This window comes from Vanellus vanellus (assembly GCF_965231255.1).
Source record: "Vanellus vanellus genome assembly, chromosome: Z".
In the NCBI taxonomy this organism is placed as follows: Eukaryota; Metazoa; Chordata; class Aves; order Charadriiformes; family Charadriidae; genus Vanellus; species Vanellus vanellus.
Window position 1 is genome coordinate 17,859,129 of NC_138908.1, and position 72,089 is coordinate 17,931,217.

Here is a 72,089-nt window from a genome sequence, read left to right on the forward strand (position 1 = left end):
TATAGATCTTTTAAAGGAATCAGGATTACCTTGATGAGTCACTTTGTGCTTTTCTGATTTTTGTATCAGTATTTTGCAATACTGATCCTTTTGAAAATAAGACTCTGCCAACCCCGGGGCAGAGTACAATAGCAGAGGCGTTTGTGCTGCGTGGTATGTAGCAGACAGGAAAGTATCATTTAAGTGGGAATACACTGGATAATGCCTACAAGAGGTCATACACTACATCTGTATAAGAGCTGCAGCACTGCACTGGGTGATGGGGTGGAAGAGGACGTTTTGGACGAGCCCTTCTCAGGGAAAACTCTGAATCCAGATTCCCTAAAAAGGCTGGTAGAGTTTTCTTAGCCTTCACGAATCTCAGAGTGGTAAATGAAAGATCAAGATGCCTTCCGTCCTTTGTTTGACCAAAGCCTGGTAAAAGAAAGGTTTTTCCTGCCCTGAACCCTTGAACTGAGGTCAGCTGGAAAAGAATAGTCTCTCACAGGATGGTTTGTGGGAAGCCAAGGAGATAGGCACATCATAGCCTGGTCCAGCAGAGGCACTGCTTCTGGCAGAGGTGGCTAAGGCACCATAAACCAATCTCTGTGAGCTAGAATGCATTTAAACATGTCAGAGGCATCAATCACCTTCATTTTGGAGAACTGAAACCTGTCTCTCCAGATGACAGCTCGGTTATTTGGCACTCTTATCAGGCAATCACTGGCGGCTGTCGAGATTCCACTCATTTATTATTGAACAGAGAAAGACTTCTGCTAAGCTTCTGGGAACAGATCGCGGGCTGCGTTACACGTACAGACATGCACACACATGTGGGCACTAGAAATTTTGCACTTGTGAAATAAACATCAGTACCACACAACATATGTACGCACTAGATCTAGGGGGGGTGGGGTGGGTGTTATTTGAAACAATGTCAAAAATTAGCAAGGAAATTTTGTAATACTACTGCTAATTTTGAAAGAAGTTATGAAAAAACAAGCTCACCAACAAGTGTTGGAAGCTGGCGGGAAGAAGACACTGTAGAGATGAAGGTCAAGCCAAGTGATTATTCACCTAAGAATTTAACTTTTCATAGCAAAGTTTGAAATTCTAACAACACATATTTTACTGTATTTAAATGCAAATAAAAGAACCCTTATATTAATGAAGTTTGAAGAAATGCTTAGTTGCAGAACCAAAGCCAAGAAATATTAAAATTAAACATTTTATTTCCTCCTGCTTGTTAACAGGATGTCAGGGAGTGGTACAAGGTATCTATTCCTCTCTGATTTCAAAGCTCTTTGTGTTTTAAAGGATGAATAGACAACCTATGTATGGAGAAATGCAAGCCTTGCACAAGAAATCCTGATTTCCATAATTAGTCCAATAGAAACTGCACAGTTTTAATTGTCGTTATAATATGGGTTGATTTGAAAGAAAAATCTTATTCTAGATGGTACACTTAAGCAAGTACTTAAATTTAAGTGGGACTTCAGTACATTCTGATCTCCAGAAGAGCATAAGTACATACTTCTGTGCTCTCCTGAATGAGGTGATTTCTCAATGGTGATCTCCCTCCTCTCCTTCCTTAATTCTGGTATTTAGCTGTATGATTTTGGTATTGTCAATTATGCCTATTCCAGTAGACAAAATAGAGCAGGGCTCACTTTCTGACCTGGAGGACCAGGGTCTAGCATTACTCATCTCTGTATAATTGAGTTCTTTTTCTTCCCAGAAAATTAGGCTGGCCACATCCAACTACACATTGAGACCACCCCATACCCCAGGCTATCTCTCAAACTGTGCAGAGACACTGGCTCAGCAAGTTCTAGACAGCAAGAAGAAAGTCACAAAAGGAAATGTGCTAGTGGTTAAATAGCATGCCCCAGTCCTATAAAATGTACCGCACTATGCCCAGGACAGAGGCAGCATTAGGTTCTACCTTTGTGACCTATTAGAAAATTAACACTGCTAAACTAATCAGCCTCACAGCTCCCCTGCTCCAGTTTCCTCTACATTCACAAATTTTCTGTGCTTAACGGTAATGACAATATGCTGAAAGAGAAATGTTGTTGACTGAAAATAGGGCTTGCGCTCATGTGAGAAGCAAAAAAGCCCACCCTTATCCACAGTTTCTGTTAGGATTGCTAACATCAATACAGAATTTCAGTATATTTGTGTATGTTTTCTCCCCACACCTTTTTCCCATACCTTTTAAACCTGTCTCCCTGCACTGCCAGTAAAATGCGGTCCCCGGAGAGAAAGGATGTCACTGAAGGCAGCTGGGCTGCATGCTGAAAGAGCCATCCCTAGTGCGTTGCCTGTTGGGACATGCAAATGCCACGCAGACTATGCTTTTATTTGTTACAATATCTATGGATGAATACAGGCAAACTCTTAGAGAGTCTTTAGTCTGCATGACACAGCCTTAAACACACTAGTCCCTATCTAATAGCAACCCATAAATACAAATCTGGTAGCCTAACTTACCTGTGAAGTTAAATAAATTAGTCTGAAAATAATTGTCAACTGCCTCACTTCTGGCAAAATAAGCTCTCAGCACTCCACCCCCACACGAAGAACAGAGAATAAAATGCTATTTCTGGGCAGCAGTTTCCAAGGTTGTTTAATATTCAGTGAGGATCTTCTTAAAGTTAGCTCACATTTTAAGAATTTCACAGCACATCTGTGCATCACTGCATGTTTTTAAGGGTTTTCTTGGACACCATAATGGTTCTTTCCTAAAGACTCTTACTTGAGGAATTAAATTCAAGGCATTAATTGTTCTTCCTCCACAAACAATCTCCAAAGATGTATTTCTAATTAAAGGATATTGCAACTTATCCAACTGTTTTACGTTGTACATTGACACGATGTATGTTTGCTAAGCACTGCTACAGAGAGTGGCATTCACAAATAAGACATTTTACAGTTTGATCCCCTTTTTTTCCTTCAACCTTTCATTGAGATGATATTATTTAGTGTTATGAAATATAGCACTTTTACATCACAAGCATCTTTTTGAAAGAACTTAGAATTTCCCGGATGTTGTTGTGACAATGAAACCAATGGTAAAACTTTCAGCGTCTTCCATGAGAAGATGGTTAAGCCAGCACTGTGAAAATACCGACCCTCATTTTTTATTGAAATAAAGTCTTTCTAAAAGATATGAAATCACACGTGAGCCTACCCTATTTCTATAATAATCCTGTAGTGAAGTAATGGACAACAGCACACAAACAAAATTGTCCCCACACTAATTATCATGGCAGATTTCAGCCCGGAGGGACTTTGTCTGATTTATAAACCTTTGGAAAAGGGGTATGAATATATAATTGAAATGTGACAGACTCCTAATTATAGAGGCAACCGTATCAGTCAAATATTCTCAACACAATAGCATATATAACTAACTTTGACAAAGCAATGATGTTGTGAATTAATGTTGCTGACAATTCATCCCATCTTACAGGGAATTCAAGATATTCTGTGGTTTTTCCTGTCTGTGCCCCTCTTAGGGTCCAACAAGATGATGTAATAAGGAATGGCAGTCATATCTAAGACCTTTCCTCATTAAGGCAGTTCTCTTTATCATCATAATCATTGAACATCTATTCAAGTAGACTGCTATTTAATAAGAAAATCTTATAATAAAAGTAAAAATCGGTTCATGTCTTCCAAGGGCAAAGGCTTCCTTTCTCTGTGAAAGTCAAGACAATCTTATAGCAGTGACCTCAATATGTACCTGAGAAATAATGCAGTTAGAGCAACTCAGGTAGCAGACAGTTCCTGGCAGTATGCAACATTTCTCAGAAAATACATATATTGCCTGATGGCAGCTATTTTCTTACATGAAGGAATCTGGGACCTGTATGAACATGAAGAATCCGGAAGGACTGGAGGAATGAAAGTAGGGGAACGGGGCACAGCATGGCTGCACGAGTTCTGACAATGTTCCCACACTGAGCATGGGAACTAGTGGGTCCCCCTTCTACATGGGACACTCAGTGCTCTCACGGCAATATGAACTCTCAGAGTTACTAGATGAGGTTTGACACCCCAAATCTATACTTGTAGGGATTGAAAATGCTGCATCATATGTTATAACATGTGTAACTATACTAAAGAGATACTTATACTGCACCCATTTTATTATGCCACTTGACCACAGGCCTACCTGACCACAGATCCATGAGTAGATCACTGAAGGAGCTTATTGGGGGGCTCCACACATGTGGGAGATTATTTAGTCTCCAACATCGAGTCTAACCTCTCCCCTCCACTTAAATTGGCCAGATGGAGGGAAGATGAAGCCGCTGTCAAGTGAGAGCAAATGTGGATAGACAGCCTCCAGGCTCCTACTAGATGGGTGATGTAGAAGTGGAGGTGTTTCTGATTTGCCTCTCGGTGCACTTGGCCGCAGCAGAACAAGTGCAGCTGATCTTGGAGCTGATGTCCTTCCTCCCAGTGTACTCCACAAGTAGCAGGGGCAGGACACAAAGCCATAGTGCCAATTCAACATACGAGGTGAGAAGTGAAGAGAGGATGTCCTAGGTCAGGTGGGATTCTGTTGTGGATGGCTTGGAAATTGTATGTGGCAAATGATACACAGTAAGGGCACATCTGGCTTGAGCCACAGTATCAGTAGGCAAGCAGGATGGAAGATATCAATATAAAACTGGAGACGAGGCACACTCGTACTGAAATTACGTCAGGGCTTCTCAGCTGGCTGAAGCACAGATACCAATGCTTTTGCTCTGCAAGTGTATTTCTAGATCTATTCAATGCATTTGGTATCTCCTTCCTCTCCAACTGTAGTTAACATTGTACCACTGGCTTGGTGTTATTATTGCCTTTAGGACTTTACATCAACAGGACCCTCCACCTGAAGAGAGGCCTAGACAATGAGATAAAGTGTGCACACTTTCATCACAGTGCAATGTACAATTCAGATGATGGATAGCAGTATGCCACTGAGGCTGAAAAAGAAGAGAGAATGCTACTTAGGTGACACCATCCTGTTCGGACCCACCAGCTTCACATAAGCTTTACTCCTGGCACCCTTCCCAGACTTCTGCATTCACTTCACCATACAACCCTGCTGAGGACCAAGCTCTCAATTTATAACGGCAACAGCCTTGTTTCCTGCTCTGTTGTGGCAAAATGGGATAGTCCAGCTGCAGAGTTAGTCTGCCATCGCTCACCCACCAGTCATACCAGACATAGGGCTTTTTCACTGATCTTGGTTGAAATGAAACTTTACATAGCCTAAGCACGAGCAGCCAATATCCCTGCCTTGTTTCCAAATCCTCATAGGAAAGTAGCACCGAAAGCTCTTTGTGACAAACTGCACATAAGCAGGACTAAAGGCTGCAGCAGAATAATTGCAAATAGTTGAAAAATAGTAACCTAGTGCTGTCCCACTCACACAAGGAAAGTGGGGGAATGGGTAAGACAGAAAGAAATTCAGAACTTTTTGTGTGTGGCCATCCTGAAAGTGGTTTGAAGTTGACATTATTTTCACTCAAAACCAGTGTTCATTCTGTTTTTCTTTTTAAAAGGAAAAAAATTACTTTCTTTTTCCTTAAGCAGCCTACTAAACTCCGGCAATTCAGTTTCAGTTCAAAAATCTCTTGGCATACAGCCAAATTATTGCAGCATTCTATTATCCCTAATCACTAATCAATATAAGGTTAAATAAAATATATCAGGCAGATTAAAAATGTGCTTGTGTTTTTTTTTGTTTAAAAAAAATAATCTTTTTTGGTAAGCATATAAAATTCTCATGGTACTACTTAACTACACTGTGCTTGACCATATTAAATCTTCCTCTAACAGCGATGATCAACTGTTTGATTGAGAGTACTTACTTTCGTATCTAACTATATGAACAATAGGGGACTAAACCAAGATGAGGTATAACTATTTGAGGTATTTTCAGCAATTTTGACCAGAAATTCAGTTTTATGATGTTGTAAAATGAAGATCACTTCCTAAACCTTAAACATTCCTCTAAGAAAATGAAGACACTTCAAAATTTAGAAAAATATACATCTGTTCTTGTGAACGAGGGCCTGAGTGTCAGCGTTTGTAAGACTGAGGGCATCTTGGTTTAGCATTCACTGAAACATATGCTGTGCCCTGGTATAGTAATGGGATTCCACAGTGATGAAGTCTTTGACAACTCATTCCAGCAAAGAACTAAGTACATGATTTTTTCCATGTAGAATGTTTGTAATTGGCTTTTTATGTTGTAAAAATACCCACATGTTCTGGAAGTATTTTAAATGTAGGCTGAAACATATATTAACTTAAATTCAGAAAGATGGCTACAACCAGATAAATAGGATTAACTCTTGCCTAGTTCAATAAAGCAGCAAATATGCAAAACATAAATCTTTATTTGAAAGAGAAAAGATTACACGAGGTGATACTGGTAACAGCTTTACCAGAATGCTGGGGCTGACGTATAATATTTGGCTAATACATTGTTGGATAAATATTTAGGCTGATATTTGAGTATAGAGAAATGAGTGATTTATGAACAGTTATTTAGTTACACAATACTTATTTGTTGAAATTCAAATATATTCACCACAGTAGGCTTGGTTACACCTTATTCAGCAAAGATCCCATCCCTTTTACAGAGAGAAAGACCAGGCCCACAGAAAACAGAATCTGTTCTGCATGTTATTATGCACATGATTAATTTTACATACCTGAGTAGTACCAGCAAACTTACCGCACTGTTTGGATGATGAAATATTAACACAGTGTGAGACACTGGTGGTACTCAGTACTGTTAATTTTTGATTAAAATTGCATTTCATAACTCTTATTTACTAGAGCGGTTCTACTTCGGTCTTATGAATACCCATGGCGTACCACACTTTTCTGTTTCCTTTTAGATAAAGTGTATTAATCCCAGAGAGCAGGAACCAGAACAGACAGTGAAAATTTTAGTGTTCTTAAAATCTACCAACCTGAAGGCCTGATTTTGCTGAAGACCTTCATGTATAAGAGCAGTAGTGTTGACATCACAGCCAGATTTACATATGCAATTCCATCTTTCCCCACCTGCAGGCTGAAATGAACATTCACCAGTGACTCTCAACATTTACTGTTCCTTGTGTCTAATTTTTATGATAAGCATTTATTATTGTGAACTTCAATTTCACATTTATTTTCTAACAGAGTAATTACATATACAGTTTAACTGTAATATTTATTTTTATGTTATACAATATCATAAAGATGTTATACATAGCACCATCTGTTGGCTAAGATAGCTATAATGCATGAAAAATAGTTTATGCAGATTAGAAAGAAATAAGTATACCAACAAGGAAACAGGAAAAGGACCATAAAGAAATTAGATGACTAAACTGCATACTAAAATGATCTTACATGCACCGTTTTCTGTAAATTAGGGAATATGTTTCCAAAGCACACTTTTAAGGCTGCTGAAACCAAGAAATGTTGACATTTTGGGAGGGGGGAAGATGGGTATGAAAAAGCTATTAAACCTAGCTTAATGTAAATTGATAAACAGTTTGTAAAGAGAAAGTGATAAACGAAGTCACCTGGAACATCATAGCTCATTGTGTGTTCCAGTGTCATGCTTCTCTAGGTCCTTAGTACTCTCAAATGGCAGTACAAAAATAATTAATAGAAAAATGATGGTGTTTTCTGCTGTCACACACCTATCTGGAGAATTTCTGAGGCAGAATTGTGTACTTCTCCCACATACCCATGGTGGGTGCCCGTAAGGTAGACTGCTCCATGAGGTGCTTTCCATTTTTGAGGTTCATGTTATGGAAGGGGTGTGGTGAGGGGTGTGTGTGTGCATGTGGGTGGGCATGTAAGAAATCTTCTCCACTAGTGAGTCTGTATGTATTCAAAAGTCAGCCACAGCTGCAATCTGACAACCTTCATGGTGTCTCCTCACTTCAAGAAGCACAGTGAGGAAGAAGTGTTAGCACTTGTATCAGTGCCACCTTTCCCTTGCCTTGGACAGCCTGCTTGGACAGCTAGCTTGTGTGTTGGCCTGGATGGGAAGTCAGGCTGGGCCTGGGCCAACATTTCTGCACATGGATAGTCAAATGTCCATCCAACTGTGTCCCACTGGTCCTGGAAACCGCTATTGAAAGCAATATGCATATCAGTACACCAAGGTTGCAGGAAGGTGTCTGTCATCCCCTTGTGTAGTGTATGTAGCTGTATATAGAGAGGCTTGCTGAGCAAGCAAAAAATGTGATGACTTTTGTCCAGCAGTTCAGGGAGACAGACCAGCAGTGGTATTTTAAAAAAACTTAAAAAATTATATGTACACTCTTTTGCCGATCCAATACAGGTAGTGAGAAGAGTGCACAAACCTTTCATTGTCCAAACACTGTGTTTCCCTGTGTTTAGACCAATGGATCTTGGGATAAAGAAATCAAGCGTGTTCTTATGCAGAGATTAATGAGACAACTGAATTAGAGCCTATATGTAACAGCTCTCTCTTTATACAAAAACAGGTAGTAGAAGAAATACTTATGAGTTAAGAAATAGGAGCTGTATCTCTGTCAGGAATATCCATTTTTAGGTCTCCTGATATCAGATCAAAAAGGCTGCAGCTGCCTTGCACAAAGCACTGATCTGATACAACACCACACTGCGAGTTCAAATTTGGTCAAAACATTTTGACGTGTTAATTTCATGCAGGCAGGCTCCTTTGTGCCCTTCATACCTTGTTTTGTCTAACTGAACGGAAATGCAGTCATGCATTTGATCTGGATCAGTTCAGAAGTGCTGGATGACCCAGTATTGTGGAGATGAGGCACTAACGACCTGTGACACCTTAGCTTCAAGTAGGTTCTGCAACTAACTCGGGCAGAAACCCAGGACTATTCCAGAGCGTGTGCATCTCACTCTAGGTTTGTTACCCTTGTGGTAAGAAGGAATCCAACAGTCTTTCAAGACCTGACATGACATATTTTACCGCCTCTGGCTGTCCTTCTAAAGGAGCAGAGGAAGTCGTAACTCCTTCTACCTGTCAGTATAAAGGGGACACATTCACACAGCTCATTGTTCATGGAGCACAAGTCCAAGCATCCCTGGCCCTCTGTAAAAAGTCTAGGTGCAATTATAGCAATAAATACAACTTACGATGATGTACAAGACACCAATGTTTCTAATAGTATTTTTTTTTTCTCCAAAAGCTACCGGCAAGGGTAGGGATCAAATGAAGCTCGGGACTACTGTATTCACTGCATAGGGCCGCAAGACAGATATCTTAATATGGTCATTGTTGTAAAGAAAGAGCATTTACTAAAGTAGGTTCAATACATTATTTTTTTGTCCATTTTTGAAATCTGGAAAATTAGTGAGGATGTTTCTGATAGCAATTATGAGACTAATGTTTGTCTTTTTGCGAAGCTCATACAGGACCTCATAAAGTTTTGGGATTTACACTTTTTTGTAATAAATGCTACAAAATACAGTCGAAAAACCCACCAAGGTTATTCTGCTGGGAATGGGTTCTTCACTGATAATAGAAACAGCAGGAAGAAAAGCTACAACATGCTGAAATTTACCTTTGATTTTATAATAACACCATTCACATTTGTCAATAGATTGAAAAGTTACAGTGCATATCTATAGCATATCATGGAAATCGATCAGTATGTGCCAGGGAACAGTTATAGCCCAAAATAGCCTGTAATTCCCCCACATTAGTTAACACACTGCAGACAAAACCATCATCCTTCACTCTTCTGCTTTCTATATTCCACTCTGCTCACCCACTAGAACAAATGGATTTCTCTATTTATCTGCCCCAGCAAAATGCATGGAAACCTGAATCATTTAGGTTAGCATCTCCTGGCACAAATGAAACAAAGAATTATTTTGCCTTTCTACAGTCCTAACTGCTGAGCATTGGAGAATAAGCACAGGGGAACCAGGGAGAAGATCTCTAGTGATCTTGCTAAGTGTGTATGTGGTTGATAATTTGACCTGTCATTTCACTGATGTGAATTTGAGGGCACAAAAGCTTCCCTGTGGATCCATATGAGGCCTAACTTGTAGTCTTTCCTCTATTTTTATATATATAGCCACTAGTGCATTTTGATTTTGTTGCTTAGGACAAAGGGAAAGTGTGTTTTGAGTCAATGTCAGGTAAGCTGATTTTACTTATTATTTCTTTCAGGTAGTTTATATGTTAATTCATTTTTAATCCATCTCTATACACATGAAGGACAAGACAGGAATCAAGAACAACAAGTATCTGTCAATAAAAAATTATGCTGGCCCAACCTGGAACAGTAGTGAACAGAAGATACCTTGACATTAGTAAGGCTTCCGAAAGTGTCTTCTGTGGCATTTTCATCTGGTAGCACCAGCATACCCTGATGCTAATAATTAATGGTTCAATATCTGGTGGCTAGTAACAGGAAAAGGGCTTGTGCAGCCTGGTGGAGAGGAGCTAAGGATGGTCTAATAACCTACAACTACACTGGGGTATTTAAAAAAATTACAGAGTCAAACTTCTCAGTAAGGGTGAACACCATAATAAAAGGCAAATTGCAGGTTGGGAGGTTCAGATTGAACATCGGGAAAAACCTTTTCCGTGGGAAAGATACCGCAGCACTGGTCACCCAGAGACAGGTGAAGTCTCCACCTTATACAAAACTTAAAAAGATGGAAGCAGAGTGTTGGTGATAGTCCTGCTTTAAGCAGGAGGTTGAACTTCCAACCAGTGTTTCTGTTGTTCTGTGGTCGTCTCACATCAGTTACAAAATTGACATGATCATATGAAAGCAGTGTTGAGCCTTTAGAACCAACACAAACACACCGATGAAATTCTGTAATGCTATAATTTATCTGCTGACACACTGGAGTTGTTATTGTGTTATTCTGAATAGGAGTAAAAGAGAAACAAAAGAGGATACTTTTCGTTTTTCGTTTTTTTGTTGTTGTTGTTTTTTTTTCTTGCATTTCCAAACACTTAGATCCATAATCAGAGCTATATTGGAGGAAGACATGAACATGATAAAATTAGGAGTTCATCAACACTGGGCAGATGCACTGGAAAGGGGCAGATTTAGTAGTTTATGGTCTGTCCAAGTAAATCAAGGACAGTCTGTCCAGATGCAATGCACAATACAATGAACAGTAATAGATGTAATAGGTTAAATAAACCATCTTGTATGTCTTCTTGCTTCCTTATCTCCCTTAAATATCAAAAGAATTGCTGTCTTCCAAATCAAAGACCACTGTTGACAGCAGTAAGGGTGATTGCTTTCAAATCCCCACTATTGTTTGCACTACGCTCCACCCCCTACACCACCATTTACAGACCCTGACCTGGAGAGTGGATGGAAACTGAGCAAACTGCTATTGTTTGGCAAGGTGGAAAATCCATTATTAGTTTCTTTTTCTGCTGTGCAGGGCAGTTCTGCTCCGTTTTCACTGTGCAATGCAGTGTGATTAAAAAGCTGTACCCTGCAGAAAGCTTTCATGCAGTAACTGAGTTTGATGCATTTGTGCTACTCTGGCAGCAGTGAAGAACAGTGAGCATAAAAAGTGGAAGAGGTGGGAGAATTGCTGAGCCGCACGGTATACTATACATTTCCCTCTGCTGCTTTCTGTCTGTCCCAAAACTGGGGTTCTTGGCCATTCATCCATACCTGATAGGAGCAACAGTTCTGCTGCTGCTCTCTTTAAAAGCAGTATATTTGTAAGTGGAGACAGGCACCCATTTTATCAGGCTTATGTTGCTGCTCCTTTGCTCAGGTAAATAAAATACAGAAACTGCTATGAGCGTTTGGAGGACAGGAGGATGGCCTTAGAAGCAGATAAGGACACAACATGTTTTTTTCAGATATCATTCACATATGTTGCACCGTTTCAGATTTTCTTTCCCCTTATAGTTTCAGAGATGATTTCAGATGTGAAGGTAGAGAAGGATCACTCCAAGCAAAACCCGAGCCTGCAGCCCTTGAGGGCAATATAAGTGGAGAGAAGAGGCTGCTCCCCGGCTTGGCTCATGGTGCAGGTAGGAAGAACACAATGCTGTCCTGCCTAGATGCATGAGTGGGATGTTCCCAGCCAGCCAATTGCTTATTGACACCATGCAAGCAGTAGACTTTGAAGGGGAACGTGTAAGTACAGGTACCCATGGGGCTCAGCTAGACTTCCTGTCTGCTGTCTATCACTACTCCTTGAAAGACAGCAAGCAATAGCTTGGTTTCAAAAGCACTACAGAGCCTCATAAATGGGAAAGGAGTAAGAGAAAGTGCCCATAAACACCTGATTAGGTAAAGTTACATAGCCAATCACATAGTGTTACTACAATAGTAGAAGACTGGAAAATAAGTTCCCATCCTCCCATGACCTGTGAAGCCTTTAACAGCACCAAGCCAAAGCTCAAGTGCCATGCTATACAACCTGAGGACATGATCTCTGCAGGGTCTGTAGCAGCAGCATTTGAGTTCAGGCCAGCCCTGTACCTTGTTTTGCTTTTCCCATCTTATGGACCAACCAGCTTTCAGTAAACCTGAAATGGTTTTCAAGCCATCGCAGCATTCCTGTCACCTGAGTAGCATGCTGGTGTAAACACTTTAGCTTAGGAGCTTGTTGGTGAAGGCAGAACAATTAATGCTGTGAAGTTAATTAACACTACTGAAAAAGAAGTAGGTCTCCTCCCTTCACAGCAGCACACATACGTAAATGAGTACAAGCACAGGCTAGAGGAGAGGATGCAATGGTGGCCATGAGCCACCCACCTGCCCCTGCTCCTTGCTGGGAGCTGTGCTGACAGCAGCTTCTCCTTTGCACTGACTGGGAGTTCCGTGCTGAGGCTTTTGCTCTGTGAGGCAGCCAGATGGAAGAGGTAGGGGAGTACCTTAGAGCAAAAGTGATTCCCTGTAGCACATCATCTTTTGCTTTTAATTATTTGCATCTATTGTTTTACGTAGAAGGCTGAAATGCACGGGACGTTGTGTCATGGATCTTGTCTAACTAAAAATAAATTGGAACTAGATAGCAAATTCACTTAGGAATACCTTCCATTTGTTCCACTAGGTGTGTCAATGTGTGTATGATTTATACGTTACTTCCTAAGCCAAAAACCATGAGTTTTCTCTGAACATCTGGTTGGCATCTGCGAAATCTGCAGTATGCATCATTAATCAGAATATCATTGTGAGGTTTGGTAATGACAGATAGATAGGGTAAGTTCACTATATTAATGTAATAATGCTCACTGAGGTACTGCAAAGCTACAGCTTTCACTCTGCGCTTGAAAAAAATAATTGCTTTAATAACAGCCTAGAGTGAAGAGTGGTATTTGTACTTAACAAAATCATCTAATGAACATCTGTCTTCATTCCTACTAGCTTGCTTTGTACAAGGAGGTATCATATTCTTCATTTCCTGTCCTAAGCTATTGCTTGCTATTAATGCCCTAGTAACTTTATGTGGATACATGATACACGTACATGTGTGTATATGTGTGTGTGTATATGATACATGTACATCTGCATAATATATGTGTGTGTGTATATATATAGAAAGAAAGAGTGATATGTGGATATTTGGATGTATGGATATATCTATTTATCTACCTCTGTCTATATAGACACCTTGCTCTTGCTAAGCCTAAGAAGAGATTTCTATTTAAAGTCTACGTATCTATATCTATATCTATCATCTCAGCTACAACTTACATACAATTAATTCTGAGTTCATTTATGTACGTGTATATACAAACACACAATAACCAAATATTTTCCTTTCTTCCCCCTCCTCCCATGTCTCTGTTAACAAACTAGATCCATATAATAGATCTTTTGATTGCAGCAGGATCAGGACAATGAATCTAGCATCTAATTTTCCCTATAGATCTGATTTGGTTAATTGAAAGATCCTCCTTTCCAAAATATACATTGTTCTATTTAGTAACCAGTGATCAAATGTAATTTGTGCTTAAATTTCCACTGGAAACAATGATGAGCTGAATGCAGTGCTCCCCTACTATTAACACCACCTACAGATTCTTACAAACTTTTTCTGTTATATGATTATATCAGAAGACATGGCCACTTCTTTACATATATATATAATTGCAACAATTTCTAGTTCTACAGCAGGTGAACAAATAGACCTTGGGTGAAATCAGAGGACATAGCTAGAGGGCATTGGCAATGTGTTTTACACATGGAAAATCAGTTCATTTTCTGCCATTTAACAGAGCTGTGGGAAATGCATTTTAGGCACACTTCAAATAAGTGACAGGGTAAACTATGCTTGAAATATAATTAGCAAATTTCCCACTTTTCACATGGCAGAACACCTGGTTTAAATATTTCTTCCTCTTACCTTACCAAGGTTTTAAAAATCAATTTATTCCACAATTAATTTCTCTATTTTAAACATAAAAGCTCTCCTTCTCACGCATAGACATGCCTATTATCAGTTAAGACTTCATCCAGAAACACTAAGGAATTAGAGGTAAATTGGTGGTGGAGTTGTATTTTGCATTGATTTTGTTGTTGTTTTTTAATGTCAAGAAAAATCAATTGGGTTATAATTGGCTCTAACAGGCATTCACATAGGACGGAGCTTTCTCTCTTTACTTGAAAACAAGCAGCTCTCAGACAAAAGTATATCTTCTCAACATTTGAAAACATCTGGCACAGTTTAATCTACACCATAGCTTGCAGTCCTTGTTGGGGAGCAAATAGTTGGTGGGTGGAAGATAAATAACAAAGTGACTTCATGTGCTTACTTTTTATCCCCAGAATTAGTCCCCACGTTTGACCCATTTATATTTTCTAACTGAGTGCTTTCTCACAAAGGTTGTTTAGTACCCAAGCTGGGTATTTCAGGCACCACAAGTGTAGAGGGGACTACTCCCTGTTGCTCCAAACATCAGTGTTGTTTCCTTTACGTCCACAAGAGAGTCTAAAGGACAGAGAATACCTTCCTTCGTAAAATCATTAGTCCTTCACTACATGTGAACACAAACATCTCCAGTGCTATTTAGGAATCTGACAATGCCATCCCTTCAATGGAGCTAATGAAGAGATGGCAAAAAGTTCCTGATATGGCCTCTATATTTCTGTTACTGAAAGGTAGAACTGCAGTGACTGCGTGATCATTACACCATTTTAACAGAAATGCCAGAAAGTAATGCTAGGTATGAGTTATCAAAAGCAGAGAAAAGATGCAACACCACAACGACAAGTTCAAAAGATGGCTATCATTAGCCTGGAGTATCCCGTACAACATACAGTGATTAAAAAGTTGCTCTAATAAAGAGGTTTTAGTCTGAATGATCCCAAAGAAAAGGAGTTTTCTGTTTGCTGTCTCTCCCCTCTCACTATTCTTCAAGCACTAACCCAAAAACACTGTGGAAAAAATCCATGATGATACCGTAAGGACGGCTCATAACTACCTTAAAAGAGAAGGAAGTTAATTTTTGTTTCTGGACATTTGCTTATTTATGTTCCAGCATGTAAACAAGCTAATCTGAAGCGTATGACTAAACTATTGCTACACGTAAAGCCCTGTGCTGTTGTTTGGCTAAGTGTAAGTAGGCTGAATATCTGTGGTGATGTAGAATCATTTATTAAGAGTTTATAACTTTCTATTCCTTTATCTCTAGGTGTCAGTTACATGCCTCAGCTGCCAAATTAATTTCAGATGTTCTTCTGAAGGCTTGCTCTGGTTTCCTGGTGATTTATACTGACAATTGTATTAGAGTATTTGACTTAAAAATACCTCTTTTCTTGGACAAGGAATTAAGGAGGCAATGGAATGAGGTTAGTGGCTGATTTCAATAAACCAGAGATTTTTACAAAGAGATATGTAACTCTATGCCAAGAAATCCTGTCTCAATAAACTAAACATTGGTCCTTATAGCCTTTCATATCCTCACATTAAATTCCTCTTATTTTCTGTATTTTCTTTGTGAGCTAGTGGTAAAATGCACGTGCTCTCTACTATAAACTACTATATTGATAGGTAAATGTTAAAGATATTGCATTGGCAATAGTCCTCCCAAAGTTATCATGTTTAAAGTTTGAGCATGTAACATAAGTAATGGCAAAACCAGAATCTGCTGGCTGTGTAGAATTGTTTACAAAGACAGAAATCTAGCATGGAGGGTTCTTGGTGTACAAGACATGTCAACGTTTGAGGGTAATTTCTGAAAAAAAAAAAAAAAAGTCATAATTATTAATCCTAATTGATACTAACACCTTGGAAGTAGTCCATCCCCAAATCCAACCCAAAATGTAAAGTGCTATAATAAATTAAATAGGTACTATAATCATACTAAAGACTGCCAACAGAAGGTTGTCCTGATTGTCTCAAACATATGGAACAATGGAAACAGTGGATTAGTCTGATGTTTTGAACTCATCTGTGTCATTTCCTAATCTCCAGGCTGTCATACGCTAAAGCCTTACCTGCCTTAATTAGCCGAATAACTAATTACCATCTATGACCAGCAAGAGCAATGAAAAGTAACATTCTAATTTTGGAGAAGACTAACTGGGACAGGACACCAGAGGCTGAGCTCCTGACACACTCAATCACTTCCAATGTTATGTCATGAAGTTATAACACCAAAATGAACACTGGGTAAACGCGTGCCCATTCTTAATTCTCTAATTTTGCAACAGCTGCTCTAAATCTGTGGTTAGGAATCACCAATCATAGTCCATTGTACGAAATCAGCTAACCTGATGTACTGGTGTCATATTAATTTAACATTTTCCCTGCCCTCTGCTAGAAATCTGTGTAGCTTTTGCACATAGGCAAGTCAGTTATGGGGTTTCAGGAAATGTTTGGTGCGTATGGCAATTCAGAGTGTATTGTGGGATCTATAGGGATTCTCCTTGCCTTTGAAGCACCAGCTGACAACTTCTCCGGCAATTTGCCTGACTTTCTTGTCAAAAGACCAAGCAAGACTCCTTTTTTAACTCTCTTGAAAACATTCCGAGATTGACATAGCAGAGGTTTGAATCCTTAAGTGATACAATCCAGATTAACATGGATTTCTTTGTGCAATACCACAAAGCATTTTACTTACTAAGTGCAACCACCTGCTGCTTCTGCAGTTGCAACCAGTTTAGTCTGTTTATTTTTTGAAATAAAAATATTGTTTATTTTTATTTATTGAAATTTGAAAGTTCTAAGTTTGTTTAAGTGTTCCTGAGGATAAAGTCTGAGCAGAAAAGAAATAAAAATACTGAGTAATAGACGAAGCAAAAAATGAATAGTTAAGAATTCAGGTGCACAAAAAGATTTTAGAGTGTGATATGTATTGGTTAACGTATCAGATAATAAATATAATGGTGATAATAAATATATCAGTTGTGAGGGGCAGGATGAAGAGTAAAACCCAGAAGAAAGTATTCATGGCTACCGAAGATCACAGAATGGGGCAGAGAAGTAACCGCTCTGGAAAAGGGTTAATGATCATGCATGTGAATGGCTGCCTATGCCCTACCCTAACAGTCTCATGGAAAAAAAGACATCATTCATGGACTGTAACACGGTTTAGGAGACTTTTCTGGTTGGAACTTTCTTTTTTGGACTGCAAGCATAATTTATGGCTTTAAATTAAAACTGCCAGGAAATCATCAAAACTCCTGAATCAATTTTTATGAAGAAGGATCTTATAATGCCTCATTGGGATGCCTCAAGTTAACATTTCTTTTATGAAACTCTTTGCTTACCCCCTGCTGCCTTTGTCTTTTTCTCACCCACATATTCCAATCAAATTTAGTTAAGGTCTGACATGGTCCAAACCATTGTTTCTCTTCCCAAAGCAAAATGCTGGTAGCACGGAAATAAAATTGGACAGTCTGACCTAAGGTTCTAGACATGAAAGTGACAGGACCTTGCAAGGGGAATGCTTTAATATTCAGATACCCATTGTGGCAGAGATGGGTAGAGGGCAGCTGGGGGTCACTGCTTACACCAGATACCTGGAACCCTACTTCTTCCCCAGCCAGCAGTTCCCGTCTAGTAGCAGCAGCTGGGGGACAGGTGCCAGTGGCCCCTTTCTCACCCAGTATTTCACACAGCTTCAGAAGACCCAGATTTTCTTGAGAGTGCCAACCTGTGTCTCTGAGAGGAAGTCTAGGAGTCAATCGTCAACCGTGTACCCCTCATCTCTGGAAGGGAAAGGGCCTCAGATGAACCACTCACCCATGGCTTCATGTCTCTGTTAGTCCTAAAACTCAAATCTATTCTTTTCTTGGAGCAAATATGAAAGCTTGTGATTCAGACTTTGCAGACGGAGCTGAAAAATATGGCATTTGCTAGTTCTGGAAGGTTGATCTTTCAGCATAATATTCTTTAACATATTTTGGCCTGCAACTGAAGTATTTATACTGCATTTTGCACTGCTGTCACTCAAACACTGCTGTGAATGCTCAGTCTAAGTTTGGTTCCAAAACAAAAGTGTTGTATGACCTTGTTAACCTCGTTTCTGTTCAGAATTAATATTAGTGTGATGACTTGAATTATCTCCCCAGATAATCACAATATGGCATGCAATTTTGAATGTCATGTTTGTTTGACTCATGGGAAATGAAAATAAAAAATTGCCTGGAGCATTATGAATGCAAATACGTTACCTCATTGGCAGTGGTCACTTTATATTACATTATGACAATGTTATTAAAGACATATCAAAACCAATTAAACATTTTGATAGAATTCCACATTCTTTGCCAAATTCTGCTATTTAAAATGGGCATTTTACATAAGATTGCTGACAGACCTTTTATTGGGGTGAGGATAGCAGAGAAAATTAGTTGTGTAAACAAACTTCAATCACTCATTAGGCAAGAAAATAATCATGAAATTAATTACAAAATCACAACTGTGTATATCCTTTTGATTAAAAGCAAATATAATTTCTAACAATAATTCTACTATACCTTGACAGCTCATTCAATTGTGAAATTACATTGATATAAACAGTTGTAAATATTAAAATCATATCTTGAAAACAGACAGATATAATTTAATGTTAGACTAAATAAGTGAAATTCAGTTGAAAGATTTCATGATATATTTAAATGATTTAAATGTGAAAATATTAGTGTGTCATTCTGATAGCTTTGTTAGTTCTTGTTCAAATTTTAACTTAGCTTTTAAGAAATTCCTTTTTCCATCATATACTTACAAGATGCTGAATCAGCACACATTATTTCTGAGCACAGGTAGTTAATCTTGCTATCAAATACCATAATAAAATTGCCTAGCCTTTTATTTAAAATTAAATTATAAACTTTTAATGCATTTGAATCATAAAAATACTATTTGTTTTGTGGTGATCACTGACGTTGCTCTGAAATCTTGCTAGGTTTACTAGAAAATGATATAGTACTGTCACTGTAAGTCTGCACAGTTATTAAAATCTTTGTGAAATTAGTAAGCCCTGCATTTGTATTTCTAAATTTATCATTGTAATCTGTCGGAAGAATATATACCTGTTATTATATACCTGTTAACTATATGACTATTCTGAGAGTACAGGCAGTTTCCACAAGGCATGTCACAGGCAAGACTATAATCATAAACATGTAGTGTTGCAAGAAATGTGAAAACAATAACCAGACTACGTGGAACATGATCCAATTTTATGTGCATCACTGACTGCACAGATTTCTCTAACTTGTTTTTAAAAATTTTCAGTTGAAAACATCCACAACTTCTGGGTATCGTGTAACTGTTTCACCTCTTTAAGAGCTGGATATTTGTTAATACCTAAGCTCAGTCTGTTTTGTAAATTAAGCCTATATCTTCCATCTTTCTGCACAGAAAACAACTGAGCATTCCACCTTTGCGATACTTTTTTCTGTAATGGAATATTATCACAATACACTACATCTGAAAAGCAAAGGTGCCCAGGAAGGCTGGGCATACTTCAAGCAGGTGCTCTTAGAAGCACAGGAGAAGACCATCCCTGTGTCTCAAAAAACAAGCAGACGGGGAAGAAGACCAGCCTGGCTAAATAGAGAACTTTGGCTGGACCTCAGGAAAAAAAGGAAAACTTACATTCTCTGGAAAAGGGGGTTGGCAGCTTATGAGGACTATCAAGATATAACAAAGCTATGTAGGGGGAAAATGAGAAGGGCCAAAGCTCAATCAGAACTCAGCTTGGCCACTGCAGTTAAAGACAATAAGAAGAGATTCTTTCAGTATATCAATAGAAAAAGGAAGACTAGGGAAAATGTAGGCCCACTGGTGAATGAGACAGGTGCCCTAGTGGTGGAAGACACAGAGAAGGCAGAGTTACTGAATGCCTTCTGTTCTTCGGTCTTCACTGCTAAAGCTGTCCCTCATGAATCCCATACTCTGGAGGCAAGGGGGAAGGTCTGGAGAGAAGAAGATTTTCTCTCAGTTGAGTAAGACCGGGTCAGAGACCACTTGGCCAAGCTGGACATTCATAAGTCCATGGGCCCTGATGGGATGCACCCGCGAGTGCTGAGAGAGCTGGCAGATGTTATTGCTAGACCACTCTCCATCGTCTTTGAACGGTCATGGGGAACAGGATAGGTGCCGGAGGACTGGAGGAAGGCTGACATCACTTCAATCTTCAAAAAAGGCAAGGAGGAGGACCCAGGGAACTACAGACCGGTTAGTTTCACCTCTGTCCCTGGGAAGGTAATGGAGTGACTCATTCTGGATGTCATCTCCAAACACATTGAGGAACAGGAAGTTATTGGAAGTGGTCAACATGGATTTACCAAGGGTAAATAGTGCTTGACCAATCTGATAGCTTTCTATGATGTTATAACTGGTTGGCTGGATGAGGGGAGAGTTGTAGATGTCATCTACCTTGACTTTAACAAGGCTTTTGACACTGTCTCCCATGACATCCTGATTAGGAAGCTGAGGAAGTGTGGGCTAGATGAGGTGACAGTGAGGTGGATTGAGAGTTGGCTGCGGGACAGAACTCAGAGGGTTGTGATCAGTGGCACAGAGTCTAGTTGGAGGCCTGTAACCAGTGGTGTCCCCCAGGGGTCAATACTTGGTCCAATTTTGTTTAATATATTCATTAATGACCTGGATGAGGGGGCAGAGTGTATCCTCAGCAAGTTCGCTGATGATACCAAACTGGGTGGGGTGGCTGACACCCCAGAGGGCCGTGCTGCCATCCAGTGTGACCTGGACAGGCTGGAGAGCTGGGCAGAGAAGAACCTCATGAGGTTCAACAAAAGCAAGTGCAAGGTCCTGCACCTGTGGAGGAAGAATGCTAGGCACCAGTATAGGTTAGGGGTGGACCTGCTGGGAAGCAGTTCTGAGGAGAAGGATCTGGGGGTCGTGGTAGACAGTAAATTATCCGTGAGCCAGCAATGTGCCCTTGTTGCCAAAAAGGCCAATAGAATCCTGGGCTGCATAGGGAAGAGTGTGGCCAGTAGGTCGAGGGAGGTCATTCTCCCCCTCTACTCTGTACTGGAGAAGCCACAACTGGAATACTGCATCCAGTTTTGGGCTCCCCAGTTCAAGAGGGACAGGGAACTGCTGGAGCGAGTCCAGCGAAGAGCAACTAAGATGATTAAGGGATTGGAGCATCTCCCTTATGAGGAAAGGCTGAGAGAGCTGGGACTCTTTAGCCTGGAGAAGAGAAGGCTGAGGGGAGACCTTATTATGGCATACAAGTATCTAAAGGGTGGGTTGAAGGAGGGTGGAGCTAGGCTCTTTTCAATGGTTCCCAGTGACAGGACGAGGGGCAATGGGCACAAGTTAGAACATAGGATGTTCAGTTCAAATACATGGAAAAACTTCTTTACGGTGAGGGTGACAGAGCACTGGCACAGGCTGCCCAGGGAGGGTGTGGAGTCCCCTTCTCTGGAGATTTTCAAGACCCATCTGGATGCAGTCCTGAGTAATGTGCTCTGGGCAATCCTGCTTTGGCAGGGGAGTTGGACTAGATGATCTCTAGAGGTCCCTTCCAACTCTGAAACTCCGTGATTCTGTGATTCCGTGATCTTTGACTTCTCTGTTAGTTGTTAGTCTAAATAAATGATAAAGAGCATTTTTCCACCTTTCCTCAAAGGATGTCTTTCCTAAACCTCCACCATTCTTAGTTCTCCTGTCTGGACTTTCTCCAGCTTGTTTACCTCTTTCATACATCACAATGCTCCAAACAGAACGAGATCTTAAATTGAGGCCTCAAAGCGTCAAGTACAGCAGAGAATTTAGTTATTATGTCCTATATACAAACTGTCAGTGCACCACAGAAATTTGGTGGGGAGGGCAGAGGTGTGTAATTGTCAACTCACAAATGCAATTTTAGTGTGTTATTCCCTCAAGATCCTTTCCTGAAACACTGCTAAATATTCAGAAACTTCCCAGTATGGATTTCCAATTCCAATTACAGAATTTTATCTCAGTGATTTCAGACTCTTTCTGATCTCTACTAGTGTATCCCTTCAGCTTTATTCCTGGATTAAGGATCACAGAATAAATGAGGTTGGAAGGTGCCTCTGGAGGAAATCTACACTAGTCTTCTGCTCAAAGCACAGCTACTTCTGATGTGGGAGCAGGGTGCTCCGCACCTTGAGTAGTCAAAGTCACCAAGGCTTTCACAGCCTGTCTTTGGACAGAGAAGGTTTCTTCTTTTCCTCCAGTTGTCATTTGCCTTGCTGCAGCTGGTGACCATTACAGCTTGTCCTTTGGCTGGGCAACCCAGGGAAGACTGGGGTTCCATCCTCTAAGCCTTGGTTCTCACCCCAATTTTAGTAAGAGAAAGGCTGTGATTAGCTCCCCTTTCATCTTCTCCTTTCTGGCTAAACAAAGCCAGTTCCCTCAGCCTCTCTCTATAGGCCAGGAGCTCTCAACTGCTCTAGAAAGCCGTAGACTTGACACAGCACCCCACACATGGCATTGCTACTGTTGAATGAAGGAGCATAACTCCTATTGCAAAGACTGCACCCCAGTCTTCTGGCCACCTGTGCAGGTTATGGTCTGGTGGAGTCAGTCAGCGGGTGGAGGAGCTGCAGTAGGAAGTTAGCAGGCTACGCTGCATTAGGGAAGGTGAACAAGAAATAGTATTACTCAAGACTCTGCAAGAAGAAATACTAGGCCCTGTGGCACAGATCTCCACAGGCTACCAGCCAAAGAGCTTCAACATTGAACAGACAGCACCTTGGAGGAGATACCATGGTCTCTGGAGACCTTGGGAATAGGGTATCACTCTATTTCCCTTCCTCATATATACCAACCAGTAACAGATATGAAGCCTCGGCAGCAGACCAAACGAATGAGCAAGATTCACAGGGAGAAACCACACCAGCAGCACATACTAAAAGGAGGTGGTGAGTGTTAGTGGGTGCCTCTTTTGAGAGGCACTGAGGCATCCGGCTGTGAGCCTGATATACAGTCAAGGGAGGTTTGCTGCTTGCCAGGGATGTCACAGAGAGTAAGGAATGCTCCCCAACCCTTTCCAAAGGCAAAATTACTAAGTCTAGACATCTGAAGTTTATCTAAACTAAGGCACATAGTATGGGCAACAACGGGAGGAACTGGAAGTCCGTGCTCAGTCTGAGAGTTATCATGTGAGAAGAATCACAGAAGCTTGGTGGGAAAACTCGCATGACTGGAAGGCCACAATGGATGGTTGTAAACTCTTTCAGAAAGATAGGAAGGGAAGAAGAGGAGGTGGAATTGCACTTTATGTAAAAGAGAAAATTGAGTGTATGGAGGTGAGCTGCGGAGACCACAAAAGTTCTATCAAATGCTTTTGGATCAAGATTAGTAGGATCAACACCAAAGGGGATCTTAGGTATCTGTTACCAGCATCCCTATCAGGATGACAAGGCTGACAAAACTTTACTTTGGCTGCTCTATTAAGTCTTTGGCCAAGAGAATCTGGTCCTCATGGGTGACTTCAATTACCCAGACGTTTGTTGGGAAAACAGTACAGCAGTGCACAAGTTGTGCGTCAGGTTCCTGGAACACACTGGGGACTATTTTTGCTACACACCCCGGCCATGCTGTCTAGGAACAGCGCATTGCTATCTTAACTGCTCACATACAGAGAAGACTTATTTGACAAAATAACTGCCAGAGCTAGCATTGGATACAGCAACCACAACATTGTGGAGTTTAAAATCCTACTGGGCACACTGGACACCAGTGGCAGGACAAAGAGCCTGTATTTTAGGAGACCCAACTTCAATATGCCCAGAGCTCAGGTGCAAGGCTATGGGCACTCAAGAGATCACAGAGTAGGACTTTGATCACTCCTCTTCACCATCAACCTCAAATAGGAACATTATTCTAATTAAACAACAAAGAACCAAGTCGAAAGTCGTTGACTGGCGTAAATTGTCAACGCTTCACTGATTTCAATGAAGTCATGGTACTTTGTTCTAGCAGTGGAGGCACCACAGGCTTTTCAATACATTGTGGAAACCCAGACTTTTGTGTCTTGATACTGAAATATTTGTTTGCAATTGTATGCCTGTGGGTAGATCAACTACTCCAACCCTATTTTAGTCATAGCATTTTTTTTTGTGTAAAGTCATACTTAGTGCAATAAGGAGAAATCTAATACGTGGTGCATAGAGGCTGGATCTGTTGGTCATTTCAGTGCTTAAAAAGAACTGGACAGGAAAAAAAAAAAGAAAAAAGAAAATACTGATGAAAAAAGAAATACTGCTGAGCTCTGTGAAAGCGTGCTGATTGACAGCACAGGAACACGGATCCATCTGGCAACTTTAAACAATGCATCTGGCAACTTAAGGCCGGTAACTCTGCCGTTTTTAACAAAACACAATAATATTCCTTACTAGTTCTGAACAAGACACCGACAAGCCCAGAGCCAGGCCTTATAAATCTAGCTGCTAATTCAACTGGCAATCTGAGGTCAGCAGAAAGAGCTTTCTAACTGCTGAGGAACTAGAAAGTATTATTGATAAACTCAAATGACAAGAGAATCTTAATGTTAAAGAAGGGTTTCTTATTCAACTTTTTTTGAGTTAAAATCTCTTACTGATTTTTAGTTCAATATCTGCTTTTCTTCCAGTGTTTCATAATTATATAAAAATAAATACGCTTAAAAGGGGTTTACATGGAAATCCAGCTTTAGAGCTAGTACTAGACAGTGGTCAAATTAACTTCTGATGGAAAATGGAGCCTCCATCCCAAGCCTTTTTCTTCTGCTTTACCATAAAAAATCTTAGCAAGACCTTTCTTCCTCAAGTGCCATAGCCATAAACTCCGTGCTGACCAACAGGACATCCATTAACAGTTTTTTCCAGAATGCAACTATTTCTAAAAGCAATGATCAGATAATATAGTATGTCTAGTCTTTCATTGTACATTTTGAGTTACTTAGACACTTTCCTTGCCATAAGAAAGAGCAGTAGAAAATATTTGTAATTGTAATTGTAATTGTAATAGTAGCTTTAGAGAACTAAAGACAATGAAGTGGCCAGTACCCAAGCCTGAGAGGTGGGCCTGTGCAACTCATGAAGTCCAACAAGGCCAAGTGCAAGGTTCTGCACGGGGACCAGGGCAAACCCATGCACAAATACAGGCTGGGTGGAGAATGGATTGAAAGCAGCCCTAAGGAGAAGGACTCGGGGTGTTCGTTGATGAGAAACTCAACATGAACCAGCAATGTGTGGCTGAAGCCCAGAAAGCCAACCACATTGTGGGCTGCATCAAAAGAAGTGTGGCCAGCAGGCTGAGGGAGGCGATTCTGCCCCCATACTCTGTTCTTGTGAGACCCTACCTGGAGTACTGCATCCAGCCCTGGGGCCCCCAACATAAGAAGGACATGGATCTGCTGGATTGAGTCCAGAGAAGGGCCACGAGGATGATTGGAGGGCTGGAGCAGCTCTTTTGTGAAGACAGGCTGAGAGAGTTGGGGTTGTTCAGCCTGGAGAAGAGAAGGCTCCAGAGAGACCTTATAGCAGCCTTCCAGCATCTGAAGGGTACCTACAAGAAAGTTGGAGAGGGACTTTTTACAAGAGCATGTAGCGATAGAACGAGGGGTAATGGCTTCAAACTGGAAGAGGGTTGATTTAGGTTAGATATTAGGAAGAAACTTTTCACTCTGAGGGTGGTGAGGCACTGGAATAAATTGCCCAGGGAAACTGTGGAGGCCCCATTCCTGGAAGTGTTCAAGGCTAGGTTGGGTAGGGCTTTGAGCAACCTGGTCTAGTGGGAGGTGTTCCTGCCTATGGCAGGGGGGCTGGAACTAGGTGATCTTTAGGGTCCCTTCCAACCTAAACCATTCTATGATTCTATGATTCTGTGATTCTATACCTGTTCAGGAGAAGCACAACAGAAATGACAGCACCTAATCTACCACAGTATAGTAAGTAGTTGTTACAATAGCACTCCAGATAAGAAAATAAAACTCTCCCTATTAATTTATTGAATATAAGCTTACTGCCTAGTCTCATGTGAGGATCTTATTTTAAAAATTGAGGGAAGCTTGGTAGAGGGACAAGAGTTAATTCACCTACAATCTGGGAAATGCACTTTCTACCATACCCTTTCAAAAGCCCCATAGCAATGTAGAGAGGATTACCAATGGTGATTAGCAGTTGGAAACGAGGAAACTTAATATCTAATAAGAAAACACTTGATTCTGAATGGCTATTGCTGTAGGGAAGTTGATCTGTGAGAAGAACTTTTCAGTTTATGAATCTCATTTTAGCCTGGAAACAAAACGATTCTCCTCTTCAGCTCTATTTGTAGAGCACATGCCTCTGTCAAGCTGGCACAGAACCCTGCAGCTTTCTTCAGCGTGTCCTATGTACCATAATGCTACCAAAAGGTTGCTGTTTTTTTAAAACTTCACTCAAATTTTGGATCACTTTAGTTGGCATTTAACCTTGAGGCAACTTGAAAGAAAATAACAACTAGGAGAAAGAAGCTGGATGCTCTTCTATAGAGTGAGCCACAGACATACTGTTTCTGTCTTCAAAAACAGAAGAAAAGCCTGCCCTTGGATCTTTCCTAATATCCACGCTAATGTGTTTGCTGACTCCTTTGCTACTATTCCCATCTAGCACACATCATTTCCTCCCATTGTCCACCTGAATAACCACAGCTATATCCAGAGAGATTGCTAATCTGCTGCCTCTTTTCAAGCCTGCCCCTCTCTGCCCTAAGGTTATGTGTTTCCCAGTTCTATCCCATGGTCTAATAAAAGATGCAACCTTGACTGCAGCCCTTGCCCCTCTTATAAGTTATCACTTCATCCTGAGTACAGCCCTTTAGTTGCAATCTTGTCATGAAAACACACCTGTGAGGACTCCAAAATTATGTACAGAAGTGTTTGAATGCTGCTTTTTTTTTTTTAAAGACAAGAACATTCTTATAATCTGTGTCTGTATAGAACAGTCTGTAGGATTTTCTCTCCAAAATTTTCTTTTGGTACTGATCTACCCTGTCACTGGTGGTAGAGCCTTACACAAGTGTGTCATAATTCCACATACGAATCCCTCTGTCACTGTACTGGCTGTAACCCAAGCGTCAGCAGACAGCAAAGCTGCTGCAAATTTTTAGTGTGCAAATTTGGAAAGTTTGCACTGGGACAAGTGATTCTAGATATGTCCTTTCCAACCTAAACCATTCTATAATTCTGTGATTCTCTGATTCTCTTGACACCTGCCCTTTAGATATTTATAAGCATTGATGAGATTCCCTCTGTCTTCTCCAGTCTAAACAGACCCAGGTCTCTCAGCTTTTCCTCGTGAGATGCACCAGGCCCCTGATCATCTTCATAGCCCTCTGCTGACTCTCTCCAGTAGTTCCTTGTCTTTCTTGAACTGGGGAGCCCAGAACTGGACACAGTACACGAGATGTGGCCTCACTAGGGCAGAGTACAGGGGGAGGATAACATCCCATGACCTGCTGGCCACGCTCTTTTTAATGCACCCCAGGATACTGTTGCCCTATCTGGCCACAAGGGCACCTTGCTGGCTCATGGTCAGCTTGTTGTGCACCACATCTCCCAGCTCCCTCTCTGCAGAGCTGCTTTCCAGCATGTCAACCCCTAACCTGTACTGGTGCATGTGGTTATTCCTCCCCAGGTGCAGGACCCTACACTTGCCCTTGTTGAACTTCATTAGGTTTCTCTCTGCCCAACTCTCCAGCCTGTCCAGGTCACGCTGTAAAGCAGCACAGCCTTCTGGTGTGTCAGCCACTCCTCCCAATTTTGTGTCATCAGCAAACTTGCTGAGGGTACACTCTGTCTCCTCATCCAGATCATTGATGAATATGTTGAACAAGACTGGACCCAGTACTGACCCCTGGGAACACACATACAGGTCTCCAACTACACTCTGCGCCACTGTTCACAGCCCTCTGAGCTCTGCCATTCAGCCAGTTCTCAGTCCACCTCACTGTCCACTCATCTAACCCACATTTCCTAAACTTACCTATGAGGATGTTATGCGAGACAGTGTCAAAAGCCTTGTTAAAGTCGAGGTAGACAACATCCACTGCTCTCCCCTCATCTACCCAGCCTGTCATGCCATCATAGAAAGCTATCAGATTAGTCAAGCACGGATCAGACCTTCTCTTTTTCAGAATTAGTTTGTGAATAAAAAGCAGTTTGGGGCCTATGATAAATTTTAGTGATTTACTGCTACTCAGACAGCAAACTTCTCCAAGACAGAAACATAACTGCTAACTACAATGTGGATCAATATTACCAATTACCTCATAATTTCAAAAGCTTGAAATTAAGGCTTTATAAAATCTTCTCGCTCTTCCCCAGCAAGAATAAATTCTACTTTCTCAGTCTTTTGTTATAGCATGAATCAAAGGAGGCATGATGATATGACAGATAACTGCATTCTTGGCGATAAGTACTGTATACACCTCTTTGTTGTGTTTATTTTATGTTAGACCTTTTCTTTTAAATATTCTCCGATAAATATTCCTGTTTTCCTCATTGCAGCTGACAGTCTGATATTTTTTACTACACCATTTTCCTACACTTTCCTTGAAATCTATTTCCTTGTTAGTTTATTGCCATGCTTTATTATTTATTTCAGATTTTGTGGTCCTTTACTCTAGAATTTACTGATGTATTTGAATCTGCAGTGAACTCCATTTGCACTCTATTAGGCAGGTACCTAAATGACTCCAGTCGTTCTGAATCTGATTACATTTTACATTGTCCTTTATTATTTAATGAGACTTCCAGTTCAGTATCATCAAAAACCTTGCCTGTGACATTAGCTGCTGGAGCTTTGTTCTGTTCTGCCTTTTCTGAGCAAATTGCTCAGTCTAAATGTCTTGTCAGGTTCAAAAAACTCCCGTCTTCCCAGAAAGACTCTCCAGAAAAACAAAGAAGCAAAAAGCAAGTAGAATCCAACTCTAAACAAATGGAAACTGAGAGGAGAAAAGTTTGCCTGATCCAAGTTTCGTTTGCCAGAAATGTCATACATTGCAAAATCTCCCAGAGCATTACAGAGGGTAATGTGTCCTGGAAATGAGCAAACTGAACTCTGATAAAATGGAACCAGGTCAGGTATTTCTGAAAAACACTGTAAGTGTACTCTGCTTTGTGCACATGTGGTGGAAGACCCAGAATTAAGCAGCAAAGAACTCTTCACTGTTACGGAGATTTGATGCCACGTTCTCATTCCTCTGGTGGCACTTGTTGTTCTTATCCTCAGAGCTACTGCCTTCAACTAAAATTTTAAGTGACAGTTGTTAGGGAGCAGAGAGAGAGAGAGAGAGAGGAAAAGATTTGTAGAACTAGGTGCTTTAATCCTGAGATAACAAATGAAGTTATGTGAAATTCAAATTCTAGCTAACTATCAAACATTTATGCAAATTAAAACATTATTATATTTCAAGGTAAAACTCTTCCTATGTTACTCAGATAATTCACAGTTTTGCAGTTCCCCCTTAGCACACCTGCAAACAAACCTTGTCTTAGCAAGATTTGGCTAGCCGGCAAGGTAGAATGTGCAAAAATAGCAACAAGAGCAAAGCCAAAGTTAATAGACATATGCTATCATGTCATTGTCCATCAGCCCTGCAGACCAGCATTAGAATGCTGTACATTAGCAAATACAGTCGGGGAACTCAGTCCATGTAGAATGAATGAACAATTTACTGAATATCTAAATTGCCAAGACATTGTCGATTTTATTTCTCTCACAATGATTGACAAAAAGAGGTTTCCTGACCCCACCCTCCAACTTCCTCCCCAGGTAAACCTGAGCTGCTGGAAAGAACCAGAAGTCATGAGAATGGGTGTGAGAGTCCTTCCTCTTTCTGCCGAAGGCAGCAGGATCCCACCTGTATAAACAATGGGTATATTCTTTGGATTGTGGCAACTTGTTCTGAGAAAGTTTGTTGTTGTAAAATTCCAGAGATAAATACACTTTTTGACTTTTTGGTGAGATTTCAGTAGAGTTACTGTGGTTTTTTTTTTCTATAATATTTCCTTACTAGAAAATGAGAAATCCTGGAGGCAAGAGTATTTGCACCTTTATGAAGAGTGTTCAGGAGAAAGGAGTTATGTTGGCTTCATGCCCTCATGGCCTTGAATTTTTCTGGGAACTAGAATTGCCTCAGCTGTACGAGCCAACCCAAAATATGGCAGACTCCCTCTTACTTCCTCAGTACTTCTTTAGTTGCTGAATTCATCTGTGTGTGAATTGCAATAATTTTCTGACACTTTCTGTATTTTCACGTATTGAAAGCTCAGTGTTAGTGCATATGTAACAAAAATAGATCACTAAGTATAACTTAATCAGGTACAAGATAGCACTTCCTATCAACCCAAAGAAGGACCGTATGTGACAAACTTAATGATTTCTTAGAGATGGTATTGTTCCATTTTTGTAGGTGATCCTGGTTCAAGTTTCTGGATTCAAGAGATTTAAGCCGAGTCAACTGAAACTACCAAAAAGTTCCTGGTCTGAGGAACTTTTTTGGAACTAATTTTTCTTTTTCTTTCTCGCTTTCCTCACTCATAAATGGTCAGATGACTAAGTGTTGAATGACTTAAGTGAAAAATATTAATTAAGAAAATTAAACACCTGCTCATGTCCTATGGGCCCTAGTGGAATTTAGTGCTGTAATTTAAGTATACATTTTTTTTCCATAAATATGCATAAAATTATGGATATTATCATTATTATTCACACTTCTAAAAGAAGAATATACGTGGCTCAAGGCAAAAAGGTCATGCTATTTAACCTCTTTTGACACTAGTTTATTTTGGTGAATACAGAAGCCCCCAGCCCCTTCTGAGAGTGGATAGATTGGGCTGACTTGTTGAAGTCTAGGCACAGTTGTTATTACGTTTTTTGTATTTCCTTAGTTCTGTCATGTAATTGCATGCATAATTATACTGCATATTTTAAAGTTGAAACTGTTCCTAATATATCATTGACTTTATCCACTTAAATTTTGAGAAAACTAAAATTGTATAGGTTATATTTAATAATGTATATTTGAAAAAAAAACATAATATAGGTAATGAATTGTTAGTTATGTAATTTAACACAGAAACTATAATGCGATGTTTGAAAATTAATTTTTACTACTTCAGAAAACTTAAACACCACTTTCTAAACTTTTACATCAAAAGTGCACAACATCATAGCCTATGAGCCCAGTGCTCCCTTCCTTTCATTCTCTTCTAGTAAGTGGTGGCATTTAATCAATAGGAATATCTCTGTCTGTATCATCTTATCAGGTTAAAAAAATATAATAGTGGCCTACTCACACCTCCTTGTCTGTTTTGGACAGGAGGTGACCTGTGAGGAAAAGACACCCAGATACATAAACCCATCTCTTACTTAATCTATCTGGTGCTTGATGAGTAGCATTCCTCTCTCTTTCTGGTATGTAATATGCAAAGTAATTTTTATATTTATGCAGATTATATTTATTCATTGAATTTGAGGTTTTGAGGTTGTATTTTGGAAGTAATTCACATTCATCTTACCTAGAATGGATCATGGAGCTGAAAGACTGTGGGGACTGAGGCAAAAAAAGGGTTAAGTGTGGTAGAACTAATAGGGAGGAATAAGCAGCTGCAGCACTGTTTTGGCAGAGGATGAAGTTTTGTGAAGCTACTCCATAGATAAGGAGGTGCTGCTCACAGGGAAGAGAGATTCCCTTTTCGGTGGGAACGTGATCTTTCAGAGTACGCGATGTTGTAAACAAGAAAATATAAAATTACTGGCCTTGGTAGAAAAGTATATAAAGATCACGCTTGCTTAATAAAGCTGATTTCGATCCTGCATATCGGAGTCTGTGCCCCTTTATCTTCAACAAAAGACTACTTTGAAAACACCTTGAAAATGCCAAAGATATTTTAAGGCTTCATAAAAGAGGAATAATTATGCTTTCTGCTGACCAAGGAAGTGAATTAGAAAACAAATATTTTTCATCTGCTTTTTTTTTATTTTGCATGGGGGGAGATAGACACAAATGCAAAAAAAGTTCTCAAAAAGAGAACCTGTAAAAAAAAAGAATTTCAAATCTAAGCAGTTGGTAACAGTATGGCTCAAAAAAGATACACAAATCTGAGACTGCTGCTGGTGGTAGTTCTTTGGACAAAATTGCTGACAATTTCTGTCAATTATTCTGGGTTCATTTTTCAGCCTTTGATCTTACCCAGTTGGGTTTGGAGGGAGCCTCAGACACCCAGCACTCTCAGCCAGCTCACAAGCAAATCACATTGCAATGGCTGATTCGGGGGAAAGGAAAGCAGGTATCAGGGGCTGCCTCACCCCCGCCTTGGAGGAATTCTGCACATTTCAACTAAGAAAGCAGAAGCCAGTCTCACCAGACAGACCGGCACACACATATTGCTTGGGCTTGCCCGGGAACCTGGGCGTTGCCAGTCGGACAGCTCTGCAATCTCCTTCCCTCTGGTGAGCACCCTCCACCTGGCAGAGGAGAGTGGGTTCCCCTGGGTCTCCCCAGGCACAGACACATGCTGAAGGGGTTATCCAGCTGCAGAGAGGAGCCACAGCTTGGGTTGAGTGTTTGGGAGGCTGCCCCTCCTGCCGCGCCGCTGGCAGCTAACCTGGAGACTCAGGACTCAGCAAAGGTGTACGCGGTCCCACAGGATGAAAAGGGCTTTGAACCTATATTTCTCTCAGCTGCATAGTATGTATTGTGTACCTGAGAAAGGCAGTGGAGTCATGCAATTATAAGTCAGACTTCCCAACACTTTCAGGAAACAGCAGCAATGCTCTTTTTCATTGGCTTTTCAGTCCCATTGCTTTATTCTGATTTTTCCTTGTCTTGAAAGGGTACTCACACCAGGCACAGTGACCACAATCAAGTGGAATGGGATAAATCTCACATATTAAACACACAATTAAGCTACATAGCCAGTCCTGTGCCTTTTTGCTTGTCCTGGTTCCGGCAGGGATGGGGTTAATTTCCCCAAGGACCCGGCAGGGGTCCATACTACCTGACCCATGCCCAGCTATAAGAGGAGCTACCCGGTGGGGAGGGTCGGCGGCAATTGCCAGTCACGGGTGGGGTGCTGCAGTACTGTAATAGCATCCTTATACTCCTTTATCAGTGCTATTGTTTTTCTTTCTTCTTCCCTTTGGCTGTTCTGTTAAATTGCACTATTTCAACCCACGAGTTTTGCCTTTTTCTGCCGATTTTTCCCACGGCTGTGGGAGTCGAGCGAGCGGCTGCGTGGTTCTTTGAGGCTGGCTGAGGCCAAACCACGACATTGCTGTTCCACCATACTTGAACTTTTCCCAAACATTCACTCTGAAAAAAAACCCACAACCCTCTGTTTTTCCAGGGAGAACGTTCAGAGCCTTGGAAGAGGCACAATGAAATTTCATGCAAACTATCCCCGAGCTTTTTGCTGCAGGTAGCTGAAAAACAATGACAACAGCCCCTGGGACAAGAGCACAGGGAGAGACAGGAACTTTGGGATTCCTCTTAGAGGCCTATTCTGCTTAAGCGCACTAGAAAATGTCACATAATGCCCATATATATTACTTTAGTTTTAAAACTTTGGCCTTAATTTATCCTATTGAAACTTGAACAGGGGTCTAAGTTTAGTGTCATTTAAAATAAGTTCCAAGCCAAAAAAAAAAGCAAACAACAAAAAGCAATGGCTAAATGGGTGAACAGTAATTCCATAAAATGTCTTGACATCTGCCTTCTTGTGAACAGGATCATACTGAAAAGATCAACAGCACTTGCAAGTATCCAGATGAAAATTTGTGCTGAACAATATTATGAATAAAGATATTGTCTATGATGTATCTTAACGGTGAGCCTGTTATCAAGCTTTCTCTCATTTTAATTTCATTTTATTGTCATGCTTATGTCACTTTAGTAGGATTTTTTTTCTTTTTTTTTTCCCATGTAACCATGGCTTCTTAGAAAAAGTGCATGTCTATCCCATTTCAGTTGGAGCTTAGAGACCTTAGCATTTATATAAACTTCTCCTCACAGAAAATGGATAAGCTCTTATTGGTACATTTGGCCACCTTTTAGGTATTTTAACTGTTAAATTTAGGAGGGATATACAAAGTCATTGTCAATGACTCAGCTTACTTTACAGACATGATCCCACAGGACATGCAGAACACTGCCTTCTACTGGTACCACGCTTTCATATTTTGTCAGCCTTTATCTTCAATAGTTCTGCAATGTCTTAAGGAGATCCATACTGGAAGGGAACTTGGGCTTTGATTTCATTAGTATCCTGAAGTCACCCACTATCATTATAGCCGATGCACTTACAGTTAAATCAATTGCATTAGATCATAGCTCAAATAACTGCCAGTGGACTGAGACTTAAATCAGACAATGCTGTAACATTCATCGATGCTATTTGTTTAAGGGAAAATCTCCTACAAGAACATTTTTCACATTTGTGGGTTGGGGTTTGGTGTTTTGTTTTGTTTTGTTTTGAGTTTGGGTTTTTTTTTTTTTTTTGTTTTGTTTTGTTTGTTTTTTTTCCGTATGGGTTTGAACTTCTCTATAGCAAATTAAAGCATAAGATTACTATGCTGTCACTGTTAGCTGTTTATCATGCACCCTTTTGAAACAGTGAATGAATTCTCACAGCCCCCTGCTCTTGACTTTTGATTAAAGCATATGTCAGTCATTTGCAGCAGAGTTTAACAATGGAGGAGTCTTACAAAAACCTCAACTGCTTTTGAGTGATCTAGCTGTATTTCTTGGTCAAAGTGGTTTGCCATATGCACACGGTAAAAAAGAACATGCACATTCTTCCCATGTGCAGCCCCTCTTAGTCATGCACTGGAGCTCAGACGCCATGAACGTACCGTGCTCAGTGTCACGGGCCTGAGACCATGGGAATTTTTAAGCTGATGTTGACTCTTCACCCCCCCCCAACTCGACCCCGGCCCCTCTTTTTTTAATGTTGTATGCAATGGGCCATCAGAGGTGCTTGGCTGGTATTTCAAAGCTGCATCTTTACCATGTGAGCTGTGAGCTAATAACAGACAGGGACTACTAAACACAGTGTCAGAGAGCTCATCCTGCAGCAGAACATGACTCTGTGTGAGACTGCCATAGCTGTGCATCTTGTCCCACTTAATTTGTAATCACAGAAATAAGAAATTGCTTCTCATTAAAATTTTAAGGGAAACAATAAAATCACATAAAGAAAAAACCCCCACATATATAATGAAATCTCACTTCTGGAGATGAGTAACACGTCATAGAAGTCAACTCTTTCTTTACCCTTAGACGTAGTCTGTTTCACAGAGTGTACTAAGTTAAAATAGGCTTGTAATGCATTTATCAATCTTCTTTTACCCATTTTGAAGTTTGAAAATAGTGTTGCCAATCTGTAATCTGTAACTGTCCAACAATGCCGCACTTTTCCAGAATGTTTTCTCAAATCCCACTACACCTACCTGTTTCTTCTGAAAAAAAAAAAAAAAAATTAAGAATAAAACATGAACTTCTCCCTTGCAAAAATAAAAGTAAGTGAATTGACACACTTTCCAGTTTACTCAAGCTGTGGCATTCTTCCTACTGTAGGCAAGTGAAACTAAGGAACTGTCCTAGATATTATTTTCCTTTCAAAAGGTGCCCTAAACTTATTCCTTGAAAAGATAGTAATATATTTCTTGCCAAAATATTTCCATAATAGCAACTCTAAAAATGAATTCACAAAAAGGAACAAATATTTATTTCCAGAAATGGAAAAAGATGATGTCAATGTCGCCCAAGAGTAACGTAAGTTTATGTTTCAGTTATGACTCCAAAGTAAAGACCAGTTGTTTTCTCTCATATAGTTAATTGCATATAAAAAAATGTTACCTGAGATTCTGAAACCAAAATTTCATATCTAAAAACTTTGTGTGTATTTGTGTGGAGGGTGGTGATTTTTTTCATGTTAAAATCGGCTGTGGCTGATAAATATAAAAATAACTGGCAGCCAGTATGTACTCTTTTTTAGTGCAGTAACAAAAGATCCGATGAGAAAAAGTTATGGAAGAAAACAATAAAGGAAGAATGTTGAGAATCTTAAGAATGTCACCATTTTCTTTGGTTTAATAGAGCTTGCAGTTCAAATGTTGAAGCAGCAGCTCTTTTCATATACTTTTCCTTTGTCTCAGTGCAGAGATCTACAAGAAGATGGGGGAAAATTATGATGTGCACACACACTAACTGAGGAATAATATTTTCTTGCCAGAAATACCTTTCTATTATACCAATCTATTTTTTTTGCTTTTTGGGGTTATGCGAAAAGGAATTGTTCTTATGTTTATGGTCTTCTTAGTGATTAATAACCCTGGCCCAGTGGTCATTTAGGCACTTTAGTTAGCAGCAATGGCAGATATCCAGACTTAGAAATTTAATTTATCTACATGAACAAGTTTTACATAAATTGTCCAAAAACCTTTCCACTGTCTTGGAAATATAAGATGGCGGGAAGAGAGAATAAACATCTGCTACATTTAAAAACAGCTTGTGGGCTATGCCATCAATGAAACCAGCCCCGCAGTTAATCAGCTCTGCCCTCACCAACAGATGTCACTGCAAGCAAAAGGAATTAATTTGTGAGGTTATTGGGCTCAAGGAGTGACAAAACTCTCTGAAATCCAAATGTGAAAGAGCCTCTCTTCCAGAGCATATGTTCCTGTCTCAGTTCCTCTGCCACAAGCTGAGAATTAGCAGCAGGCAGATTGATAAAATAACATAAAAAAAAAAATAAAAAAGACGTGTTCAAACTTAAAGCCATGTGAAACAACTGAAACACATCAAAGCAAAACGCAGTACTCTGCTTTTGATTTTATGAATGATTTAACTGAGAAAACAAAATCTGTTCATTCATTGTGTGTATTTCCCCAAGACACATTCAGGAAAGTAGACGTTCCCAGTCACCTGATTCTGTGGGTAAAGATGGGAAAAGGAAAGTGTTTGTGTAGCAGTTGCTAAACACTTCTATAAATTTTTCTGATTACAAATACACATATGCCAGGACACACAGAAACAGCGCTAAAAATATTAAAGCTGCAAAGTAAAGACATTAAAAGTTAAAGACTCACAGTTAAGATTATTCACACGCCATCTTCATTTCCCATTTTTGTATGCATTCTCTGGTATAACCTTTAATTGCACAATCATGTGCCTGTTTTGTGTTTCTGAAGGCAGACTTAGATCAGAAAAAAATGCAAATTAGGGAAAAAAAAAAGAAAAAATTCTATCATGAAGAATAATTTTGACTCCTATGTCAGCAGACTGGAATCCTTTACATCAGATGCGTGTCATAACTTTCTCCTATTTGTACTAGCACCAGTACTGGCAGCAGTCTAAATCCCAGGAGGCCCAATACACATATTCCATACCTACTTGTGAGCAGGACAGGAATAAAGAAGTCTGTGGATTTGGGGACATTACTCAAAGCTTTGAGGGTAGAAAGAAACCTCTTGTCATAGCAGGAATTCTGCCCTGGCTGTTCACAGCTGGCTACCCTTGTGCTGCCCTTGCCTTCCTGCAACACCTCCTCCCAGGTCTCCTGTTTCTTCCTCATTCTGCCTTCAAGTTGTTCCCACTTGTTGAGTTTGTTTTCTCTCTCTGCTCCGATTTGTGGTTTTCCACTCTGCTCTCTCACTTGTTAGGAAGGAGGACTGTGAAGATCTTTTTTTTTTTTTTTTTTTTTTTTTTTCCCTGCTCACAATTAATCTGTCTTGGCTGCCAACTGGAGGAATTGCAAGGTTGTCTTGCTAAGCCCCCAGTGCCCTACTCCAGCAGAGCTTTGCTGCAGCAGGCAAATTTAGCTGCCAACCTCTAATAAACCTCTGCTGAGCACTTGCAATTTGAGGTTTGCTACTTGCAAAGCCTTGCAACTCTGCTGACATTTAGCTTCCCCCTCATCCTCCACCCCAGAGAAAACCAGCTACACAATATCAGTCTTTGCTTGAAAACATGGGAACACTACAGATTCTTCATGAAAGCAACATGGTAATTAAGGTTCATAGGAAAACCAGCTTTTCATCTCTCTCATCTGATCTGAGATTTTCTTGCCGGTGGTGCAAGCTTTCAGAAGAGGGAGATATCCATTATGGAATACCTCAGCCCATGTTTAGTAAAAATATGGTGTTATACGGCATATAAAAAAATCTCACTACACGTGCTAAATGGAATGTGCCTGAAAGGTCATTTTTTAAATTAGGAACCAAAAAGTGGCTAGTGAACAGCTGGCTTTCAAAAACCAAAAAGCTTCCTTAGTTCCCACTGACTTACTGAGACTTTTCAAAATTCTTTATACTTTTGAAAATGTAATCACTACCCACAAATCATTAAACCTACATTTAACTCAGATAGGACCCTTTGGGTTTAACGGGACTACAAACAGAATAGTGTGTGAAGTCCTGTGTCAGGTCTTGAGACCATTTATTCAAAAACTTGACCCATCTACATCAAGCCCTCACATATGTGTCTTTTCATACACACTTTCTGCTTTGTTCAGGTTACAGTAAAAGCTCACTTTCTTAAAAACAGCTGCTTTGTATCTTGTGATATGACAAACTAGTTCAATGGGAGGGGGCAATCTCAGTTTCTTAGTCCTACATATTTCCCAGATTGGGAGTCTGTGAGCTTTGTCAGGAAGCTGGATGATTATTTGCTTCTTTGATTTTTTTTTGTTTCTTTACTTCTCTTTCGTTCTCACTCTTTCCCATTGTATTTTTCCTCCCAGATGACAGCTAAAAGCCAGTCTGAAACAAGGCAGTGCTTAGCCTCTGCTCTCTCCTTTCTGGCTTATTTTTGTCTTCCAAGATACATAAAAAAAATTTGTCAAGATTTCGGCTAGACCTCAAAAATATATGTAGTTACAGGTACCTTTTAGCAAGCCATTATTTCCTTATATCAGAAAACATAAAGTGGTAGTTCAGTAAAATAAAACCATCTTGTTATTATAGCCAACATAAAGAAATAATTTAAACAAAGGTCTATACCCTTTTTCAAAGAATGGGAGTTTCTGTCTTTTAAAGAAAGGTCTCTCCTCCCCCATGTACAGTGTGAGGAAATGCAGCAGAAGTAGTAGATTGAAATCAGCAATACAAACAAGCTTGCAGTTTTCGCAGAATTCAAAGGAAATGATCATACATCAAAGATTCCAGCCACTTTGAAAGATCCATAAAAATATATAAGCAATCAGCCACCAGCAGAGCTGTAGTCAAATATCTTTGTTCTCCCATGGAGGTGGGGAAATGCTGCATTTGTTTCAACATATTTGCTTTCCATTTAACGTGGGAAATCTCGCTGTACTCCACAGAGGCCAACATTTTCAAAGGTTCAGGGGCTGACAGCAGTTTGGGTGACTACACATCTTTTGCCTTTAGTTTCTGGGGTGGACTGGCTTTTTGCCCCCCTGTGCTGAGCACATTTTTAGTGTGCCATGTTGACGGCGGAAACTCCCTTCCATCACTTCATGAGAGTCCAGGCTTTCCCCCTTCCTACCTCTCTTCAGATCCTGTGCAAGGGCGAGTGAGGAAGGAAGCATATTGCCCCAACCAGGCACTAAACCTCAGTGCATTGAGAAAGAGACTACACCCTGTAGGGAATATCTAGGCCTATAATTTACAAGTAGGATGGAAATGACTGCTCTCGCTCAGGGTATGAAGTAGTATCAGTAAACCTAATGCAAATGAATTAACGGGCAGAGTGAATGTGAAGTGATAAAAGGTACGCTCCGTATCCTACATTATCAATGAAGCTCTAATACTCAAAACTTTTACTCACAACCTTTATTTTAAGCAACCTCTCTGAAGCTAGATAGGACAGGCCATTAAAGTTACAGCTTGGGAAGTCTTGGAGCTAACCAAGAAAACTAGTGTTCATTTTAATTTCTCACATTTAACAGCAGTCAATTTTTATCTCATCTGGAGCACATGTTGGCTTAGCCAAGCACATGTTCGCTTTGAATGCTGCTTTAGGTACTATTATTACATATCAGATTATACATGTTATTGGCTGCATATTTGGGGCAAATTACATACATGCCACAGGCCAGTTTTTAAAAATAAAGGAATCTGAACTGGCTAGAAAGGTCAGTTATTTCTTACCAAACATCTGCCTTCCCATAATCTAGACGGAACTTTCTTTCATCTTCATCACTAGGAAATGGGTATAAAATCATCTAGCCTCACACTGTTTAATATCTAAATCATGGCTACAACATTCTGATGACTGAAATTATCACATCTGTCTGTTTTTTACTAAATATCATTTCACAGCACCATTACAGTTTCCAATTAAAAAAAAAAAAGAGCAAATAAAAGCAATACAGCATATATTAATCTCTATTCATACGAGAAACAGTTGACTTTTCTGACCTCCATGAATGGAAAGATTTACAAATGTCCAGTTTCCTTATGCGAATTCACCATATCTAGTAACACCAGCTGTTTGTGTCACTGTTTACACATACAATATCCAGTGAAGGGTCCCTCCAAAAAAAATCAATAGCCATTATCATTGTTATTTACCATCATCATAATCCATCATCTGCTGTTGTTTCACACCACATTTTCCATGCCAAGTGTGGGTGTGCATTACTGTGTTGATGAATAGCTGAAAATTGCCATGACAGGATTGCTGAGTTTCTGCTGGATGGCACAGTGAAAACTGAATGACTTTTTACAGCAAGATGCATACATATATGCTACAAAGCTCAGCTCTCAGTCGAGAGTTTCCCAATTCTGACATGTTCTTATTGTAAGACACCAGTATAGTTAGCCTCTACAAATAGCAAAAGAAATGTTTATTCTATAAATAACATTTTGAAATAGGACAGCAACATCTTTCGGTGAGAAGCATGAATATATCTTTACAGTTTTGTTTGTTGATTATGGTAACAGACAGTAAGGCAGGAAGATAAATGTACAAGAAAGAACCTATTGACTGGTTAAGGAAGAAAAAAAGACATTCAGAACACTCTTTAGCCTTATCTTAACCCTTCTTTTGCATGGTTGCTGCAAATGTGAAATCACTTTACCAGCGCATGTCTGTAAACAGTGTATTGCCAACCTCTTATCCTATATGGAGAATATTTCAGACGCTTCAAACAGCTTGCTATCTCCACAGCTGGATGGGATAGATGTGTGTGTGAAGGGATAGCCATATTCATGTTTTGCTACTATCTTAGTCTGTTATCTGTTTTTATTTCATAAAATATTGAAGCTGATTTTCAGAATATGTAGTCAAAATCAGTATTGAAAAACTCTTCAGGGAGACCTGCAGACGCAGGGTTGCCTAGGCTATCCTGAAAATGCTTGCTCAGTGAAAATTAAAGTTTCTTAGTCATTAATAGTTTCACCGTTAAGCATCCTGCTTTTCCCCTGGCTTCAACAATGAAACACCTAGTCTTGCCTGAGCCCACTAGTGAGAAGGCTGGGTACTTGCATACAGCTGATTTGTCTAGTGCACAGACGTGGACAAGTGGAAAATGAGAAACCAAGAAGCTAGTCTAATTTGAAAACATTCCTCTTGAAGAGAAGTCGTTGATTTTTAAAGAATATATGCCTTGGCACAGTAGGGCTGTGTGTTCTGGAAATGTTGTAGCTAAGTGGTTGGACAGTACATCTCAAAAACAGAGAGGTTATTACACCTTCTTTGCATCTTAAGCAGGTTCGGACTCAACACCATCAGAGAGCCAGCTGAGACCTGAGCTGCACCCTGAACCTGGGACATGTGCACGGGGTAGCTAAAGTCCTTGTCCACTGGGTGGAGGGACTGCAGGAGAGCAGCATGCTGGGCAGGAAATCTGCTGGACGTGGTGAGCACTGGATTGCACCTCCTGCATTTCCTATTGCTAATCCCTCCCTTTGCTATTTCCCTGCTTGCTCTGTAGAGGTTTTCCCTGGTATCTCTGAAGCTCCTAAATTTTCCCATGCATTATGGAGGGCCTTGGCACATAACACGGAGTTACAGAGAAAAATCTGAGGACACGATATCTACGATGTCGGTAGGACTCCATCAGTAATGAATAAAGGGGTCAAGTCCCAGTTTGTGTGAGTGCAGACTCTGGCAAAAGAAGACATGCCTTAAAGCATATGAACAAGCTCATTTTAAGTGAATGTGAATTGAAAAACAGTAACTGTGTTCCATACATGTGCTTGAAGTTGCACACTGGCTTAAATGCTTTCCTGATTAGGGACATAAATCACAGCCTGGTTCATAAATGGAAAGGTGCAGAGAGAATCCTGCCTCACCTGAAAAAAAAATAATCTAAAATTTCCAAGAAATATATTACAGCCAAAAAACATGTATTCTACCTAACTTGCTATAGTTCATCATTAATTAGGATACAAATTACTTTTCACAGAATGTTAAGAAGAAAAATAACATATGGAGCAAAAGTGTAAAGGCAATGACAGCAGTGTTCACTTTTCAGTATGCTCACATTGCAGTAAGCGTAACTTTAATACGTAGAGTCAGTCACATTCATGAGTTTGGGACTGCTTTCTGGGAAATACTAACTTTTCCCAAAAAAATTGTGCCTGTGACTTTATGTCCACAGAATAGTGTGAGTCCGTAATATGTGTTTTAACCAAGAATTTGGGGAATTGAGAGTTGATCATCATTTTTCCCACTGTAAATGGAGTAAGTAATAACTGGCAGAGTAACTATAAAGAATAAAATGCAGTTCAATATCTATGATAATCTAATCTATTGCAATCAGCTGTTTACAGTAAAGCAGGTACAGTGCAGCCCAAATAAATATTTTTAATTCCTTTTGAATGAAGAGGGAAAATTTTTCTGCTAATAAATATATACTGTTCACATAAATTATACTAACATGCTGAGATAAGAAAATAACTTTTCATTTGTTATTTTTAGGTACTGAATGCATTTGTGCTGGAATATAAAACCATAGCATGTGCCACTGGGAGTCCTATGTATCCCTGACTCTCATTTTCTTCATAAAGATTTCCAAATTTGAAATTATAATGAAGTTTCGGTTAGTCGGCATATGAATTGGGAATAATAAATAGGATAATTAATTGAACCATAACTATGAGTATAAAAGCAGTGTACTTAAACCAGATCTGAACTTAGGTATGTGTTATCATCTTCCATTCATTTCCACAAAGGTCCTAAGTCTCCAAGTTCTTGTCTCCTACTTGGACTCAGATCGTCTTCCTCAGACCAAGGTGACTATATGCAGATCCTGTGTGTCCAGATTTCTTTGAAAAAAAACCCCCAAACTGAGATAAAGTATAAAGTCCCAAAGTCTTTGTCTAGTGGGTGTCTGAGAAGATGTAGAGTCTGTATTGGCCGGGGCACCCTGGGGATCCTCTGCTGTGCAGATATTGACTTACTGGAGAGTGGGAAGGCTCATATCATATTCTATGATTCTGTGATTCTACTGATAAAAGTCTTGGATGAAGAGGTGTCTACTAGCTGAAATGTGCATCTCCTTGTATTGTAATTTGGATCAAACGTCTTACAAACATGTTCTGGCTTCATAAGAAAGTATCTAACAAGCAAGAAGTCTGCCATTTAAAGTCCTAAAGAAGAATAAAAAAAAAAAAGAAACATTTATTGCACAGTGATGTCCTACAAATCTGTGGTAACGCAAACTCTGAAGACAAAAATACATTCTAGTTATCCACAAAGTGGTATTCTCTATCTTAATTTCTCTCAAATTTGGTTTCTAGAACTTTACCGTTCATGCTTGGCCATGTAGCTCTTGGATAAGGGAAAATATAGAAGGGTCTGCAATGTCTCAGACTGAAGCTAATTGGAAGGCTATATGTGAAAAGGTTAAATACTTTTTCTTGTCAAAACTGACTGTTAGCTTAATATAATGAACTATCTCCTTAATGGCTGTAAATCCATCAACCTCACTGGGGCTACCGTGTTTATTTTATCTGAAAGGCTGAGTTTAATGCAGTCATGGAAGAAGAAAGTGCGATGTCTGCTAAGATGTTTACTACTTTTGTTCTCAGGTCAGCAAATCAAATTCGTAGCATTTCTTTTACAGCATGCTTAATTGCTACTTTTGCAGGTTACACTGTGCACTGAGTTTACTTATCTACATTTTCAAACAAATCTGGTAAGATGAATGGGAAAGGGAACAAAAGCCCATTCTGAAAGGAAAACTGCCCTGGTTAGGTATTCACACATGCATGTTTGGATGCAATTCTTGAACATATAAGCATTCTTTCTTTTTTCAGCTGAACAGCTTTTTTTTTTTTTTTTTTTTATGGAAGGACAGAGAAAGGAAATTAGAAGACAGGCAACTGGAGAAATGGAGGTAAAGATCATTTCCCTTGGAAGAGGCATCATGGAAGCTGCAATTACCAACAATTCAAATAAGTGAACTTCCCCTGAATGTTTTCATTCATTCATTCTGCTAAGCCCATTTGAAAGAAATATTATTTTCCCTTTCACATTTAAATTATTTATCTCCGGTACCATTCTGTTATGTTTTCTGAAGCCTTTTATGCATTTTACTTCTAACTTGCATACCAAGGTTACTGAATAGAACATGCCTTCTTCATGGGTTATTTTCTGCTATCTTTACAAAATTGAGGAGTTTTTACTGCTTTATTGCTCGTTAAAGTGAATATAACAGGACTCTCAGTGACTGGTGAACAATTTGCTTCTTTCAGGGAAAATAGAGGTTGCAAGAAATACTTTATCAAAACAAAGAATAAATAAGAGTCCAGGGACTGGTATATTCACATGAAATGCAGAAAATACAGCTTCAATAACCTACTTTCTTGTTAGAAGAAGATGCGCAAAATGGGTCCTCCACTAACACCTTTCTCTCTGTGTTGGACCTGATTAACTTTGGTTGGTTATTTTTACATAGAACTACACCGGTTAAGAGGACTGAGCTGATATGAAGTCCTCTTGCAGTATTTACACTCTGACCTTATGTAGATGAATTAAAAACTTAGTTTACTACATGGTTACCAGTTTTATATCTCTGATATTAAACAACAGCAATCAAATCCTGTTATTTTCTAAAGAAAATATTCCCATCTAGCTTGAATTGGAATATACTATATTACATTTTTTTTTGTCATGAAAAAGATGAAAACAGTGGATTTAGGCTCTATGCATGTTAATAGATAAACATTACACGTGTACAGTATTTGTGCAGAAATAACGCCTACTCAAAGCTTTCAAGTGATATTGGGAAGAATGAAAGATTTCTCTGGTTTTCGAGAATCTGAATTTGTTCAAAAATCAGTATGGGAATCAATTCAGAAATGGTGTCCTACGTAGATAACACAGAGTGAAAAGCTTGTACCATTAGAAAACCCCATAAACGTGAGTGAGAACTGATGGAACACAGTCCACACACTGCCAGTCATGGCAGGTGTTACCTGAATTTTGTCTCTCTTATGAAAACAGAGCTGAACAACAGCTCTCCTGGAATTGAACACCAACTCTCTTTTCTTTTATTTTTGTAATAAGTACAATAAATTAAATGACAGAAAGAAAATACATCATGAGAATAACATGCATTATTTGATTATATGATAGTTCTATAGTAAAAACTTGCTGATCACATAAACTATGCAAATACATTAAAAGCAATACAAGAATCTCTACAACGTGTATTTTATCTGTGTATCTGCATAAATCATATTACTTGCAACTTTTATGTCTCTTCACTGGCAATGAGTCACTGAACTCACCCAGGTTTTTGTGAATTACGTGATAGCTTTCCTTGTTATAAGTTTTTGGATGCCTCTGACTCTAATGGCCTTCCATTTCTACAAACTATTCTAGCAGCAACAGAACTTCAGAAAAGCAGAAGGAAAGACTAGATGAAGACAGTGAGAAACTTAGTACAGAGAGTTGTGTTTTTATTTATTTTTTCCCCTGAAAAGCATACAATTCCTGTCTGTCAGCCCGACAGCTCAGCACTGCTTAGGGCACAATCTCTGTGAGAAAGCTCTGAGGCTTTAAACCTTCAGTTGCAGCTGTCACAAGCTGATGTACAAAAAAGTGATTATTAATGCCTGGAACTGAAAGTCACTGCATCTAACTAACCTAATAGGTCATTCATTCTATGAGCTGTGTCGTTTAATTTCAATAGAGGTCTTTTTTTCCATGCAAGCAGTAATACTGCACAGAATATACAAGTGGACAAACAGGACTGTTGGTAAGTGTAGCTTTAAAAAGAAATTGCAATATTGTTTAGTCTGCTGGAGAAAGATTTGGATCACTTGAGTATCTACCCTGGAAATGGATAGGAAATGTCAATCAATCAGGCAGTGACAGATGATGGGCCTGATAAAGAGGATTTTGAAATGATAACACATGTTAAATGCAAAAGAATCTATTGACCCAGAAAGAAAAAGAAAAGTTATTTCTCCAAGTGCCTTCAATTCCCAGTCCAATCTGAAATTGTGCTGGGAGAACACAAATGGTGCCAGTTTGCTTTGCTATGAGTATAAAAAGAGAAGACAGCATGTAGAAGAGAAAAATGTGCCAAAGGGAGAAACGCATTTACTAAAGTCACCTTGTTTAGGAACAAAAAGTGCGTTGTGCTTTCATGTCTTTACCTAGAAGGTCTCAAATTATTTTTTTTGTGGAACGTCATTCTTGAAAACCACCACTCCACTCAAGCAGGGAAGCATCAGCCATTTTACAGGTGGAGACTTGATAAACAGAGCTTAGATGGGAGATGTGCAATGGAGACATCAGGAGGGCCCAGTCCTTTCAGTTCTGTCTTTTATGCATTAATTAATCACTCTTAATCTGAAATTTTACTATAAAGTAAAAAATTAAAACATTCTTTGAGGAATAAAGGCAGTCAGAACAGAGGCATTTTTTTTCCATTTGGAAGTCAGGAAGCTATCCTAGGAGCTTTTTCATTGATCTTAGCCAGGTATGTTGATAGGAAGCTGGAAACACCAGTGCTATTTTCATCCAGGTCTATGGCAGGTCTAGTGAACCAGCGTGTCATGCATTTTAATGTACCCTAGCATAATACCTTTTTATCACCGTTGCTGTTGTAATGCATGTGTGAGTTCAACATCTTCCACAATTTCTATTGTTTTTTTAGTTCCTTCCAGCCTTTTTGGAATTCAAATTGTTTATCTTTCTTCATGTTCCAATTTCTGACTCAGATCTCTAGGCTTTTTCTCTCTTCTCATGTTATTCAGCCAGTCTACTTGAATTTTGTGAACTGGAGACACCTTTGTTAGAGAAAGTTTTTTTGTGCATGCACTGAATGCCAAAAGTAAAGTCATTTTGACAGACACAGTAAAACATAAATTCTGATTCTGAAACACCCAGATTAAAGTGAAAGGGCTTTCTGGGATCACATAAAGCCAAAGAGGAAAGCAATATGTAGCTGAGTATGAAAAGGGAGCAGGGCAGGGCACTTCTCAGTTTGAGAAAGTGTGGTGTTAATGGAGAGAATAAAGTATTTCTCTAGACTGATTCAATTTTAAATCTGGTCACTGGAAATAAAATACTGAATTTGGAACTATTTATCTTTTATTTCACTAGTCTCTATCAGGCACAGCTGTATGGATGAAGTGTGTACCCTAAGAGATAATAGATGAAAATATGAAGGAATGAAACATTTTCAGTTCCTGTTCAACTTATAAATACTTAAGACAAAAATAACCCCTTTTATTAAGATAGGAGCTTAATCAACACTATTAGAATAATTTTCCTGTTTAGTGGTTTGTGTGTTTGGTTTTGTTGTTTTCCTTTACAAATATTTAACCTCAGTTGGTGTTAGCTCAGTATAAAATTCTAGGAACAGGTAAATAACATAAATTATGACAATGAGGTAAATATTATGCAATGCCAGTACTATTGTTTTACCGCAGTTTTTTATCATAAGCCACTGTAGGAACATAACTATATGATTTTTTTCTTCAGCTCAACCTTCCTGGGCTGTTTTTGGTCTTTAGCATCAGCTTAATCTTTCACTATAGGAAGCAGTCTGTCATCATAAATACAGTCAAGAGTACATTAGAGAAAGAAAGCAAAAATCTGGGATTTGGGTTCTTGCCAAGGTGAGACTATGTGTACCATTCAAGCGGAGATTTTACAGGAAGGTAAGAACTTGTCTTTAGATGTGTAAGAATGAAAATTTCCTTTTCAGTTCTTTCACAGTTTTTGACTCCAAATGACTGAAATTCCACCAGTCCTTCTGTCCTCAGAAGATTAGAAAAATAGGCCTGAAAATTTGGTGAAATTTATTTTTGAAGTGTTAACTCTGTTCCCACTGTTTCCATGAACAAAAATAAGTCTGTGAAGAGACGTAACTTTAGTTAATTGTGAAAAGTGTCAATGCATTTCTGTCTCAGCTTCACAGGTGCCTTTTCTGAGTGAACAGTATTCATTCAGCACCTTCCCTCAGAGTCAAGGAAACATTGCATTAATATGGTCTTGCAAAGTACAAACATGACAAGTTGCTTCAATGCACAAGAAAGATCTTCATATCTAAATGTTGAAATAAAATCCAATAGAAACTTCTAGCAGTGTTTTCTAACAATATTCTCGGTAGACATCAAGCCTTGAATCTTGTGATTAATTTCATTTTACAGGGCAGAAGTGGTGCACCCTCCTGTCTCTGAGAACGCTTTTCCTTTTGAGAAGTGACGTGATGGGCCAGAGTGCAGCTCAGCAGAGAAGGACCTTGGGTCCTAGTGGACAACAAGCTGTCCATGAGCCAACAATGCTCCCTCACAATAAGGAAGGCCAACAGCCTCCTGGCCTGCTTTAGGCAGAGCATTGCCATCAGGTCCAGGCAGGTGATCTGTCTTCTCTATCCAGCAGTGCTGAGTACACTTCTGGGCTCCCCAGTACAAGAAAGACACAGACTTACTGAAGCAAGTCCCACACAAGGCCACAAAGATGATTAAGGGACTGGAGCATCTTTCTCATGAGAAGAGGCAAAGAGAGCTGGGACTCTTCATCCTGGAGAGGATAACGCTCAGGACGATCCTATCCATGTGTATAAATGGCTGACAGGAGGGAATGAAGAAGAGGGAGCTAGGCTCTTCCCAGCAGTGCCCACTGACAGGGCAGTGCACACAATTAAAACACATGAAACTCCACCTGAACAGAGGAAAACAATATTATACTGTGTGGGTGGTCAAACAGTGGCCCAGGTTGCCCCGAGCAGTTGTGGAGTCTCCATTCTTGGAGATACTCAAAACCCAGGCAGACACAGTCCTGCACAACATGCTCTAGCTGACCCTGCTTGAGCAGTGGGATGGTTGGATTAGAACATGTCATGAGGTCTCTTTTAGCCTCAATGATTCCGTGGTTCCATATTAGTAGAGCAAATTATTAAGGAATTTACAGTGACATGTGAGAGTTGTTAGAAGCCCTTAAGAGAGGATTTTCTTAACAGTCTTAGGTGAGCACTATATCAGTAAAATATTTCAACTACATTTTCATCACTAATATCCACCTTTTGATCCTTCTTTTAATCTCCTTATTTTGTTCTAAAAATCATTTTGTCTTTTTTTTTCCCCATAGCATGAAGTAGAAGCAAGACATAACAACAGATTTTTAAAACCCAAGTATGCAAAAGCTATCTACTTTATTTGCTTTTCTTTGTTGACTACTTTTCTTGATCAGTTTGTCCTCCCATGGTGACTAAAGTAATTTCAAGAGAAGATGTCTGATGACTGTATAAGTTTGGTTGTTTTTTTTTTTTCCTGGACATGAAACAATACATTCTTCTCCTTATACTGTCTTTTTCTCATTTTTATCTGAATTGAGAGCAGAAACAGGTTAAGCAGCTGTTGCTTCTTTCCTTTTGCTAGCAGTGTCCTCTACCAATCTCTCCCAAAAACTCAAAGCTCTCCTATATATTTCTATTTTAGTAAATTCAGCCAAAGCAAAGTTTTCTCTCTCCCTCCTCCCCTGCCCCTCCAAGAACAAATAGAAGGAGAGATCTTCCACCCTCTGGTTCAAAATTGTGTAGCTTAATTCATTTCAGCTTCATGAAGGCGATACATAGAACTGACTGGCATAGATGCTGTTGTGCCTGTTTTTATGTTACACAACTAAAAATAAACAACATACAATGGCCTGATTTACCTTTAATTTAGTTAGTCACTCTATAACTGACACTGCTGAATAGAAGTTAGAATTTCCTATTTATCCGGGATGTCCATGTACACCCATTTAAATGAATAAGACTTGTGTCAAGATAAACTTTTGATTTTGTGTATGTTAGCTTTCAGCGCTTCAGTGTGATTTTGTCCTTTTTTAAGCAGCTCTAGATCTCACATTTTTCGGTATGTTTCATTGTTTGCTTCTGAGCAAAACAGCTATGCTGAGGCATTCCTTTTTTGTTTCTTTTCCCTGGTGGTGAGATGCTTTTGAAGGTAATATCTACTAGCATGATCCTGCCCCTCAGTTCTGGCCTTTCTATCCTTCCTGCCCACCCAGAGCAGAAATCCCTCTCCTTTATGTGACTTGCTCTTCCAGGAACGCTGATTTAAAGGGTAAGAATATTTGCCAGCTGCTTCATAGTCACTGAGCCAAAGCACAAGGCTAAAGCTAATTTGAAAGCTACAGCCAGAAGGAACAAATCTGAGTGGGGTGGCTTCAGATTTTGTGCACATTCTGAAGGGAACAGAAAAAGCAGTAAGATTGAGGAAAACAAATCACTTTACCCTCTCTTCCACAGTTTCTTAAAATTGATCATTTCTGGAGGAAAACAATGTAATGAAATATTTATTTCTTATAACAGAAATTCAGCTCCTCATTGGATATCTTCACTTGGATCCATTTTAATTTTGAAAGAAGATGGACATAAAAATTCTTTCTATACTTTTTTCAGCTTCTGCCAATAAATATTTCCCATTGCTCCAGTGTAGCTGTAATCTTAGCATCTGCAAAACATTTGGCATTGTCATACACATAACAAAAAACCACTCAACTTCATATTCTAGTAAATTACGCAGAGTTTAGCAAGGTAAAACAATGCCATGTCTGCTTTGATTCTAATAAATTCCAGCTTAAGGGTGTTAAATCCATAGTGTCCTGCCTGAGTTGCCCATGCCACATCTGGAAACACTTTTTTCATTTTCTGTCTCTCTATCTACTGCTTCTAACTGACCACCACCATGGTAAATAAGAAAATTCACCTTCCTGCCTCCCTCTTTTTGAGTCATGGGTGGAATCTGATCAGCTCATACTATTTACAACATGAGGCATCAAATGGTGAAATAAGACAAATTAACATTTGCTGAATAACAGTTTATCATTTAAGGAGGTTTATGAGATCATAACAAAAGCCTACAGTGCACCCACACTTACCTATTTGTTAGAGGTTTTAAACATTTTACTTTGTAGTGAAGGGAAAGACCTACATCCTGTGCTCCTTTCCAGCCCTGCAGCCCTAATCTGGAGCTTGCTGACATCACTGAAAGAATTCCCAGAGGCTTTAGCAGACCTGGATCCCAGCTCACACGCCACAGAGCTTGCTTGACTTTGCTGTGCAGCGCATGGATAACATTTTATACGCAAATATTGTTGAATAGCCAAAGCTGTAAACATCACCTCATTTCTGTTTTCAGTGCTTGGAACACATGGGCCCTCAAAAAGAAAATACCTTTTCATCCTTCCTATTTCTTCTTTTGCTCAAAAAGAGAATTCCAGAAAAGGTAGGATATCACTTTGCCTGACTTAGGTCATCCTTTTAATACTCCACCAAGGCAAAGAACATCTCCCTTTCCATTATCAGTTCAAATGACAGAGTAAAACATAAAGCGAGCATTGTTTATTACTTGGCAGCAAGTCTAAATGTTGCATCTTTCCATTGTTGACGTTATGCTGAAAGAGTTTCTTCTACACCAGCAATTAAAATTCACTGAATTTTGTTTTAGTTAATGAAAAGCTCATCTCTGTTTCTACCTTTTGTTCCAGATGTGAAAAATGTAAAGGGGCAGACGAGTTTTCATGAATTAGCTGCAACCTTCTTACTTTTGCAGCCCAAAAGGATAATAACAATCCCCTCACCTAGCAAAATTTTGCCTATATTTTCTTAGTGAATTCACTGAAGAAAGGTAGAAGGAAAAAACCTTGGTAAATGATAAGCTGAACACTAAAAATCCTTCCCAGAGTTACCAAACAATTGCCTTTTTTTTCAAAAACACAAAATAATCTTCTACAGCAACTTTTGGAACATTTTTCTTGGATTATTAAAAGTAAATTAAAAATGGCTTGCAGACAACTTCTTGTTTTTTAAACAGAGGCTTCACAGATCCTCCATTTACATTTTCTTACCTTACTGAATCTGTCTCTACACTATAAAAACATACAAAATGCTGTAAATATGCTAGCACACTTATGTGTAAAATATTAACTGCTGCACGTTCATTAATTTTCCTCCTCCTTTAATGAGCCTAATATTCTAACCCTATGCATTTAGAAAAATTAAATCTTTTCCATCTTTTGCTCATCTTTGCCTCTTTTCCCCACCTCTTACTTTTGTTTTCATTTCTAAAAAGTCCTCCAGATGTTTTAGTTTTGTTGTTAATTTTGCCAGCTGGCTCATGCTGGTAAATGTAATTATTAAATGAAGCAGACAGTGGGGCTAGGAATGGTGGAATTGGACTTCAGAAAATTCTTTCAGTATAGGTAGCTAGTTATGAGCTTTGCTTCCCTCCTTTCACACATGTTCAAGTTCTACTCATATTTGATCTTACTGTAGATGGTGATGGTCTCCACCAAGCAATGGGCCCAAGTTACCTTCTGCTCTTCAGCTGAAAATTTTGATGCCTGCAGCTTACTGCAGGAAAAAAGAAAACTAATAGACCAGTGCAATAGTCCAAACATATAAATAATGGTTTAATATCTGACCAAAACAAAACTGGATTAAGCCTTTCCTTCTCTTGGTCCTTTGCTTAGTCCAGATACAAAAAAATTCACATCTCTTTTCTGATGGTGAATTTGTTGATACTGAAGTATCTGTGTCAATGCTATCAATAACATTGAAACTATTTTGTCTGTGTGTGTGGCAAGTGACTCACTATTTTAGTTCTGTATGTTTTTGTAAAAAACAAATTTGACAAAAGAAAAAAAAATAGAAAACTGCAGAAGCTTCTAAATTCTTCACTTTTGTGAGACATTTTAAATTTTATGCCCTAAAATTGTACAATGAGTGGAGAAACCAAACAGTTTCATTCTAGTCCACAGGAAAGAATGGAGATGAAACAAGAGCTCCATCTGGGCTCATGCAGTGGGAGACATAAACTCAGTCTGAATTTGGGGCGGGGGGGGGGGAGGGGAACCGACACAGTTGATGGCAAATATTTGGAACACTCAATTCTTATTAAAAGTTTCAAACTAGATATTTTGCAGCTATTCAGTCAATGCAGAAATTATGTGTTCAGTTGTCACAGTTTCTTAGTACTCTCAAACAACCCAACATTCTTATAAATGTCATTGAAAATTTGCAAAATGAGTAATAATTATGTACTCTTAAATAAATCATAACTACTGAAAATAGATTACTTAGTCCATCTTAGATTTGATGACAGTTAAGTCTACTACTCAAGAGAATCTGTTTGAAATTAGAGCCCTGTGCTTATGGTCTTGTGATTATTCTTTCTGTTTGTGTACTTTCAGGTGATGCAACCATGCAAAGTCTGCTGTTCACAAGCCACCAGATTTTGATTAAACGGAAAGTATAGACAGTTTGCATGTTATGGAGGAACCCATAACAGTATTTCAGTTAAAAAGCCCAGACTTTGAGGTTAGTAAAAATGCTTAAATGCCCTAGGAAATGTTTTTTAAAACTCCACTTACATCTCTGCCTAGGTTGTAACGTTAAGCTTACAAGATCAGTAACCTGCCACCTGAATTAATAGTAGCAGAGTGAAGACGGTTATAAATTTGTTTTACAACTTCTAGAGGTTTTTTTCCTCCTTTCTGAATAGGTGTCAGATGATGGCAACATATTGATTATTTTCAAGCTTGTATATGCTTTAAAAATCAAATGCCAAATTTGTATGCAATTCAGGTTGAGAATCTTGTAAGACAGAAACCTGTAATTTTTTTTTCCAGTTGCAGAGTGATGCTTCTTCCTTAAATCACCACACTTAACAACAGCAGCTACAAGTCTACTTAAAGCCAGGTGGTTCTTGGTGTCACACTCAACCTTTTTGCCATGCTTGGATCTTCAGCTGGTGCTGGATATATTAATATCATGTGATACGGAAGAGAAATATTCAATTTAATCTTGTACTCTAATTTGAAAAAAAATATATATATTTTAAGTCTGCTAACTTGAGAGAGTCTATTTAACATTGCTCCTCATTATCTTGCAGAATCTGTTATATTTCCAAGCCTGTGAGATGCTTGATCAGGTCACGCATGTAAGGCAACAGCACACGAAACTGGGTAAGATTGTGAACCTCCTGGGAGGAGCTGATTTACCCTGTCAACACAGTGATTTACTGTTGATTTGAATATAATTTTATAGAGATCCATAAAGAGGTTTTGGGACCTGTACTGTTCAACATCTTTGTTGGTGACATGGACAGTGGGGTCGAGTGCATCCTCAGCAAGTTTGCTGATGATACCAAGCTGTTTGGCGAGGTAGACATGCTGCAGGGGAGGGATGCCATCCAGAGGGACCTGGACAGGCTGCAGAGGTGGGCCCATGCCATCCTCATGCAGTTCAACAAGGCCAAGTGCAAGGTCCTACATCTGGGTCGGGGCAATCCCAAGCACAAATACAGGCTGGGCGGGGAATAGCTGGAGAGCAGCACTGAGGAGAAGGACCTGGGGGTGCTGATTGATAAGAAACTCAACATGAGCCAGCAGTGTTGCGATCGCAGCCCAGAAGGCCAACCGTATCCTGGGCTGCATCAAAAGAAGTGTGGCCAGAAGGTCAAAGGAGGTGATTCTGCCCCTCTACTCTGCTCTTGTGAGACACCACCTGGAGTACTGCGTCCATTTCTGGTGTCCCAAACATAAGAAGGACTTGGACCTGTTGGATTGGGTCCAGAGGAGGTCCATGAGGATGATCCGAGGGCTGGAGCACCTCTCCTATAAGGAGAGGCTGAGAGAGTTGTGGCTGTTCAGCCTGGAGAAGAGAAGGATCCGGGGAGATCTTATTGTGGCTTTCCAGTCCCTAAAGGGGGCCTACTGGAGAGCTGGAGAAGGACTTTTTACAAGGACATGTAGTGATAGGACGAGGGAGAATGGCTTTAAACTGGAAGAGGGCAGGTTTAGATTAAACATTAGGAAGAAATTTTTCACTTTCAGGGTGGTAAGGCACTGGAACAGGTTGTCCAGAGAAGCTCTTGAGGCCCCATCCCTGGAGGTGTTTAAGGCCAGGCTGGATGTGGCCTTGGGCAACCTGTTCTAGTGGGAGGTGTCCCTGCCTATGGCAGGGGGGTTGGAACTCGATGATCTTCAAGGTCCCTTCCAACCTAAACCATTCTATGATTCTGTGATTCTATGTTAATTTTTGTTAGGATTGAGAAGTCTAATCCAGAAAAAAAAAAAAATAAAAGTCATACTCGTCCTTCCCTGTACTAAATGTACTTGGCTGTAGTGAAAGAGAGTAGAAGTGGTACATGCATTGCCACAATTATGAAAAGTGTTAGTAATTTAACAATACATGCAGCTACTGCAGCTATTATAGTATTTGTGAACACAAGAAGAACTCTGCCTGTTCTATATTCAGTGTTCTGTCTGCAGAATAAAGAAACAGTATATGACCACATACTCATGGATAAAGTTGCTTGCATGTTCTTTCTGTTATTCCAGTGCCAACATGTCTATAGCTGCTTTTTACATTAATTTGCACAGTGGTCTTCGCTTCCCAGAAACCTGTTTCGTCTGACCTGCAAGCCAAGTTTCCTTTATGATTCGGGGAGTAATAATATAGAGGCTTAATGCCATGTAGAGGACAAGAATAAATCAACACTTTCTCACCGGTATTCTTACTAGGGGTTTCTTTTATGGAAAAATAGTTAATAGAATTCTTTCCTTACTATGGTATGAAATCTGTAAGAAAATTCTAAAACTAATTAATATACAACCTACCATTTAAAGATCATCAGAGAGGTACTTTTCACTAAACTACAGCAAAGACATTTCTCAGCCCAGTGTGATCAAACTATTAAATGTGAAAAATTTAGCACAATTTAATTTGATTTGTGCAGTCTAAATTATTATTTTCACTACTCATCAAAATTGCTGATACTACAACAAGAGACTGCACCATTTTTTAATGAATCAGTCATGGTAAAATTTTCTTTAGAATGTTTAAGCAATTAATTGACACATTTATTAAATGTTCTGTGGGCTAAAAAGAGAAGCCAACAAATGAGAATGGCTTGAATGGAGAAAAATAGTAAGAAATACTCTTCTGCCAAGCACTGTTTCCTCTGCAGTAAGCCCTTATGAGAGGACCTCGCCAGAATAAATATTTTCCCCACATGAGGAATAGATTGAGTAATGATGCTGCTGAATTAGAGTTGTGCTGGGCTCAATGCTCCAGAACAAAAATCCTCCCCTTCTCCCTTGACATTTTGTGTTTATCACAGACTCTGAATTTTGTTGAATTCATGCCCTCCATGTTCAAACCCCCAGTTCATAGCTTTCATTGAATGAAACAGCTGCCAATACCACTTACCCTTGAAGATGCTCAATGTTTCAGGTTTATTGAAAAATCTTTTTGTGATGTTTTGCATGGGTTATTGCAAGCATTTATCTTAGCACTTCAAAGTCTAATCAGGAAAAAAAAGATGATATTTGGCCTTCCTGCTTTTGAATGTGCTTGACTATAAAGCTTTAAATAGTGCTCACGGTATGCCAAGAGATTTGAATTAGGTCTTTATACTTCATTCAAATAAGGTCTTTTAAAATTGTGCTTATTTTGCAAAATGGATACAGGCTGTGATCAATGAAGCCAAACTCTAGCATTCTGTCACTTCCAGTTTTAAAAGTCCAGCAGACATTGCAAAAAAAAACCACCCCAAAACTGGCTAGATTAATAATATAGAGCCATAATGATATTTTTGGAGTAATTATGAGGCTGATGATCAGTTTAACATGCAATTGCTAAATTTGACTGCCTCTGAATGTTACTGCCTCTGTGCATTTAAGCCTCACAAATGATTTGCTGTTGTTATTGGAGGGACCAAAGGTATTAGCAATGCCCTTCATATTCCCTGTTCTCTCCCTGCAACATATGGATTTGGTGGCTTCTGATGCTTTGGGGTTTTTTTTGTGCAAAAGATTTACAGTGATTTTAGAGTGCTGAGAAGGGTTTTGTGGGCTTGTGGTCCTTGAAGAGGAAACTTCTGGTATATAGACACTTTCCTATTTATGGAAATTAATCTATACATGCTCCAAAGCATTTCTTAATGCTGTTATCAGCGCAACTTGCCATATTTGTTCTTCAGATTAAATGACTAATAACTGTATCAGGTAAAGTAATAGGCAAGAAGATAAGCACTTGCTTATCAAGTGAACTAACCTTTTCACATCCAGCCAAATTTGTTTTATTTTTTCATTTAGAGCAGCACAGAAAATGTGACAACTGGGAGCTGAAAGGGTTGACTATTTTGTAAATTATTCTGAAGCAGATCAGTAGAATCATAGAACTGTGGAATCACAGAAGGGACCTTGAAGATCATCTAGTTCCACCCCCCCTGCCATGGTCAGGAACACCTCCCACTAGACCAGGTTGCTCAAAGCCCCATCCAACCTGACCTTGAACACTTCCAAGTATGGGGCCTACACAACTTCTCTGGGCAACCTGTTCCAGTGCCTTACCACCCTCAGAGTGAAAAATTTCTTCCTAATATCTAGCCTAAATTTCCCCTCTTCCTGTTTGAAGCCATTATCCCTCATTCTATCACTACATGTCCTTGTAAAAAGTCCCTCTCCAGCTTTCTTGTAGGTGCCCTTCAGACGCTGGAAGGCTGCCATAAGATCTTGCCAGAGCCTTCTCTTCTCCAGGCTGAACAGCCCCAATTCTCTCAGCCTGTCCTCATGGGACAGGTGCTCCATCCCTCAGATCATCTTTGTGACCCTCCTCTGGACTCGCTCCAACAGGTCCGTGTCCTTCTTATGCTGGGGGCTCCAGAGCTGGATGCTATATTCCAGGTGTGGAATATTGCTTCAGTAGTGGTTATTGTCTTCAGTAGTGATTACTGTCTCACTCATGGTCCCATAATCACACAAGGGGATCACACAAGGGTCTCTTTCATGCATGTCAGTGACTAAGTTACCCATCTTTTCAGAAAACGAGCTGTGATGAGAAGCTTCTAGAAGCTAAAGCTAATGAAGAATGATATTGTGACTTGGCATATACTGAAGATCTTTGTTCTAGCTAACTAGTCTTCAGATAAAAGTAGCATGGAAGGACACGTGGCTTTTTGCTCCATTTTCTTCCAGGGACCATGAAGCCCAGAGAGGTAGAACAGAGCAGGTGGTAACTCTGTGCCTGTTCCTGGGCGACAACATGAAGGATAGCCTGGAGAAGGAAAGGCAGAGATTTAGTATTAGAACAGGAGACCAGTAAATAACAAACTTCCATAGGCAAGGAGACAGAAATGTAATTCAAAAATGGTGTCTGACACACTCTGCCTCCAGGGTCTAATCTTAGTGCAGAGTAAGCATCACTCTTACTCAGCACTGCTCCAAAAATTGACAGACTCTCCCAAATGTTTACTTAAAACTAATAAAGTATAATGTTCTTAATTTCTTCTTATGTTTTCCTTAATGTTTTTTTAATGTGCAACATTACTGATAATAAACTGGAAGAATTCTGCTCATTTCATTAAAGAAAATACATTCCACTTTTTCTTTTCTAACACATTGTTTTTGTCTGTTTTCCAAGTTTATATGCAAACTCTTTGGATCTGTCTGTGCCATGTCAACTTTGGAATGATTTGAAATAACCTGTCAGTTGAACGACTGCAACCAATTTTAAACACTTCAGGGGTTCATAGGTTTCTGTGCTCCTCAGATGTTGCACAAAACTATTTATGCCAGCACTTAGTGATAATAAGATGCTTGGCTCTGCAACTCTGTTTCAGTGGAGAACTTGTTTTCTGTAAAAGCCATCTTGTTAGCCTCTGACTACGACCCTGGTCAAATACATTATGTACTGTGTTAATTTTTCCATTATTATATTACATCTCCAGACAACCTTTATATTTGTTTATACGTGTATATACACTTGCAAGTCCTGCTTAAATCAGTAGCAAATTGCCAAAAAGTCTGTTTGTATCTACTAAAGAACTTTGTGTCTGTATTAATATTTTATTTAGTGACGGTTCTAAATCACTTGATCTATTTAAGAAAACAGAGTTGCAGAAAAAAGAAAAAGATCATTCTTGTCACAAAATATTGGAAAAGCATGTACAAAAGAGAAGAAAACCGTGCATCTTTAGAATTGTGTAATTATTGCGACATTGTCATCTATTGATACATAAACACTGTTGTAGGAACCATGTTGTTTGTTAACAGTTGTGACTGGAAAAGTCACAAAAGTGAATGACAAAATTACAAGCTCTGTAGTTGCCGCATGATTTTCATTTGACCTCTTGCTAACAGCCCTTAGCGAGGCAGAGTATTTACTACAGACTCGTATTCCACAAACAGTTCTTGGACGTGTCAAACTCAGTTAAAATGAACTCCTTCTTTCTGATGCTTACATGATGTTAAACCACATTTCAGCTCCAGTGCTCTCTTTAACAAGCTGCTTCTTGCAGCTCTTGTTCTCCTGAGCAATGATTACTTGCTTTTGGAAGGGAAGATCTGGGAAATCTCCCGTTAAAGGCTGCACTGAGACAGATCCTCAGCTTGCGTAAATCAGACTAATTCCACCAAGGCTACACGGGTTTACACACCTGCAAGATCCTGCCCTGTAAATCTGTAGTGCCTGACATTTCAAAGACCTCTGTACTCAATCTCTAGGACTTATCTAGTGCTGGAAGTTGAGAGCTTTGCTGGAGTAAAGCCAGACTGCTCCTTAGGAGCAAGAACCCACATATATTTCCAATTAATCCATGACTCCTTTCTCTATTCAGAATGTTAAAATAAAATAAATAGTGCAGTAAAATATGTGTAACTCTCTGAAATCTCCGTGGTTGTTAAAAGAATAAGCTAGTGCTGAATTTGCTCCATCGTTGCACTGGTTGTACATTTTATATTGATTATGCATTACCAATCTTAATTTTAAAAACTTATTTTTATTTTAGTCTTAAATTGTTGAAGGAAAGGGCAGATCTGAGAGAAATAAGAAACACTGTTGCAAAGTGCTGACATTTTTTACAGACACCTCCTTCTGCCAAGTGTTCATGGATGCTCCCCTCCGTTTAATTTGTCTGAACATGCAATTCATTCTCAGGTACTAGCTCTAGATGCTAAGACTCATCTTTGAAAAAAACAAGCGGCACCTGTAAAGGAACTTAATAGGTATATTTTGTTGAATTATTTTTTCCTCAATGCTCAAATCACTTTTTCTTTATCCAGTCTGTTAGTATCCAGAGTATTTCCTCTAGTTCAGTCATTCCTAATAAAGTTTAAAGGATTGGTTTCAGAGTTTTTTTGTTCACATTGACATTTCCAGAAAAGGAAATTGTACATTATTTTCTTATGACACAGTTACAGTAATATACAACTGTAGTGTCAGCCAGTAAATTACAAAACAGTGTTCTTCTGAAGGCCACCGGTTTAACATTACTCAAGAGCTTTGGTTCATAACTATTTGGCTGAAGTCCACAAGTGACATTTTTGTGTACACATCTGCACCTCTGCACACACCTCATTAACAAAGTAGGCATTAGAATATGCCAAGTAGTGCTCCAGACTTTATATAAAAGCCAGAGGTGGGATCTAACACCTAAGTCTGCATGATCTTCCAGCTCAGTGTCATGCCTTATGGCATCAGAAGAGCTGCATCTAGAAAAAGCGCTATTATATCACCTCTTCTGCCTCCCAGCCTAGAGGGCATTGCTCCTTTCAGCTAGAAAAAAGGGAACAGCAAAGGTAACTACTGTCACAATCATATTATCTGGGACTCTTTGCACCACTCACAGGCCTGCATGGTATTTTAAGGCAAAGAAGCCATTTTATAGGCTCAATCCTGTAGCTCATGACTTTATTACTAGTATATGAAGAAAAAAAAAATCAATAGTAGAAAATAAAGACAAAAAACTTGACGAGAAAAAAAGTCTGAATTTATAACCAGATCTCAAATGAAATCTCCAGTGAAAATGTCCTGCAAATTCACATGCAGATTTCACTTTGTTTTCTCATGCATCTCTGCAATGACTTTCTCACTAAGAGTCATATTTTTTAATGTTTGCTACTTTACTGACTTTAAAAAGAAAAAATCTAATGACTAATTGAAGCATGAAGTAGTAAGTGGGTGGAGTATTATCAATCACACAGCCAATGTATTGCTTCAGGCCTGCAATATAGCCTCATTTGAGGCCAGCAAGATATACCAAAAATTATGCCTAAAAAGAATAAAAAATGATGGGACTTCATATAACAGCTATTTCACAAGAATTAATGGACAAAAGGTTCTGAAAGTTTGTGGCTTCAAAAGAAAAACAAAAGGAAATGCAATAATTGGTAGACTTGAGAAAAACTTCTTTTTCCATTAAAAATGTCATCATAAACTGACATGCCCTGCAGACATTAAATTTTTTCCTACAATACCTTAAATCACAAGCCTCATTTCAACTTTTTTTTTTTTTTTTACTTTTTAATTTCCAGAACTGCAAATTCCTATTGAATGTTTTCTGTAAGTGTTTGCCTAAGCACTTGCACTGTCCTCGCTAAACAGGGAGGTCTCTGTTGACTGGAGGTTAACAGATGTAACACCCATTCACAAGAAGGGCTGCAAGGAAAATCCAGAGAACTACAGGCCTGTCAGCCTGACCTCGGTGCCAGGGAAGGTTATGGAGCAGATCATCCTGGGCACCATCACACAGCACATAGAGTACAACAAGGTGATTAGGCAGTCAGCATGGGTTCATGAAAGGGAGGTCCAGCTTGACAAACCTGTTCTCCTTCTCTGACAAAGTGACCCACCTGGTGGAGGATGGAAAGGCTGTGGATGCTGTCTACCTGGACTTCAGTAAAGCTTTCCCACAGCATTCTCCTGGAGAAACTGGCTGTTCATGGCTTGGATTGGTGTACACTTTGCTGGGTACAGAGCTGGCTGGCTGGCCGACCCAAAGAGCTGTGGTGAATGTAGTTAAATCCAGTTGGTGGCTGGTCATGAGTGGTGTTCCACAGGGCTCATCGTTAGGGTTGTTTATTTAATATCTTTATCAATGACCTGGACGAGGGGGTCAAGTGTGCCCTCAGTAAGCTTGCAGACAACACCAAGGTGGGTGGGAATGCTGATCTGCTTGAGGATAGGAAAGCTCTTCAGAGGGATCTAGACAGGATGGATCAATGGACTGAGGCCAATAGTATGAGGTTCAACAAGACCAAGTGCTGGGTCCTGCACTTGGGTCACAATAACCCCATGCAGTGCTACAGGCAAGGGGCAGAGTAGCTCCATAAGAGCAGCTGGAAAGCTACCTGGCAGAAAAGAACCTGCGGGTCATGTTTGACAGCCGGCTGAATATGAGCCATCAGTATGTCCAGGTGGTCAAGAAGGCCGACAGCATCCTGGCCTGTATCAGGAATAGTGTGGTCAGCAGGACTAGGGAAGTGATTGTTCCCTTGTGCTCAGTACTGATAAGGCCCCACCTTGAGTACTGTGTTCAGTTTTGGGCCCCACACTACAAGAAAGACATTGAGGTGCTGGACCATGTCCAGAGAAGGGCTACAAAGCTGGTGAGGGGTCTGGAGCACAAGTCTTATGAGGACCAGCTGAGGGAACTGGAACTGTTTATCCTGGTGAAAAGGAACCTGAGGGAGACCTTATTGCTCTCTCCAGCTACCTGAAAGGAGGTTGTAGTGAGGTGGGATTTGCTCTATTCTCCCAAGTAGCAGGTGATATGATGAGAGGAAATGGCATCAAGTTGCACCACCAGGGGAGGTTTAAATTGGATACTAGGAAAAAATTCTTCACCAAAAGGGTTATCAAGTATTGGACCAGGCTGGCCAGAGAAGTGGTTGCATCACCATCCCTGGAGGAATTTAAAAGATGGGTAGATGTGGTGCTTAGGGACATGGTTTAGTGGTAGACTTGGTAGTTTATGTTTATAGTTCAACTTGATGATATTAAGGGTCTTTTCTAACCTAAATGATTCTGTGATACTATAATTCCACAATTCAAATTTTTCATAAAATCTTCCATCTCACTCATATGCAAGTCACTCTTGGTACATAGGCCAGTACTCTGGAATTGAGGTGCCCCTACAAGGGGTATGCTATAAAAATGTGACATTTTGTACAAAAGCCTGGTATTCACAAAAGCCATTTCCACACACATCACTTCAGCCTTATCACCAACAAAAGAAGAAAAATTAAACTATTTTAATTTACAACAAAGCAAAACTGATCTTTATTGTCAGTATTGTGGGATGCAAGTCAGTAAAATCAGTAGTTTTTGGTCCCAATGATGTCAGTAGCCAGAGACAGGCATCCCTGCTAGTTGTGTATGTTCAGGACAGGATGAAATTTAACCATTAGCATGACAAGAGAACAAGGTTTTGGAGAGCTCATCACTATCTTGAACTTAAAGCAGAGTAACAAGCAGTGATTAATGACCAAAAGCAAAATGTTTTTTGTTTCAGTCCAACTTTTAACAGACAGATGTCCATTTCATAAGAACCATCTGCATAACTGGCACTGATGGAGATCTCTGGTGGCACTTCCAACAGAGAGGTCAGTGATTTCCATGGACCTAGAGATTGAACCAATATGCCTAATCACGATAGTTGCCGTACTTTTATGACTAAAGAGTCATATCTATAACAATATATGCCTAGTCCTACACCCAACACAATACAAATGCTTTTCAATTCTATGAAGCCTCCTGCTGACAATGATGCTCCCCAAGATAGACCACAGCACTCATGAGCACAGAATTATAGGAAGTTTCATCTTAACATGAGGAGGAACTTCTTTCCTGTGAGCGTGCCAGAGCACTGGCACAGGCTGCCCAGAGAGGTGGTGGAATCTCCTACACTGGAGACATTCAAAACCCACCTGGACACCATCCTGTGCAACCTGCTGTAGGTGACCCTGCTCTGCCAGGGGCATTGGACTAGATGATCTCCAGAGGTCCCTTTCAACCCTGACCATTCTGTGATTCTGTGATTTCCTTGCAATACCTGCAGAATTATCAAAATGTGACTGATTGTCTGTAGCTTCTCTAGTTGATCTGACCTGTCCCTACTGTCAGCAGAGATCTAATACCGGCTTATCCGCAACGTTTTCATTCATTGGGTTATTCCAAAGAAATATCTTCAGTCGTTTTTTTTCCTTTCTTACTAATTTTAATGTCTGCTTGAAAATACAGTTATTATCACTGTTGTAAAGCATAATCTCATGATCCTCCAACAATGCAGAAAGGGTTTGCATTGTAGTTTCACATTCCACTTAAGATGAAAATGTTATCAGTATTGTCATCATAGCCAAAATAATGAGATTTGTCAGTAACGTGTGCACACTTTACTGCCTGATTTTCTGCAGCAGTAGAACAATTACAGTATTTTATAGAGGAGTTAAATAATTTTTATTTTCTTATTTTATATAACAAGCATAAAAGCTGAAAAAATAAAATTAAGACAGAAAATTGAAAATTGCAGTGAAAGAACAGTGCATATTCAACACAAAAATTTCTTGGGGTATTAAAAACTTGGACTCCACTGGTAAATGCATCATTTGCTCATGTTCTTTCCACAATTATGTTATTGTGCATGTGATAATATATATTGAATCTGCATCACTTTAGTCCTACTTTTCCAGATGAGTCATTTTTCCTCTGATTTGCTTGACAGTACAATTTTCAGTCCTGTTATTTTTTTTAAGCTGAAGCAGAACTGTGCTGTTTCACATGGATATTATTTTATTCACTGAGCTTTTATTTCATTCTTCACAGTTTTTACTTTCAAGTAACCTTCCAAGTCTAGCAAAGTTATTCAACAGAACTTCAGCTCTGAGGTAGTTTAATGACAGACTGATCAGCTGAACATGCAGCAGTGGTTGGCATACAAGTCTGAAGAAATTGTCAGGATTCATTAATAAAAAGGAGAAGATCATTTATAATACATCAGTTACTGTCCAGTAGGAAAAGAATGTGGAGTGGGTTTTTGTTTTGTTTTTGGTGAAATGAGATCGTGAAAGCCAAGTGTTCTTCTCTTAAATAGGATTTCATTTTTGTTGGTCTTTCCTCATTGGCATGTATTTTACGCAAATAGTTTGTGAACAAATCCTACATAATGCATAACTGTAAAATACAGACTTGAACAGAATGAGCAAGAAATACCGTACAATAACTTGACGTTTCTGGTAATAGTGTCTTACTGTTAAGTACCTGTTAAGTACCAAAAATAACCAGAAGCCTGCAGAGCTTGTTTTCTAATACTCAGACCACAAATAACAGCTTGTAGTTGTTGTACATCAGTTGCACAAAGGATTAATTTAACTTAGAACACAAAGTCAACATTAGCTTGATGCTGTGCAAATGTAATAAGTTATTAGGCTACTGGGAGTTGTAGAGTAGAACAGCTCTGTTTTGGTGCTGCTGCTTCATCTGGTGTTAATAACTTCAGGTCTCACTAGGACATCGACAGGAACATTGCATCCTCATCCACCAGGTCAGGGAGGGCAGATTCTTAGAATATTATGACTGCCCCACCTTTTCATAAGAAAGGCGACATTGCCATTGTAATTCTAGCCCTAAACTCTGCCAAATAAAGAAACTTAAAATCACTGAAGAGACGACCAAGGTTACTTTTTCTGTACACAGCATGCTCACCTGAAATAATTTACTTCTTTTGGACTACTGCTGTGAATATCCAGGACTATAATATTGCCTTAATTAACCAGTTCCTGATATCCAGCCAGCATAGAACCATAATAGCCAAAATTATGACCAGTTCTATGTAGCGCTCTCCAATTCCAGTGTAAGAAGTACTTAAAATAAAGCCCTTTTCAATCACTTCCTCACCAATGTGAATACTGAGGAGGGTTCTACAGTTCGTGGTAGCTGGCTGAACCCATGTTTTCAGTAATTCAAACTATAATTAGGAACTAAATATTAACTTCAGATCAATATTAAATATTAACCTATCCCTAAGTTACTTCATACTCATGCACCACGTAGCATCATGCAGCTTCCTATTTTTAGCCTTTAAAAACCTAATTCAGCTATTCAAGGGAGTAATAGTAGATTTTTACTATCACATTAATATGACAACAGGGATAATAAAGTCAAAACTAAATTTTGATGTGATTAATTTGACAAATTAATGGAACTAGGAGCTTATGACAGCCATAGTTAGTGAGAAAATCATGGCACGCCAAGGCATCATGACCATGGAAGAACTTGATGGATAAAAGGTAAAATTCATTTCTTTCTCACCATTAAAACAAAACAAGTTTCTGTTCTAGTGATTAGGATATGCCAGTGAATATATATTCATGAGGTATATGTGCTTTTAGCACACTGTGGTGGGTTAACTGCAGCTAACAGCCAAATGCCCACTCGGCCGCTCATTCACTCCCTCTCTTCAGCAGGGCAGAGGGTGAAAGAAGGCTTGGAAAGCTTCTGAGTTGAAATAAAGACAGGGAGAACACTTACCAACTATTGTCTTGGGCCAAATAGACTCAACTTGGGGAAAATTAGGTTCAATTAATTTTCAATTAAAATAGATTCAGCTAGCTGGAAACAAAAAGACAGACATTAAAAAAGTACCTTGCCTGCTCTCCCTGTCTCAAGTTCCCTCCTACACTCCCAACTCCTCTATCCTCCTCAAAAGGCCCGTGGGGAATGGGAGATGGAGGATTATGGTCAGTATGTGACAGTTTCTCACTGTCTCCCCTTCTTCTTCACACTTTTCCCCTGCTCCAGCATGGGTTCTTTACAGATTGCAATTCCTTCAGGAAATACCTAACTGCTTCAGTGTGGGGGTCCTTCCCAGGCTCCAGTGTGGATACTTGATTCACCATGGGGCATCTCCACCTACTAGGTTGACCTTGCTGTTCTCTCTACTTTATCTCACTCTCTCTCTCTCTTTTTTTCCTCTTCTTTTTCCCTCCTCTCTGCCTGTCCAATGTTTTCTGATCTTTCTTAAACATGTTTTCACAAAGGTGCCACTAGCTTGGCTGATGGGCTCAGCTATGTCCTGTGGTGGGTTTTTTGGAGCCAACATGGAATGACTGCATTTGGCGCAGGGCAGCCCCTGACCTCTTCCCACAGAGGCTACCTCCAGAGCCTACACCCAGTACGCCTATACAAACACTCTTACGTTTGCTGCTGTGTAGCATTTCAGAGTGTGTTGTAGTTCACTGTGAAACCCGTTCCAAAATTTGCAGGCTCAAAAGCAGAAAATGGTAGTGTTTCTCCCAAATATCTAGCCCATTGTTAAAATTATACAGGTAAATTGAACTTGCTAGCTCCTAAAATCTGTTATTTCTCTACCTGCATTTACGAGAGCTGTCTCCAGGCCCTGTCCTGTTATCCACAGCAATGAAACAGCTGCCTGAGTGAGGACTGCCACTGCTTCACTCCCTGGGTTTTTTTCCTCTTTCAGAGTCCTTTGGTCTGGAAGTCTCCCTTCATTGGTGTGGTGCACAACGAGGGGGCTCCCTGTAGACTACTATTGGGTTCTTTGGGGACAGTAGCTGAGGAATTAAATACAAGTCACCCTCAGAAAACAAATCTAGACCCCGAACTGGTACAGGACGGTTGCAAGATCCATCTGGTGCACCAACCCATTCATTTTACTCCTGCCACTTCCAGTAGTGCCAAGGGAGTGAGCAGGTGGTAAAATAGCAGAGGGCTTTGAATTAGGGATGCAGCTACAGCACTGAGGGGGATGCATGCCAAAACAACATTGAAAACATAACAAAGCCAGCCTTTAACAAGTAATCAAGATACTACACTTTCTGGGGTAGGTTTCACAACTTTTGTTTCAGGTTCTTCCTGTGATGCTACTATCTCATGCTTCTGTTATCCTTTCCTTTTACAGATTACTACAGCCTTTTCTAAATGGGCCAGGCTAGGAACAACAATGAAAAGATTCTTTTCTAATTCACACAAAAAAAACCTTGTTATCTTTCCTGTAAGTGGATCGATTTGTAGGCAAGATCTCCAGGTCATCTACAGCCACCTCTAACAATGGGGAATGCAACAGCATGCCCTTTTCCATCTGAATAACTGTATTCCCTCAGTATGTCGTTTTTATAAAGAGTATGTTCATGAGGTATCAGATCAAAGGATTTATTCTATAGCTGAGGTTCATTCTTTATAATTCTGAAAGCGTGATTCTTCTATGAAGGGGTTTTTAGTTTCTAGGTCGTGTCCCCTAAAACTTATCACTGCTGTGTTGATGGATGAAGGAGAGCTAGGCCAGGGAGGCAGAGAGGGAGAATAATCTGAGAACCACCAAGAACATTCTTAAAAACGTTTTAATAGTATATGAAACTGAGGGCTTTTTCAGTACTCTCTGTCAGCCTGGGACAGTCCACCCATCCCAAACCCACAGGAACAGAATTACATGACTTTTTGTACCACCGTGTATTGTTCCCTGTCCTTTCTGTCACATTGTACATATACAACAATGGAGGAATTGTGTCTGTGTACTGTGTTTACATGCATTCATGCACTTACTTTCTGTTCTTCAAGATCAGACAGAAATCAAGAACCTTAGACTGAATGTCCATCCTTCTTAAACCGCTATTGGAGATCAAAAGAAAACAGGAAATATTAGGCCTATTTGTCAGACCATCTGAAAGTCTAATGAAAAAGAAAATTATCAAACTGTCAAGAGGAATTATTTCTTATATTTTTAAAGAGCATTTTATATTTTTCACGGTTTCATTTTAAAATATGCTTTTAATAAGAAGCTTTAAGATTCCTCATTGTTTTAGTAATCTGGCTGTTTTTCACTGACATGTTTTATCTTTCTGCTGGTAGTTAGCTAGTGGCAAGGAGAGATTATTTTGGCTAGATTAAGACACAAAGTTAAATACTGAAGATAAAGCCTTCAAGCCCCTGGCATTACAGCTAGAAAAATCACTTCTGTAAATCACTAACTGCCTGTAAGTGGTTATTCTAGCTCCTTCACAGATACTCATATTCACACATGGCATTAACTTTGCAATCCAAATCTAAATTCAAGATGATTATGTGAAGTATGATTAATTTTTAATGCAACAACAAAGCAGAAAATGTAGGGAAAAAAGTAGAGCATGTAGCTCGGCCAAACATTTTGAATTATCATCTTCTTTAAAAGAAAGGAAATCCTGAAATGTTTGCAGTGCTAAAGAAGCACTTGTCACAGCATTTTTAGAACAAGCTTTATGGAAAGTGTTTTTAAAAAAAAAAAACACAAAAGGGACTTTAGGTGTTGAGGGGTATTGATACCAGTGTATCAAGGTATTTCTTTTAACAGGTATTCCTATAGCAAGGAGATACCTCCTTCCTATTACATTTCTAAGTGATTCTATGACAGCACATGTGAGGGCTGGTTTTTGGTTCTATGTTTTGTTTTAGTTGTTAGTCCGTCCATGTTAAGAGACAGTAGCAGCATAGTTTGTGCTGATATGAGCAAAAAGTTTCACAGACAGAACCAAGTCCATATGTTAGAGAAACAGGGCAACTTCCTGAGCATAGACACTGTTCCTCATATCAGAAATGATAGAGGATATTTTACCCAGCTTCTGTTTCAGACCTGAAAAAGAAATTTTGCACCCCAAGACTGGTTCTATTTTTCTACCCATATTCTTGGACTAAGAAAATTTAATTGCCTTTCCTTTCAAACTGTTACTTGTGAAGAAGGCTATTTTTCATTGTGGATTTCACAATGTATTTTTTCCTCCTGAATAAATTAGCACAATAGGCTCTCTCTGGGTTTACAACTCCAGAGTATTCATATATGTACTAGTCTGCTAGACCTTGACCTCACTTAATCCGATCTAAGTCCAAAACAAAATTTAGCTGAGTTTTCAAGGAGTTTATTTGATGAAATATACAGAAATCTGCCTCAAACAGACAGGAAAATAAACCCACTAAAGAATAGTTCCTCTGAAATTTCAGCATCGTTTACATTTTCTTATAGTGGCTTTTCTAGAATAGGCAAATATGTGAGGTTTTTCTCTTTGGAGAAATTTAAAATAGAAAACATGGAACTAACCAAGGTGAATTACAGACTGGCACAGGCTGTAGTAGCTGAGATATTGCCAACATAAGGACTACTTAGTGAGCAGTGGACAAGTGAAGACTAAACCCTGCAGTAAATCCAACCCCACACCTTACATGTGTTGAAAAAGCAACAGAGAATGAGAAAATGTTCTTCGTCATGTTATAAATAGTAGAAGAGGAAAATCCATCAGCCAGCCTGTTTGGTGCTCCTGCAATTGCTGTTTTGCTTTGCCATCCTCAGCAGGGCTTTGAGCTGTGATGCGTTCACGTGAAGCTGGAAGCAGGGACCTGTGGCTGGGCTGGTGGGACCAGCCCCCCTCACACTTCCCCCTGCCCCACAAGGGTGCAGAAAGAATTGATTTGCTTGTGCCTCTCTCCTTATGAAGTATAAGACAAATTAATTAAAGTATTGTGGAAAGGGTACACAAAGTGCTGGATTTAGAGAGCGTGAAGATGAATACACGTAAATGCCTCAGCATGGTCGGGTTCATGCTGTGCTCGTGGCGTAGCACAGCTAGACTGCATTAATTCAGAAGACAGGGATCATTTAGGAAACAAGTGTCTCAGAAATGGTTCCGTTTTTCCTTATGACATCCACTTGGTACCTCGTCAAAGCAATGACTTTGAAACTACAAGTCTCTTGCTTGTCTTTTCAACATACTGCAGTGTGGGCTGCCCATCCAATTGTGAATTTGAGCCTATACTGATTTAGCCTCTATTATGTAAAAGCACTCCAGATTTTAGGTTTCCTCTAAACAGGAATGACTGATCTGTTCTGTGTATTATCCAGATACATTTTAGAAAGCTTGATTAGTGTATAAGTAATCTCGTAAATGGGTTTTATTTAGATAATGATGCTTCTTAAGATGCCTCGGTACTGAGTATTCACTAGATCCTTCCTTTTATGACTATTTTTTGTATCTGAACCATAATTAATTATTTCTGTCCTTTTGTAGATCTGCACATTTTGCTAGTGCTGAAACATTTGTATTACTTGCTTTTTCTAAACTGAAGAAAGCCTCTACCCATTCTTTGCATCAGTGCTCCTCCTATAGCTACTGTGTGTCTGCCTGTGCAGAAAAGCATCAGGCACATAGTTACATATGATTGTTCAGAAACATGGACTCAATGGGCAAAAATCTGAAGTATTTTATCAATATAAAATCTGAAGAAAGTCCAGCTCTTACCAAGACTATTTCCTCTCATTTCATTATGTGAAAAAGACCACCATGCATTTGGTCTGTACTTTTATAAAGTATGCAGTAAATCTTTTTAGAAATTTTACGTTATCAGGGAGGTCAGATCTTCTCTTTAGACCATGAATAAATACAAAATAAATAAAGGTGAAAATAGATCA